Below are 72,089 nucleotides of genomic sequence, written 5' to 3'. Positions count from 1 at the left end.
TAAATGGTAGTATCATCAGCAAACAATGCCACCTTAGATGTGAGAATATCTGGAAGATCGTTAATGTAAATTAAAAAGAGTATAGGGCCAAGGATAGAACCTTGAGGAACCCCTGAAGTTACAGAATAAGAAGAAGAGTGTTGTCTATCGAGGACAACTTTTATTCTACGATTGGAAAGGAAGAATTCAATAATTTAAAAGATGTTGCCGGATACACCATAAAAAAAAAGCTTATGGAGAAGACCAGCATGCCAAACTTTATCAAAAGCTTTTGAAATGTCAAGAGCGATGGCCTTAACCTCTCCACCTTCATCTAATGCACAATAAAACCTGTCAGTTATTACTGTTAGCAAATCAGCTGTAGAACGAGAAGATCGAAATCCATATTGATGGTCAGAAAGTAAGTTATTAGATTCAAGATGAGAAATTATGTGTTTGTTAATTAGAGATTCAAAAACCTTGCTAATGATAGGAAGAAGACTTATGGGACGGTAGTTAGACGAATAAGATCGCTCTCCTGAATTTTTGAAGTTAGAGATAACAGATGCCGCTTTCAAGCAGGCTGGAAAACAAGACTCTGATAAGCACTTGTTGAATAGTTCTGAGAGTATAGACGACAGCTCCGGAAAACACTTCTGCAAGACAATAACAGGTATGTTGTCTGGGCCACAAGCTGTAGAAGAGTCTAGGCAGGAAATCACTTTAGATACAGATGCTGGAGTGATATGAATGTCAAGCAATGGATCAACCTGTTTGTTGGCAATATCAGGTAGAACGCAACTAGTGGAATCAAGAAATGATATTGATGAAAAGTTTTTAGCAAACAATTTGGCTTTGTCTATAGGTGAGGTGACAAAGTCTGAACCATACAAGAGAGGTGGAATTATAGATTTGCCCTTATTATTGATATTATAAAAGATCCTCCAGAAGTCACGAGAACCTAATTTTTGAGATGAGATACAAGATTTCATGACCTGAGAATAGCGGGTTTTGGCGTTAAACAAAATCTTTTTACAATTGTTTCTAGCAGTAATAAACAGACGTCTGTTTTCTGGAGAATTGTTTTGCTGATAAATGTGGAAGTAACGGTTTCGATTGGCAATCGCAGCAGCATAGTGTGAGGAAAACCATGGAGGAGAGTGAGGTTTGACCTGGAATCGTCGGGAGGGAATAAAAGATTCCACGCCAGCCTGAATCCACAAAGTTATGTAAGAAGCACATTTGTTGACAGGAAGATAAAAGAGTTCTACCCATGGGCCATCACGAAGAAAATCACGGAAAGAATCCCAGTCAGCTTTACTGTAGTTGTAAGAGGTTCGATAATAGGAGGATTCAGGTGATGAAGAAGAATGAGATATTAGTTTTAGAGAGATCAAACTGTGATCAGAAGAACCTAAGGGTGAATGTGGAGAAACTGAGCACTGACTAGGATCAGAAACAAGACATAAGTAGAGTAGAGAAGGTAGATGATTCGGGTTGTCAGGAAGTCAGTTGGAAAGTTGACTATTTGAGTTAGGGATTGAGAAAGACAAAAGTTGTGGGCTACAATGCCTGTGGAGTCACTGACACTAGAGCCAAGCAATTCAGAGTGGTGAGCAATAATGTCACCGACAACAACTATATTAGCTGATGGATAAAGAGAGAGGGCTTGTTCAATTTGATCAGAAATTCTTCATCAGTCTTGAGATGAAGGAGAGCGATAAAGAACAAAGAGAAATAGAATAGAGCGAAGTGGTGCTAAACGAAAGCACATGAAAGAATAGCCTGTGGATTCAAACCTAGTTTCACGACAAATCGGTGAATTCTTGGGAATGTAAATGCCTAGGCCAAGCATGTGACTATTGGAGTCTTTACGAATTAGGGGAAGATAACCGTCAACACTAAAATCGCAAGATGAGACAGCTGAACTTAAATCAGTCTCACAAAGAGCAAGTAAGTCTGGTGAACTTTGCAAGAGATAAGACTCAACAGAAGAAAAGTTACTTCAAAGGCCACGAATATTAGTGAATGATAGGTTTAGAGAACTTGGTGATGATGATGGTTTTTTGTGTTTTATAGTTTTTGGTACTTTATTCATTTTTAAATTAGATTGAAGAACTTGACTCAAAGCATAGATAGTACTCAGAACACCGTTTAATAGTCCAAGCAATTGCCTCATTACTACTAATAAACCCTAAACTGTAACAAAGGGTTCCAAATGTGGCCTTGGCAATGCACACCAAAAGTACAAACAGGGACACTATCCATGCGCAACATGGCACTGTTAATACTTTGATTTGTTTCAGCTGTTGATAGAATCAGCCTAATTGAGAGCTACCACAGAATTCGGGAAACCTGACTATCAGCCGGCCTGAGAACCATAAAACTGAGTTTTAGAGCTGTACCCTCATTAGGAGATAATAGAATGAGTTGCCTAGTCATAAAAACAGAGACACAAGCAAAACCCATGCATTGAGTCAAGAAGATCCAGCATTCAACATCCTAAACTGGAAACAATGTATTAAAAATACATCTGCGCCAGTCTAATAGATGAAGAAGGGGTGCAAGGCTGGTCAACAGATAGAATCTGTGTACCCCTTTAGTCTTTGCCTAGGAGGTCTTCTACAAGACAGTAGCCGGATGCATTTAACATCTGCCCAAGATGAGTATTTTTATCGAGACACCATCTCTAGCCTTCACTCAACCAAGAGCCCTAAGGCAGGGGGTGTTTTAAGTCGGATTTGGCATCTCCTAGTCTTTGCCTAAAAAGGCGTATCCTACAAGGCAGCAGGACATGAAGCAGATTGTACTAGGTTACATGTTACCAGTAGCAGGATAACCTGATCTGACTGGTAATAATAATTTATATTATTAAATGCTTCAATTGGTTATTGGGTAACAATTTTTTGATTGCCCCGAATCGATCGTAAAAGTGTTGGGGGGGAGGGGGGCGGGGTTCAATTCAATAATAATAAGTATTAAACTTATTATTTTTATTTTTTAATTATTTTACGAGTTTGATGTAATTATTTTTTAATTAATCTCTTTTTTGTAACGACAAAAAAAATTTCTAAGTTGTAATTTTATTAAGTAATTGTTTTATCAACATAATTTTTGATTTCTCTACCGACTTACAGCAATTTAAAGACAATTGCTGAATAGAATTAAGAGCAGTAAATAGAATTATTTAACTTTATAACGTGGAATTTAACCTGTTTATAATTTTTAAAAGTTAACATCTTAGATAAGTTTTTATATAATTTAATTAAGTTGAAGCATCTGATATAGTATGTAAACTTATCCTGATAAATTTCTTTATATGAAATTACAATATTTCTAGGGGTTATATATACCTTCGTTATTCAAGTAATATAAACAACCATTAAAAAACAAACAAATAATAAAACTTCAATGTAATGTGTTCTTTCGTCTTAAATAAGAAAAATAAGGTTTCCAAAACGACGATGTGACGTAATCACCGTCGTCTTCATTCAAACCGCCTTCATTTTGGAGAACACTTGCGATACTGTATTTCCAAGGACTCTCAATTTTCTCTTAAAATAGTCTACCTCTACTTTAATTGTGTTGTTTTTATTCCAGCCAAAGTCATAATTGGAAATTTCTGGAATGCCCCTCTTCGGCCGAATTTTTCCATTTTCCCTCAAAGTATGTTTTTGATGTTGGCGAATGCGAGTCGAAATCTCGTGTTTTGTTTCACCTACAACTTTCCACACGAACAAAGTTTAAAGTTAAAGTATTCTAACAAAAATACTGATGCAAATAAACTTAGACAAAATGTACATCGAGTTTTGAAAATGCATAAACCGGTTTCTACAAATTTAGATAAGGATCAACTTAAAGTTCACAAAGAACTTAAGTCGAGCAACACAATTAGTATTTGTCCGTTCGATAAAGGATCAGGCTTTGTTCGAATTAATAAAATCGATGCTTTTAAAAAAATTTAAGAACAACTCGGAAAATCTAAAATCATAAACTATGATCCAATTTAAAAACTCCTTCGCAAAGTTCTGAATACTTTACGAAATCTGAAAATAAAGTCTACAAAAAATGAATATAGATCAATTTATCCATGTGACGCCACTCCTCCACGATTATATGGTGTCATCAAAGCACACAAACCAACTAATAACTATCCAATGTGAATTATAGTAAGCACAATAGGATCACCTACATATAAATTATCAAACTATTTAGTAAATCTCATTCAACCTACCTTTAATCTTAACAAAAAAAACTTCGAAATTCAAAACAATTTGTTGAATGTGCTCAATCATGGTATATCGATCCTGGTTAATTTCAAGTCTTTTGATATTATTAATCTTTACCCTTCAATACCAGTTAAAGAATCAATCGATATTTTATTAGAACAACTTCGTAGCAGTCCTGTCTTTAATTCAAAATTATCGTTTTTAGAAATAAAAATACTTTTAGATTTGTGTTTGTCAAACTGTTAACTTCTACATAAAAGCAACATACACACATTAGAAGATGCCGATCCTATAGGTTTATCATTAATGATAGTAATGGCAGAAAGTTTTATGCAATATTATAAAGAAAAAGCGTTAATACAGGCACAATATCTACACCACCAATATGTGTAAAATCATTTAAAAGGTATGTTGACGATATCCATTCCCGTTTTATTAATGAGGCAGAATCAGAACGTTTTCTCGACTTGTTAAATAATCAACACACAAATATCAAATATACTATTGAAAAAGAAAGTGATTCACACACAATAAATTTTCTTGATCTCTCAATAACAAATAACAAATCCGGAACATATCTTTTTAAATCTATTGCAAAGATGCAATAACTAATGTGCAAATAAAACCGAATTCTTGTCACGATCCAAAAATGATTTATGGTGTATTTAAAGGTGTTTATGGTGTAATTCAATGAGCTTTTGCATTATGCAGTAAAGGACACATAAATCATGAATTAAAGTTTCTTACAGAAATGTTTATAAAAAATGGTTATAATAAAAAAATACTTCAAAACATTGTTTAAAAAAAAAATCAATAAGCAAAATAATCAACAAAACAACAACAATAACATCAAAAAACTAGAACTTAGTTATATTTCTCTACCATGGGTTAAGTAATCAATTTAAAAAGGTATTTAAAAGAGCAGGCTATACTCCAGTTTTTAAATCACCAGAAAACCTTCAACAATTAATAACTCAAAAAAACAAGCCTCGACTTCCCAACAACTTTTACCCAGGATTCTACAAACTGGAGTGTTCGAGTGGAAAGTTCTATATAGGTGAAACAAAACTCAAGATTTCAACTCGCATTTGCCAACATCAAAAACATTTTGAAGGAACATGGAAAAATACGGTTGTAGCGGAGCATTCCAGAAATTGCCATGGTGACTTTGGCTGGAATAAAAACAACACGGTTAAAGTAGAGGTAGACTATTTTAAGAGAAAAGTGAGAGAGTCCTTGGAAATACAGAATCACCAGTTGAACCAGTTGAAACCAGTGAACGGTTTTTTATATTACTTGAATAACGAGGGTATATATAACCCCTAGAAATATTGTAACTTATTATAAGAAATTTATAAGGATAAGTTTACATACTATACCAGATGTTTCAACTTAATTGAATTTTATAAAAGCTTATCTAAGATGTTAACTTTTAAAAACAGTATCACCAGTGTTCCCCAAATGAAGGCGGTTTGAATGAAGACGACGGTGATTACGTCACATCGTCGTTTTGGAAACCTTATTTTTCTTATTTAAGACGAAAGAACACATTACATTGAAGTTTTGTAATTTATTTGTTTTTTAACGGTTTTTTATATTTCTTGAATAACGAGGGTATATATAACCCCTAGAAATATTGTAATTTAATATAAAGAAATTTATAAGGATAAGTTTACATACTATACCAGATGTTTCAACTTAATTAAACGTGTTTATAGCTTTTTGATTTTTTTGCACGTTTTGACTTCGCGCTTCTCCTTTTTGTAAAAGATAACATTGCAGTCGCGTATTACGTTAAACCTTTAAAATATAATATTCAAATATCTTGTTGTTTTTAAAATATTTAAATATTCTCGTCGTAAAACAGTAATAACAGATAAAAACAAGTTTAGCCACATACTACTTAACTTTTTTTAACGATCATTAACCTTAAAAACTAAGTTGAATTTGCATTTTCTTCTTACATTGAAAAAAACTATTAGAATGTTTATAACTTAAGTTCGATTTTCTTTTTTAATGATGGTTAAACCGATATTCTCATAAGAAGTTATTTATTTAATAAAAAGTAAAAATGTGGAACAGTCAAATAATCATTTTTGTTTCAAAAATTATTTTGCTAATTGACCAAATGCAGATATTAATTGCGCCATTTTGGTTTTTTTTTTTTTTTTTTTTTTTTTTTTTGTATAAAAATACAAGGTTTTCTACCACACAGTAGAATTTTATAAGAATTTATTTAAAAAAGAAATCGGAACCGTTGGGTTCCACTGTGGTGGAATAATGTCGTAGAATTTAAAATGTTGCAATGCATGATTTTTCATTGTCAAAAAACAGAATAATGAATGCCGCAAATGAACTTAATGCATGGTGTATAAAACAAGAAAAATACATTGACTGATTTAAATAGGTGGAACACGAAGGGAGCACGCATTGATCGATTTACTTAAACAGTTAGAACATGTAGAGAGACTACATAGGCCGACTGAATAGAATAGATATAAGAACACACAGGAAGAGTACATACATCGATAAATACTTTTTGCGACGCTATTTCTTTTTCACTATTTGCGACCATTTTAATATATTGGAAACTATTCCAAGATTAATTTTTCGACATTATTCCTATTACTCACTAAAGTTACCAGAAACAAGCTTTTTTACTAAGAACTAAGTTTAGTTTGTAAAAGTACAGTATAATCAAATTACAATTCAAATATATATATATATATATATATATATATATATATATATATATATATATATATATATATATATATATATATATATATATATATATATATTAACAATTTTAAAATGTATTCTACAAAATAGAGTGCTCAATGTTCTTAAAAGAACAGAGCAATTATAAATTAGTAGAAAATCACTTAACGAAAATTTTTTTCATTTGACATTTATATATATATATATATATATATATATATATATATATATATATATATATATATATATATATATATATATATATATATATATATATATATATATACATATATATATATATACATATATATATATATATATATATATATATATGTATATATATATATATTTACATATATATATATATATACGTATATATATATATATATATATATATATATATATATATATATATATATATATATATATATATATATATGTATATATATATATATATATATATATATATATATATATATATATATATATATATATATATATATATATATATATATATATATATATATATATATATATATATATATATATATATGTACGTATATATATATATATGTATGTAAAGAGAAGATCAAAAAAAAAAACGATTATAATTACAAGAAATAGTAAAATTTATAAAAAATAAATTGCAGGACTCGCAGAAGACCGTAAGGTCTTATATTTAACAAATATAAAAATTAAAAATGTTGTACTAATCCAGATGATCGGCTAAATATTACATTCGAAGAGATCATAATAATCACTAATAATCAATATTAATCAATAATTGTCCACAAATTACGTCACACAACTTTTAACCACCTTTGTCCCCTCCCACTCCTTGTCACAACATAGTAACGCTTTAGGGGACGACTGAACAAGCACAAATTTCATAAGTACGAACTGGCATAAGTGCGAGTTGCATAAGTGCGAATCAGCATAAATGCGAACTGGTATAAATGCGTCAAAAGAATTTGTTAACATTGGCATAAATGCGAACTGGCATAAGTGCGAAATGCCAATTTGCACTTATGTTAATATTTACAATTTTTTTCGACGCTCTTATGCTAATTTGCACTTATGCCAGTTTTTGCAACTGCTTCGTACTTATACCAATGTTTGCAAATTTATTCATCGCATTTATACCAACTCACAATTACGCCAGTTCGCACTTGTGCCAGTTTTTGTAACTGCTTTGCACTTATGCCAGTTTCGCACTTATGAAATTTGCGCTTGTTTTAGTCCCGTTTTAGTAACGAGTTGTCAAAAAACCACTAACCCTTCCCCCTCATAGAGCGTAATGTAGTTTATAGACAACCCCATATAGTATCGTAATATATTTTTCAAAGAAAGTATAAAATATTTACAGTACACGGTGCATAGGAACTTGCTTTAAGACTTGGCAAACATCCTCTTTATTGTCGAAAAATTCTTTCTCATTCCAAAAAGGTAAAAAATAATTTTTCTCACTAGAGGCTGAAGAGAAATCACGTATTTTAGACAAGTACCCATGGATTTTATTGTTCAAGATAGGTAACTAAAAGCCGTGTGTATACTCAAGTTTATAATATGTTGGTACTGGTGTCAAATGAGAATGACTTGCAAAAAGCTTAGGTTACTAGAGCTAACCCAACCCCTGACCAATCCCAATTTGCCCCAATTTAGTCTTATAAAATCATAAAATTATTTTTTAAGTTCTATCATATATTTGATCAAAACTCAATCGACAGATTTCAAATTTCATCTAAAACCTCTTCTTTTGTTTAAGATTTATGGTCATTTGAAGTTTAAAATTCATTCACCCTTATGAAATAACTTTGAATGGTCGTAAGTTTTAAATAAGACATTTTTGTTAATAAAATTTGACATCTGTCGGTAAAATGCATATTTATATATAATTTTCGTTAATTAAAATTTAGTTAGATTTTTATGGTATCTATAGATATTAGACATAATGTATAAAATTTAAATCTGAATACCAGAGTTACCAGAAGACGAAAAGTTAAATGTTTTATATGTGAAAATGTATACAAATCAAAAATGGAAAAAAAAATTTGCTAATATTGTTGAGTGTGTTTCGGGAAAACCTGTTTATAAAAGCGCCTAAAATGCTTCAAATAAACCTGCAAAAAGACTTATTTGTCCAGATTGATATGTCCAAGTGGAGCAAGGAATTTCCCATCCCTGTACGAAGTTTTTAAAGATAATAGAGTTTGACGGCCATTGTAAGATCAACATCCCCTACAACGTTAGGTTCTCTCCGGTTCTATCAAAGGTTTAAGCACAAACGGGTCAGGGAAAAACTTCAGTTTTGTAAAAATTTTGTTCAAAGCAACTTGTTGCCTCTGCCGGAAAGTTGAAGATTAAAATACCTTTCTTTTCTATTGATAAATTGAACAAAAATTTAACTAAAACAATATTCCAAGGTAAAGTTTTGCAAGTCGGTTATTCGTTGATTGCAATGCTTTAAACATGATAAAAAATGCAGTCTATCTATCATTTAAACATGTTCAGACATTAAATTCTTTAAAAAAGTAACATACCCATATAAACTTAACGCCCATACACTCAAACACCACAAAAAAGAAATAATAGCTAAAATAATTTTTGTGTGTGTGTTTTGTTTTACAGTACTCTTAAACAAGCAAAGTTAAGAAAATATTTTAAATATAACTTTGAGCACAACTGGCATATATTATTAAATTGATAACTACTACTAAATTTAAAATTAAACAAAAAATACACAAAGATCACATAAATCACGCAAAAAATATCCTGATACTAATTGGCAAGATTTTTTAAGAGCTGCCTTATTAGGAATATGCCAAAGTAGTTTTAATGTAGAGCAGAATTAAATATGCCATATGCTGAAATTACTACTATTCAAAAAGTTCAATTCCAGATAAATTTTTAAACCAGATTCTTTAAGAGGATAAAGAATAATGTCTTAAAAATATAAACTTTTTATTGATAAAACAATTTAGCAATAGTTCAAGATAAATCTTTTGTCGTTGTATCAATTATACAAAATTTTACAAATATTTCACGTTCTTTTATTATTAAACTTCGTAGTATAAAAATTTATAAACATTCAAATATAAACAAGTTATATATAAGTGAGCAAGTTATACAATTTTTTATAAAATATCAGTACTTGGGTTAAAAATACGTGTGAAACTCGCAGAAGACGTAGAAGTAGGTCTTTTAGAACCGCTTACAGTTAAATGTATCGCAAAAACAACCGTACCTAAAAAACCACAATGTTGATTAAGTAACCTAGGATTTGGTAAATAATTCAAGATATTAAAACATTGATATATTATGAAATCCAATATGTCTATTTATGAATTAAAGTGGTTTTAGTAGTTTTTTCCTAGCAAAAGCTTTTAGCGAGAAAGCGCAAGTTTCAACAAAAAAAGAAGTAGTTTATTTTGTTTTGAAGAAGCATAGAGGATATATCTTAGATTATTATATATATATATAGGTGATAGAAAAACAAAATATTGTTTTTCTATCACCTATGAACTATTACTAAAGAACTACACCTATGAACTATTATTAGAAGAAGAGTGCTGTCCATCGAGGACAACTTTTATACTACAATTGGAAAGGAAGAATTCAATAATCTTAAAGATGTTGCTAGATACATTATAAGAAGAAAGCATATGGAGAACACCAGCATTCCAAACTTTATCAAAAGCTTTAGAAATGTCAAGAGCGATGGCCTTGACCTCTCTACCTTTATCTAATGCACGATAAAGCCTATCTGTTATTACTGTTAGCAAATCAGCTGTAGAACAAGAAGATCGAAATCCATATTGATGGTCAGAAAGTAAGTTATTAGATTCGAAATGAGAAATTAGGTGTTTGTTAATTAAAGATTTAAAAACCTTGCTAATGATAGGAAGAAGACTAATGGGACGGTAGTTAATCGAATCTGATTGCTTTCCAAAATTTTTAAATAGGGATAAAAGATACCGCTTTCCAGCAGGTTGGAAAACAAGACTCTGATAAGCACTGAATCGTTTTGAGAGTTAGATGATATCTTCGGAGAACACTTCTGCAAGACAATAACAAGTATGCTGTCCGGGCCACAAGCTGTAAAAGAGTCTAAGCAGTAAATCACTTTAGATACAGAACCTGGAGTGATACGAATGTCAAGAAATGGATCAACCTGTTTGTTGGCAATATCAGGTAGAACGCAACTAGTGGAATCAAAAAATGATATTGATGAAAAGTTTTTAGCAAACAGTTTGGCTTTGTCTTTAGGTGAGGTGACTAAGTCTGAGCCATACAAGAGAGGTCGAATTAAAGATTTGCCCTTATCATTAATACTATTAAAGATTCTCCAGAAGTCACGAGAGCCTAACTTTTGAGATGAGATACGAGATTTCATGACCTGAGAATAGCAGGTTTTGGCGTTAGACAAAACCTTTTTACAATTGTTTCTAGCAGTAATAAACAGACGTCTGTTTTCTGGAGAATTGTTTTGCTGATAGATATGGAAGTAACAGTTTCGACTGGCAATTGCAGCAGCACAATAAGAGGAAAACCATGGAAGAAAGTGAGGCTTTACTTGGAATTGTCGAGAGGAAACAAAAGATTTCATGCCAGCTTGAATCCACAAAGTTATGTAAGAAGCACATTTGTTGACCGGAAGGCGAAAGATTTCTACCCAAAGGCCATCATGAATAAAATCACAGAAAGAATTCCAGTCAGCTTTAAGGTAGTTGTACGAGGTACGATAATAGGGGGATTCAGTGATGAAGAAGAATGAGATATAGAGAGTTTTAGAGAGATCAAGCTGTAATCAGAAGCACCTAAGGGTGAATGTGGAGAAACTGAGAACTTACTAGGATCATAAACAAAACATAAGTCGAGTAGAGAAGGTAAATGATTTGGGTTGTCTGGAAAGCGAGTTGGAAAGTTGGCTATTTGAGTTAGGTATTGAGAAAGACAAAAGTTGTGGGCTTTAATGTCTGCAGAGTTACTGACACAAGAGCCAAGCCATTCAGAGTGGTAAGCATTTAAGTCATCGACAACAACAATTTAGGCTGATGGATAAAGAGAGAGGGCTTGGTCAGTATGATCAGAAATAACATCAAAAAGAGTGCAGTCTTGAGATGAAGGAGAGCGATATAGAACAAAGAGAAATAGAATAGAGTGAAGTGGTGCTAAACGAAAGTGCATTAAAGAATAGTCTGTGGATTCAAACCTAGTTTCACGACAAATGGGTGAATTCTTACAAATGTAAATGCAAATGAGGCCAAGCATGTGACTATTGGAGTCTTCACGAATTAAAGGAAGATAACCATCAACACTAAGATTGCAAGATGAGACAGCTGAAATTAAATCAGTCTCACAAAGAGCAAGTAAGTCTGGTGAACTTTGCAAGAGATAAGACTCAACAGAAGAAAAGTTACTTCGAAGACCATGAGTAATGATAGGTTTAGAGAACTTGGTGATGATGATGGTTTTTTGTGTTTTATAGTTTTTGGTACTTTATTCATTTTTAAATTTGTTGAAGAACTTGACTCAAAGCATAGATAGTATTCAGAACACTGTTTAATAGCCCAAGCAATTGCCACTTTACTATTAATAAACCCTAAGCCATAACAACGGGCTCCAAATGTGGCCTTGGCAATGCACACCAAAAGCACAAACAGGGACACCATCCATGCGCAACATGGCACTGTTAATACTTTGATATTTTTCAGCTGTTGATAGAATCAGCCTCTCTGAGAGTTACCTCAGAGTTTGGGAAACCTGACTACCAGCCGGCCTCAGAACCATAAAACTGAGTTTTTGAGCTGTACCCTTATTAGGAGATAATAGAATGAGTTGCCTTGTCATAAGACTAGAGACACAAGCAAAACCCATGCATTGAGTCAAGAAGATCCAGCATTCAACATCCTAAACTGGAAACAATGTATTAAAAATACATCTGTGCCAGTCTAATAGATGAAGAAGGGGTGCGAGGCTGGTCAACAGATAGAATCTGTTTACCCCTTTAGTCTTTGCCTAGGATGTCTTCAACCAAGAGCCCCAAGGCAGGGGGTGTCAACTAAGAACCCTAAGGCAGGGGGTGTTACTTACATATCTTCCAAACAACTCTCAGGGGGTGTTACTTACATATCTTCCAAACAACTCTCAATCAATGATCAATTGATAATGGTGTAAAGTCTGTAACCAAAGCATACCACGTCCCTGGTAGTACCGCGCTCAACTTGTTTCTCTGGGCAGCGGCCTTGTTCGTCGAGGTTTGTGTTTGGGAGTTAAAGAGTTGAGAGAGGTTTATAATCATTATTAAGTAGCCTCCTCACCTGTAGTGGCCTTCTTGGCCTTGAGGAGGTGAATAACAAAAAAAAAAAATAAAAAAAAATAAGCTAGTTTATAGTCTCAAAAATAGGCACAACTTTATTCAAAATCTAAAAAGACTGTAGCATTCGGCTAGATCCAAGAAGACAGTAGCATCCAGCTAATCCAAGAAAACAGTAGCATGTAGCAGACAGTAGCTGGATGCTACTGTCTTCTTAGAGGCTCCTAGGCAAAGACTTTAGAGACAAGCAGAACGCTTCTGCTTACCAGCCTCAAACCCCTTCTTCATCGATAAGGCTGGTGTTGATGTAGACTTGTATTACCTTGTTTCCTGCTTAAGATAATGAATGCTGGATCTTCCTGACTCTTTAAGGTCACAGGTTTTTGCTTGTGTCTCCTTGATAATGGCTATGCAACTCTTCCTGTTATCTCCTAATGAGGGTAAAGCTCTAAAAATCTGTTTAATGGTTCTGAAGCCGGGTGGTAGTAAGGTTTCCTGATTTCTGTAGTAGCTCCCAGAGAGGCTGGTTCCATTAACAGCTGCAAAATATCAGAGTTAAAACAGTGCCATGATGTGCATGGATGGTGTCCTTGTTAATGCTTCTGGTGTGTATTGTCAAGGCCACATTTTATGTTACCACTTAGGGTTAATTAACAGGACTGAGACAACTATATAGCTTATTGCTTAAGTGACCGTGCTCCACCTAATTAAAGTTCTAATTAAACTTAAATCATGTTAAAAGTAACCCAAAAATTTAAACATAGAGAACCATCCCCATCACCTAACTGTTTTAATAAATCTTTTGCATATATTCGTGGTCTGCAAAGCAACCTTCTATCAGTTAAACCATGCCTCAGTGAGACTAATTTAAATTCCACTATTCCTTCTTCAGACCTCAGTGTTGATGGGTATTAGCTTTTGATTTGTAAAAACTCCAATAGTCACATGCTTTAGGGTATACTTACGCATCAAATCACCTATTTGTCATGAAATCAAATTTGAATTCTTTGAACATTCTCTTATGTGCTTCCGCTTAGAACCTCTTAATTCTATCACCTTTCTATTTGTTCTTTATTGTTCTCCTTGTTCCCAAGACTGCACTCTTTTAGATGTAATTTCTGATTACATCTAAAAGAGTGCAGTCTTGGGAATTTTAATTTCTGATTATGTAAGCTATTTTTTACCGTAAGAAATCAATGTAAAAAGGTGCTGTCAGATGTTAAGCTCCATTATTCTCAGGTTACAAAATCTCGTACCTTATATCAGAAGTTAAGCTCTAGAGACTTTTGGAAAATCTTAAACAGCATCATTAACAAGGGTAGGTCTAACATTCCCTCTCTCATTCATGGGACTGATCGTATTACCTCTTCCAAGGATAAGGCAGAACTATTTGTTCTTTTAATGATGCTCTTTTTCTTCTAGACAAGGTTCAAAAATGCATTGTAAAGTTAAGTTTTAAAGTTAGACCCACTTAAGTTGTAAAGTTAGACCCACAAAAATGCATTGTAAGGTTAAGTTATAAAGTTAGACCCACTCTCTCTGCTAAACTTGAGCCTCTTTCCCATCATCATAGTCTTGCATCTCTTTTTCTTTTCTACAAATACTATCATGGTTGCTGCTCAAAGGAAATATCACCTCTAGTTCCATCAACTAAAACTCATTCTCGCTTGACTTGTCATTCAGCAAAGTCTCATTCATTTACTGTATCTGTCCCTGCATGCACTAAAAACTTTTATTGATCTGTTTTTTTTTCCCCACACTTCAACTCATCAGAACTCTTTTCCAACTTCATGTTTTCCTGACTCATACAACCTACAACTTTTTAAGTCTTCTTTCAACCATTTCCTTGCTCTATAACTTTATTCTTATTTTCTAGTAACTCCCAACTTAAGAGTGGTTGCTTGCTAACAAGACGTTGTTATGGGTGAATCAAGTAATAATAAAAAAAAAAAAACATTAGGGCGGTTTGACTTTACTTTTAATGATTTTCTTTGTAAACAGAATAATATATTGCTTCTGGAAATTGTGCTTTTTACATCATTTTCTGAACTCAGGCAGGCAAAGAGGTTTTTATTTTTTTTTTAGTTTTAAGTAAAGTTTCACTGACCCTATGGAAATTTTCTTCCTGGGTAGTTTCTAGTTCCAATTGTAATAAATTTGTTCTATTAATTGTAATAAACCTTTTTTATAGAACAACTCTCTTGAGAATCTTTTAATAGTACTATTAACAAATGCATGTCTAAAATTCTATCTCACATACTTGGATCTAATCTTATCATCTCTACTAAAAATATTGCAGAACTTTTGCAAAGAATAGATTTATTTTAATTTAGATGCAATCAGTGAGGCAAGGGCTATTGCTCTTGATAATTCCAAAAAAAAATTTATTAAGCAATATGCTGTACTTTATTTTTTGATCTCTTTCTATACTGATTTTTATTATAACAAGTTTACATTAATTTATTTACACTATTTACATTATTACATTATTTACAGGCAATAAAAAAAATTTAGCGAAAGCAGTTGCCTTTTAAACCTTTATATGCAAAAGCCAACTTAAATTTAGTATAAACCTTAATCGGGTTTAATAACTCTTTCTATTAACATAACTTACTGCACAATAAACTAAAAGGAATTTATTCATATGGACATATATATATATATATATATATATATATATATATATATATATATATATATATATATATATACATATATATTTACATATATATATAGATATATATATATATATATATATATATATATATATATATATATATATATATATATATATATATATAGGTATCATAGATATATTTTCCCCATGGAATGAATGGTCTCCATGTTCACGTTTATGTGGGCCAGGAAAAAAATATCGCGAACAATACTGCATTTCATCAAAATGTATTCATCAAATGGCTAAATACGAAGATCAAAATTGTACAAGCGATTGTTTTGATATACAAGGTAAGGTAAAGCTGTTGTGTTTCCTAACATTAATGTTTTTATTTAAAATCAAACTGCACAAACTTTTATCATTTAGTATAACTAAAAATATTTTAAAAAGCATGAAGAAAATCATTAAATGCTTATTTTGAAAAGATTCAAAAATGGTTATGTTGTTTATTAAGGTTTTTAAAAAATCAAGATACCTTTGTTCAATAAAGTGTAGATACTAACCTTGTCACTTCAAAATGGTAAAAGTTTAGAGAAACTAGTTATTATTAACTTAAATCAAATTATCAAAAAAGGCAAAACAAAAATCAGCTGAAGTTTATATTTATTTTTGTTGAAGTACAAAACTCTTTAAGGATATATATATATATATATATATATATATATATATATATATATATATATATATATATATATATATATATATATATATATATATATATATATATATATATATATATATATAGATATATATATATATATATTTATATATATATATATATATATATATATATATATATATATATATATATATATATGTATATATATATATATATATATATATATATAGATATATTTATATATAGATATATATAGATATAGATATATGTAGATATATTTATATATATATATAGACATATTTATATATATATAACCTGTACAAGGTCGAAAATTCTTGAAGAAATTTTTTGAAGCTTTATTAACATTTAGTATCAGTATGAAATAAAATTACCAAATCAGTATGAAATCAAATCACCAATCTAAATGTGCTTTTAATGTTATATATATATATATATATATATATATAAATATATATATATATATATATATATATATATATATATATATATATATATATATATATATATATATATATATATATATATATATATATATTTGTTGAAGTACTTGTTAAAGATTTAAAAAAGACTAAGAAAAAATCTTTGTGGCAAAAAATGTATCCAATTAAATTTTGAGAACTGTTCAAAGTTTTGTTACTTGAACTTTCAGGTTTCTTAAATTTTTATAAAATGTGAAAACTAGCTTTAAAAATATAGGGAATTGGCTGGTTTGACATAAACTATCAGGCCTATAAAAAAAGAATTACAATAATGAGCAATATTAACACTAATGCTGATGTATAGTGAGTTTTCTGAGCAAAATTATTTATTTAATCTAACAGAACTCAATAAAAAAAGTAAGAAAATGTAGTATTTTAAAAATGCAAAAAGATATAATTGAATAGGAAAACAATAAAGAAATAATTAGAAAAGATTTAGAAGTTATAACAAAGAAACAGTAAAAATGTTATATTGAATGCTGTTTGATATTAATAGTAAATTAAAATTTTTCAAATCTCTTTTGTGAATGAAACTGGTAGTGTTTTGGCACAAATCAATTGAGTCTAATTGTTGGCTCTTTAGATAATGGCAATTAGAAATGTTCAACTTCTAAACAAGTTTTTCTCACAATAGTTACTGAAATTAATAATAATTATAGAGTTTAAATGCATAAATTTTTGAAACATGTAAAACATAAGTTGCATTGATACAGAAATATCATGTAAAGCATAGATATTTCATACTGCCCAACTGAAATTAATCATAATACTTTGTTTAAAATTCTGAGGGTCTTTATCTGCTAGTGTATCTGTCTTTGAGAATCTTTTTCTGAAAAATATATATCACATTTTCTAAATATAAACTCTTGAGCATTTAAAGTTATTTTATTTTTAGAAAAGTGTGATTCAACGAATGCTATAGTTTTATTGAACAATGGAGAAACTTATAATTCAATTGATAATAACCCAAACATAATGCAAACTGTTTGTAATGGTAGCAGTCTGGTCTATAAATCTGGTATTAACCCTTATACTATTTTATCTTTAAGAATTAGATCAAGAAATAAATTTACTGTGAGCATGCGCTACCAACCTGTTTATGGAAATAACTCATGGTTCAAGTTTCCATCTCAAAGCAATGCCAAGGTAAATTTTGTTTAACCATAATATCAAATTTAACTAACTAAATTATTAATTTTTGTTTTTATTTTTTACTATTGTTTGCATCCTCAAGGTGCACAGTGTCACTACAAACAAGAAAACTCATTTATTAATTCCACATGCAACCCTCTTTCAACCTTATAAATATGAAACGAGAACCTTAATAATTATGGCTGCTGTACCCAGAGAAATAAGTTTAGCATGGTACTAACAGGGAAATGGTGGGAAACCATAGAGTCTTCTCTGTGAGTGAATTCGATACTTCTGTCATACAAAGCAAAGCAAGGGTTCTACATCTCCACATTTAATAAATGGGCAGATGTAAAGCCCTTAGTTAATAAACTGTGGTAGTATGTGTTGCATATGTAAATATATATTATGTATGTATAATAATGTATTGGTTTTTTAGTTCGATTACAATTATTTAATACTAGTAATTTAAGGTAAACTTGATAAAATAAAAAACTTTGTTTTCCATGCAAGATAGTGAGCAGTCCTTGAAATTCTGGATATTTTAACAAATTTCTGGGATTTTTTTGGAAAAGTTACTCTATGTAAATATCACTCTATTATACATCACTCTTGCAATTTTCAAGGAAATTAAAAATTTTAATAAAACTAAATTAGTTATTTATCAAATCTACTTTATTTTGTGAAATATGCATATTGTAAAAAAAATTTCAAACTAAATATTTTTTCAAAGAAAAATTTGTAAAATAATGCTTAGAAATGATCAGAAACACACATGAAAACTATCATAAATCTGACATCACAACATTTTTTTATCACAAAAAATGCAGCAATCTTCAAACAAAGTTATGATTTTCCATGAAAAAGTGGGACAGGCTTTTAAACCATCATCTCAGATTTTCTTTATACTTTGTTGAAATGGTCACTTTTATCACATAATGTAGCTGATAATTCAAAGATAATGTTTTATTGAGAAATACTTTAAAAAAAAAATCTTTTACCATGAATTCTAATATTCATGTCATGAAATTTTTTTTGGATGGTGAAAAATAGTATATTCTGTTTTATTAGTATTTTACATATATAGATCTTTATTTAAATTCAATGGTCTAAAAATTTAGAAATTACAGAATTTTTACATACATACATATATACATCATACATACATACATACATACATACATACATACATACATACATACATACATACATACATACATACATACATACATACATACATACATACATACATACATACATACATACATACATACATACATACATATATACACACATTTATGGAAGTTAACTTTATTGAATTCATTTTTATTGGGTTTTGTTTAAAAAAAAAGCTACAAAGAAATTATAAATCAATTTTCCTAGCCCTTTTGCGATTGCATTTTCTATCAACAGTATTGTAAATCCTGAAAGTCTTTCCTGTGACATTGTAGAATGCAGATAATTTACAATTAATTTTGAATTAGTTTAAATTTGTTTTGAAAATGATCATTCACAATAAGCAATGGTAATGTATATTGTTAAAAATATTCGATATACGCTATACATACATTTGGATATAATTCTTCCAAATTCCTTTCTAAATTGAATTCCAAATTCTCGATAATAGTATAATTATTTTCTAAAATATATTTTAAAATAGAAAGTTCTTTTTTAAATTCCTCCTCTTCAACATAATTTTCTAAGTTTTTGACCAGATTTGAACAATTAGTATTGAATTCATTTGTACTCATAGTTTTTAGCTTTTTATTATCGAAAAGAAAACCAAAAATTTGATTTAAAAAATTATACGATTCAAATTGTTCTCACAATGGATCTTTTACTTCATCGATTAGTTTATTAAAATAAGATTCTTTAAACTTATCTTCAGCTGTTTGAATTAGATGGTTATACTCATCATCAATTTCAGAAACGAGACCACCTATATCAATATCATCACAGCATTCAATTGGATCAATCATTGTCTATTGGTTGAATTTCTTTATTTGGTATACCAATGTTGTAATATTTCTCACTTGCTTTATTCTTATGGTCTGTATAATAACAAAAGCCTGCTAATCTCTTGAGATTACGTACTCTCTGTTTTGGCTAAACTAGGTTCTGATGATTTATCAAGACAATCTTTGTTTGTACCTAATATTTGAGTATCACAAAAAAGACCGTTTAGTGAACTGTGCTATAACATCTATATTTACCAATGCTTGTTGTGCTTCTTTTAAAATTGTTTATGAAATCATCAAAAGATAATAGCATAGCCTATGTATGTTGCAATGCAATATAAATTGCCATATTTTTTTGCTGAAGCAATTAGCTGAAAATATGAAGCTTTGATAACAAGTGTTACCGAATTGTTGTGAGCACAACAAATTCATAAGATTTTATTTGTTTTATTAAAAATGCAGCATGAGTTTTGCAATCTGGATGGCTATTTATAAGTTTATCTAGCGCAAGACTAATTTCTTTTATCTGGTATTTCATGGCTTTTATACTTTTAAAGCAATATTCCCATTGAGTATTGCTTGCACCTTCAAATTAATTTTTGAAAATTTTACTTGAATAACCTATTGCTTTGTTGATGCTGCAAAAGTCTTATATAAATAATTTAATGTAGTTAAGTAATTCTAACTTTTAATAGTGTTTTTAACATCATCATTTAAAACTAAATTGATGCTATGTCCACCACATGTCCACCATGCTTTGTTGTTAAATTCAACTTTTCACTCCCTTATATATTATCCTTTCATATTGCTTGCTTTGTCATACAGCTGACCTCGGCAATCAGCAATCTTGATTCCTAATATATAATGTTTACTAAATGTTCTCTGGTTGATGACATTATATTTACAAAGTTTAAAAAACTGTCTTGAACACTTGGCTTTGGTCCACTATTATAACATACCAAATAATGAATGACATCTGGTCTTTTTTGCAAAAATCTGGTGTAAAACCTATCATTACAGAAAAGTGTTTTGATGATTTAATATTGCTTACTATTTTATGTAAAACTCTAGAAGCTAGTTGTAAGATAATTTTGATTTGACTTTTCACAGAAAAATATGATGTAACTCTTTTTTCTGTATCAGTGATTGATTTTAAATGCATTTTGAGTTCCGGAACAAAACCAGCAAGTAATTCAATTACTCCAAAAAAATTACCATTATTTGGTTCAAAGGGTTTTTCATTGCTGCCCCTAAAAGCTAAATTTCTTTCACTTAAAAACAATAGCACTTTTACAATGCATATTAAAATTATTGGCCATCTGCATTTTTCTTAATTGAACACATCTTCATTGAGATAATTTATTCCTGTTCTGTGTTTAATGTTAAATTCTAGAGTTCGCATTAAATATTCAACATTAAATATTGATAACCATCTATATTCTTGTTCTGGTTATCAATATTTAATGTTGAAGAAAATGTGAATGAGTTGTGGCTCATTCATATTTTCTTCAAATTGAGATTTACCATTTAAATTGCATATTTCAATTACACTAGTGTTCAAAACTGACGAACTTTTGCCTAGTTTAAAAAATTTATCTGATGATGCAAGGCTATTTAATTCTGCTACTTTCCAAATCTCTTTTGCTCCTTTTTATGCATCACTTTCATTACACCTTTTCGACAGTTGAGGTAATTAAATGTTGAATGTAAATTTAATCTAAACAACAAGGGAGTTTAAAAATGTTAATAAAACTGTTTAAAAAATAAATAAAAACTAACAATTTGAAACAATAAAACAACAGAACTACTAGGTCTATTTGAAATATATTTGAAAAATATTATTTTTCAAATTAAATCGTTATCAAATTATTTAAATTTTTTTTGTTTCCATTTGATTGATTTTTAGATTAAAACTTTTCTGAAGGGAAATTTTGAGCAGAATTTCATTTTCATTTGAATGGAGTTTCATTTGATTTCATATAAATAACATATAAATGTTATTTATGCTAAGTAACCCAAAATATGCATATTTTCTTATTATATCATTCTGTATTTGCAGAAATTTTCCAGAAAGTCAAAAAAAATTTGGAAAAAATTTTTTTATTTCGTTTAAAATAGTTTTCTTCGTTTTTTCCTTCGTTTTGTCCGCGTTAAAAATAGTTTTCTCCGTTTTTTCTTGCGTTTCAAAATTTGAAAATGTTCTTCAAACTCTTAATAAAATAAGTTTTTAATAGAAAAGTAATTTAGTAATAAAGATTCTAAAGATTTGGCTTCTAGTGCTAGTTTCTTATAAAAGAGTTTCATATTAGAAAAACGCGTTTTTAATATTTGGAGCCCCTTAAATAACGGGGGTCCAGTGTGGTTGCACTTAATGCACTTGCAAAAGTATGGCTTTGTAAGACGCAATGTTCGTTGGGTAAAAATATTTTTTGTATGTTGTATTTTCAGTGGTTATCTTGAACTCAAAGTTGATATTTTATCTTGTTATTTTAGAACTTTTTTTTGTCTTTATGTGTAGTAGATAATTTGGGTTTCATTAAATTCATTTTAGGATTTTAATACATATATTGTCAGTGTATGTATGAGTGTTTTTGATGTTATATTTTGTTCTCGCAATTTCTGGACTAATACCTATAGATTTTAGCATTTTTAGATGTATTTGATGTATTTCATATTTTGATACTGCTTGCAGATAGTAACGGTGCACTATGAATCAATAAGTCCTAGTCCAAAGCCTAAGTCTAATGTTTCAGTATATTGTTACTAGTATTTCACTATGAAAGCCAAGCTTTTAGACTTCTAATTAGGTACTGAGCTAAGAAAAATTTGGGCTTGATGCGCTGCCATTGTTGGTCGGTGTTAATTTCTATATTTAAATCCAGTCAAAATTCTGTTGCTATGTTGTTAGTATAAATTTACTGATATCTGGTCTGTAGGTACAATGCAATCCAGGAAATAAGCAATTTAGGGAGGTATATTGATAATTTGGAACGAAGAAGCTCGTGATCTACTTCATCAAAGGCTTTAGCAAAGTCAAGAAATATTGCAATTAAATTTTTCTTCTTGTCTTTACTAAAATGTCAGTCTTCTATGACACACGTGATTACATCCATGGTGTTTATCCTTGGTAGGAGGCCATATTGTTTGTTGTTTTATAAAATGGTGTGGGTATTGTGGATAATAAATTTGGCTACAACTCTTTCCAATGTTTTGCAAATATGAGATGTGAGAGAAATTGGATGGAAGTTTGATTAGTTTATTGGGTTTGGTAATTTAGTGATAGGTGTTATGTTTGCAAACTTCCATTGATAAGGCCTAAATGAGTGAGACAAACACTGGTTTTATTTATTTCGTTCCACCATTGTGTTAGTGAGGCCACTATAGAATTGTTTTTTGCTGTGCCATATTTTTGATTTAATAATTTTGCATGTTGTTTTCCATCAAGATTGCTACTGTGGTACTGTTTTTGTTGGATTCAGATTAGTTTCCTAATGTCAGTTGTCATTTATGGTTTATCATTGACAATTTTGGTTATTTTTAGTAGTTGGTGATAATTTTCTCTCTAAATAATGTGTTGGTAGAATAAGTCAAGTGCTATCTATCCATTGTCTTAGAAAAAGTTTAATAAATGACTTAGGATAATTTGTTTCCAACTTGTTTGTCTCAGAGCTTCTGCAGTGTCTACAATTTTACCAGACCTGTATATATTGTGATCTGACTTCCCAAGAAGTGGAAGGTTTATGCTTTTGTATTCTGTTAGAGCGTTCATAAGTATTATATCTAAAACACAATTTTGTCTTGTTGGTTGGTTATTCAATTGGTGAAGACTATGTGCGTTGGTTTATATTTTTAGTGTTAAAATCGTTAAAGTCAGCAGTTACATTTATCAGAGGTTTGTTATTGGGTGTATTCCTAGAGTTCATGCTACAATGCAGGGCGATTAACCTTGTGGCAACCATTGGGAGTAGATTCTTACTAGAGTAAGCTCAAGTTTTCCAATTTTGTTGTGGTCTTTGACCCAAATTGGTGACCTACTTTTAGTTGGTGTAAGTGCTGTAAATTTTGGAGTCCCTCCGCCTATTTGGGTTGTGCATTCATTTCTTATTTTGTAATACTTGTCATTAATTTTGTTAAGTACTATGGTTTTGTTTTGCTCATTCAACCAGGTTTCCATTATGCACACTAGATCAGCTTCAGTGTCTTCCATGACTTGGTTAATTAATTGGATTTTGTTACAAATTGATAAGGCGTTTGTTACAAGTATAGATGGTAGGTATTTGGTTTTTGCTGGTTAAAATTTGGCTGCATTTAAGTTAAGTGTTTTTTGGCCGAGCTTTGTTTGAGGGGATTGACAGGACTTACATAGCAACTTGGTAGCTTCCGCTGTAATAGTTCATTTTTGATGAAGGGTTTGTTTTACAGTATTGACAAATGAGTATCTTTGATATTGTTTTATATTGTTTTACAGTATTGTTTTACAGTATTGACAAATGAGTATCTTTGAATATTGTTAACTAATATTTTCTTTGTCAAGTCAACATACCTTAGTGCGTTTAATATTATAACAAATCTATATTTGTCTTTATTCTCTGCAGTTTCAAGCACTTTATTGGCTGCTTGTCTTTTTATAAGCAGTTCTCGGTATTCAGATTGTTCTGCTGGTGTGTGGTCTGCACAGATTGAAATGTATGCATAATCAAAGTTTGCTAGTTTCTTTGCTGCTGCAAGTATGGCATTATTGTTTTCGAAAGATTCAAGTTTTATGACAAGTGGTTCAGGCTTATTTTGATTTCCGTTAGATTTGGGTTTTTCTAACATGCTTTGATTTTATAATTTGAGTTTAAATCTCGATTGTTCCTTAGAGTTTGTTTGTAAGTTGGGTATCACTTTTCTTAGGATTGCCTGGCATGCCAAATATGACAACGTTTTTTAACATAGACTTTTGCAAAACTTTCTTCTTAAATTTTTTTCAAGGCTCGGTTTAATGAAGTGACATCTTGTTTTAGTATGTATAGCCATTGGTCAAGTAGAGCAACTAAAGGTTTAGTACCACTGTATAAAATTATCAGAATGTATAAATATATAATGATATATAGTATAAATATATTCATGTGATAAACTTCCTTTATATATATGGTTTCCATAAGTATGTGCAAGAGCTTATGCTTATCCAAAGAAAAAAACAACAACAACAACAACAACAAAAAAACAGAATAAAAGCAAGCAGATAGGAGAATGAGTAATGGACGCAAATTCAGAAAGTGAATAGAAAGAAAAACTTAAAACTGAGAGAAAAGAAATCTTTAAAAATGCCAGAAAGAAATAAAAAAGACTAGTTTACATATAGTAACAGGCTAATTTACATTTAATAACAGGTTAAAAACTACAAAAAAAAACTAGTTGAATCCTCGAAGATAAATATATCCAGACTTAAAACTATAAGAATGGATAAAGTAGGCAATCTTGAAAAGTCCTTTCAAAAGTTTAAACGATACTGAACAAATATAGATATTTTAACAAAAAAAGTATATTGAAAAAAGTATATATATATTTGAGGTTATGAAGGCAAATAGTAAAATAAAATATAGTAGAAGAAGTTCTTGAGGAGTGTGTATTAAGTGTAGAATAAATAGTTTTAGTATTAGGTATTAAGTAAAAAATAAAAAGTCCAGCAACTTAGGCTTATGGAAAAAATGTGACTTAAGGATTCAAAGGCTTAAGGCGAAAAAAAAGGGAATTATTTAAAGATCTATTTGGGGCTTGGTGATAAGACTAAGTTTGTCTTATTCTAGCCTCAGTCATGTGAATATTTGTTTTTATAAATTACAGTTGTAAGTTATTTTTTTATTGGCAAATAAATAAAGTTATTGTTTTAGGTAATTTTGCAAGAGACCTCATTTGCCATACAAGAAAAATCCAGAGTTTATGCATCCTTATTTACTAACAATTTGTTTTACTGGCGAAGTAGATACAATTGTTGATGAGTTTCTAAAAGTTTGGTGTAGAGAGTTTGCAATTTAGGAATATAGAAACAAATAAAAATATTCATAAAACAAGAACATCTTTTTTAATCAGAAAAGTTTACAAAGAAGCAATAAAAAGCTACAATGGCTCCAAAAATAAGTTGTTCACCATCTATAATATTTGAGATTTGGCTAAAATTAATGAAAAAGCTGTGTTAAGGTTTTCAATTAGGCTTGACAAAAACTTTTAGTAAACAAAATTAAAGCATAATTTAATTTTTAAAACAAGAAAAACACAAATTTTTAATAAAACAAAACAAACACTATACCAAATAAAATTGCTGCAGTTGTAGTGAGTAAATAATAATTGAATGTTTCTTAACATTGATGTAAAAAGCCCTTACATTTAATGTATTCATCATTTTAATTTCTCGAACAGTAGAAAAATCTATATATAGTCTAAGGTATCTGAGCTAAAAAATTAAATGTAAAATTATAAATAATATTATTTTATGTGAAGATTTCTGTCTTAACAGAAAAATAACAGTAAAATGTAAGTAAGCAATTATAGTTTATAGAATTAAGGTTTTTTAACTTGATAACAATAGATTGTTATCAAGTTGGTAATATTATTGCGATTTTAATTTTATTAATTAACTAAATTTTAATTTCAGTTAATTAACTAAAATTTTAATTTTATTAATTAACTGAAATTTTAATTTTGTTAACTAACTAAATAAAGATTGTGTTGAATGAGTAAATTTAAATACATGAATTGTTGTTCATGTATTTAAATTTGCCACTGAATGATTAATTTTTTAAAATTTCTTAAAATGGTGTAATCAAGGTAAAACTATTTTAGCTTTCACAACTGTTTACATCTTTTTCCACTGGTTCACAAACATTGAGTTTCAATAAATTTCATGCATTTTTTTTAGCAAGCATTAACTCTAACTAAGTATGCTACTGTTGGGTTGATGTCTCTGACCAAATATGATTTTAATTTTACTGTCGAAGGTATTGGTTATGAAATTGTTTGCTCTACAAGCAGTTGTTTTCAAGGATATCTTTTAGGATGCTTTTTTTGTAAGTCTTTTTTAACATAATCTTTGATTGCTGTTGTTAAATCTTTATACAGATTTTAATATTATTATTATAAATATATTATAGATTTAAAAATGTATAATAATAATAATATTTATAGGTATAAATATATTATAAATTTATGTATATTAATAACAATAATAATAATAGTAATATATATATATTTATATATATATATATATATTTATTTATATATATATAATGTGGTAGTGGTGTAGTGGTTGAGCACTTGCTTTATAAGCAAGAGGTTCCAAGTTCAATCCCCAATGCGTCCCTTGAAGTACCGCGCTCAACTTGTTTCACTGTGCAGCAACCTTGTCTGTATATGTATATATATATATATATATATATATATATATATATATACATATATATATATATATGTATATATATATTTTATTGTTTATATATATATATATATATATATATATATATATATATATGTATATATATATATATATGTATATATATATATATATATACATATATATATATATATATATATATATATATATATATATATATATATATATATATATATATATATATGTATATATATATATGTATATATATATATGTATATATATATATGTATATATATATGTATATATATATATATACATATATATATATACATATATATATATACATATATATATATATATATATATATATATATATATATATATATATATATATATATATATATATATATATATATATATATATGTATATATATAATGCTTTTATTGTTTACTCTGATTATTTCGCTCCATATTTTTTAATTAAAATGGTAAAGAAACTTGCTTGAATTGATTGATTATTTCGCTCCATATTTTTTAATTAAAATGGTAAAGAAACTTGCTTGAATTGATTGAAGAAAAAATAATTCACATTTGAAAGCTTGTAATAGTTTACTGATACCACGCTATGCAAGGACTTTATGATTGTTAATCAGCTTTTATGCTATGTCTTCAACAAAGTTGATACTCTGCCCTTTGAAGTTATGGTTAGGATTGTTTCTTGCTTCTTTACTGACAAAGAAATTGAAATAGCACTTTCAACCTTTTTGTCAATAGATCCTGTTAAAAAGATAACTAAATCCAAGTGTTCGTCGAAAAATAAAGGTCCCAATAAAAAAATAAAATATGTCCACAATATAAAATGTCCTGAATTCCATGCAAAAGATTTGTCACATCTTCCCTTTGTGGATACTGATTTCATGGATGTCACTATTATATCGCAGCAGATACACCGCATGCAGGCTGACATTCCTAATTTTTGTGCCACAGGTAATGCAATGAATGTAAATAGCAACTTAAATTCCACAAGTTCTCACTCTGTTGAATGTGCTACCCCCCCTTGCTTCTTACCTGACTGAGCTAGTTAATAATATGACTATGTGTAATAATATGAGCTAAAATCTTTTTTGAATCAATTCATGGAGTCGATCAGTAAAAGGTTACGTAATTTATTCACTGATCTTGAGAAACCTGTTAAATCCATTTACAAGAAACACAAACAGACCCAACTTTCTATTTATGACAAGCAGACCCTACTTCCTGTCAATGACTGGCAATTCCTTCCAACTGCTAATGTAAAATCAACCATCCTTGATCCCTACCCTCAAACTCAAGTTAATTCTTTATCTAATTCAACTAACAAAATTGAGCTAAATTCGATATCAAAGGACTCAATTACTGATGCACACTTATTTGTTGATCATGCTAATAACTGTGGTAATGATTTTCACTTATCTGGTCATCCTTTATCTTATGAGACCTCTCAACCAGTATTGGACCCTGTTGATTTCCAAACTGTTACTCATCTGAAGATTGTGATCCAAAATTTCGTTCTCCATGTAGTAGTCTCCTAGTTGATTTTTGTAGTGATGAACATCTTGTTACAGCTGATATCTGTCTTCCACATAATTCCTTTACCTTTGTTAGTGAAGCATGGGGCACCTTTTCTTGGGTTGATTACTGCCTTGTCTCCCAAAGTTCTCTATGCAATGTTAATAACTTCGAAATAATTCAGTAAACTAGTTCATCTGATCATTTACCTTTAATGTTTGATATCTTGTTTAAAATTAATATATCTTCTTCCTCTACTGCCACCCCCTTACTTCGACATGATCTCCTAAAATAAGTTTTAATGCTTTGTTGACCATTATGATAAAGGAGTATACTTCTACTGTGTTTAACTTAGTGTCTTCAATTAACATGGGTCAGTTTGAAGTAATTAATTGTGGTAATGTACATTGTAACTCACATGAGCATGTTAAGCAGATTAACCACCTGTGCAATATCCTGAATAAATATCTTACTCAATCTTCATCTCAATGTCTTAATTATTCTAAATCAAGTTTAAATAGAAAACAATCTATGGCAGGTTGGACAAATTATGTAAAAGATGCTCATAAGTCTGCTAAAGATGCGTTCTGTTTATGGCATAGCTATAATAAACCAAAATTTGGCCCAATCTTCAATCTTTTTAAAAATTCAAGAGCCTTATATAAAATGCCATTCGTTTCTGCAAAAAAAAGAAGATACTATAAAGGCAGTAAAGCTGGCGAACAGTTTAGCAAATAAGAACTATACCAGTTTCTGGTCTACTGTGACTTGTATTAGCAGCAATAAATGTAGTTTTCCACCTTCTATTGACTCTGCCTCAGGTCCTGATAATGTATACCACATGTGGTATAATAACTATTCCATCCTGTTCAACTCAGTCAAGCCAACATGCAATATAAATGACAACTTTATAGTTAAACACTGTAATCTTCTTAAAAATCATGCCTATCTTGTCACTCCTGATGAAGTCCAATCTATCATAAATCATATGTCCTGTGAAAAAGCAGCTGACCATTTTGTTTTCATTGTTTGCTGACCATTTTTTTTTCATTTCAGTTTGTTGTCATTGTGTTTTTCCTCCATGCTTTGCCATGGATACATGCCTATTGGTGCTTTACACTCTGTTATTTCTCCTGTGGTTAAAGAAGAATGGTGACATCTCCGATTCTGCTAATTATTGTCCAACTGCTTTGGTGACAATTTTCTCCAAGATTTTAAAACATATTTTTGTCTTAAGCATTAATGAAAGTTTCACTGGGACTCCCAACTAATTCAGATTTAAGAAAAACCATAGCACTTTTATGCCAGATCTTAATTTAAAATTTTTTTTTACCTATTACATGGCTCAAATATGCATGTGGCATTTATTGACATTAGTAAAGCCTTTGATAGACTTCGCTTTGATACACTATTTATGAAAATATCTAAAATTATCTCTGGTGTAACTTTACGCTTATTCATTGTCTGGTATGTTGGTCAAACAGCTCAGTTCCTTTGGGGTGAAATATTATCCAAAACATTTAATATCAGTAATGGAGTGCGACAAAGAGGTGTACTGTCTCCTCATCTATTTAATATATATATTAGTGATCTTAGTGTTTTACTCAATAAAACTACCGTAGGCTGTTGGTTGGGTCCTTCTCTTGTTAACCAGTTTCTTTATGCTGATGATATTGTCCTGTGTGCACCCTCAACCAAAGGTCTCCAGATCTTACTTGACTTATGCTACAGTTATGCTGTGAAACATGATATAGTTTACAACAATATTAAGTCTCAAATAATGTTTTTTGAAGTTTATAAACCCTTTGTAAATAGCCCTTGTTTCACATTTCTGGCATGGTTCTCACATACACTAGTCAATATAAATACCTGGGTCATTTGATCTCAAACGATATGCAGGATGACACAGATATTTTAAAACACGTGTGCATTATGCATGCTAAAGCTAACCTCATCCGTAGAAAGTTTAGGTCTACATAAATACAAGCAAAGATCATGTTATTTAATGCCTTTTTGCAGCCCAATCTATGGATGTCAGTTTGGAGAAAAGATTTATTCCATTGCCTATGAGTTGCATATAATAATGCACTTTGCTTGATATTAAACAAACCACCATGAAACAGTGCTAGTAAATTATTTGTGAAACATGGTGCCCATACACTTAATGTTGTTATTTGCAAGCAACAATACTCCCTGTTACTGCTGCAGAATAGTGAGAACCTTCTTATAAAAGCTTTTGTTAACTCAGACAGGTTCTTGCAGTCTCCACTGATGTTTAAATGAAGAGCTGAGTTATATTTATAACACTTTAATTTCTTATCTTTAATTTTTTTTTTTTTTTTTCTTTGGGTTTTGTTTATATTCAAGTGCATTAGTCTTTGTTTTATTCTAATCCACTTTATTTTACCCATTGTATATTTATTATATTGGGCCTTGAGCCTGTCAATAAATTTGATTGATTGATCTAAATTGATCTAAATAAAGTATTTTCATGTGTTGGCATTATAAAAAGTTGTTAAAAAGTTACTTGGTTATAAAATTTGTACTTTGTAATCAGCTAAAACAATTTTTTTTATTTTTTCATTATATAGATCTGGTCATTATCAGGGTTATGTTATTAATAATATCAGGTTATTATATTATTCAGATCAGGATCAAGATCATCCTGCTACTGGTAACATGTAGTGACTACCAACTACCACATGTCAAGGGGCCTAGCAAACCTGCTTTTCTAGGCTAGTAACTATTTAAAGTTAATTTTGATCTAAAATACCATCTGCCTCTTGGAACACTTAGTTAAGAAAAGGCAAAATTGAGAAAAATTTTATTTTAATTCTGATTCACTCCCAACAAAGCCTTGTTGGCAAGCAAAAAGTTGTAGGTTGTATGAGTCAGGAAAATATGAAAATAGGAGAGAGTTCTAAAGGGTTGAAGTGCGGGAAAAAAAATAGATGTATAAAAGTTTTTTGAGCAAGCAGAGACAGATAGAGTAAAAAAATAAGACTTTGCTGAATGACAAGTCGAGTGAGAATGAGTTTTGGTTGATGAAACTAGAAGCGATAGCTCCTTTGATTAACAACCATGAAAAGAAAAGAGATGCAACTTTACAATTATGGAAGAGAGGCTCAAGCTTGTCAAATAGAATCGCTCCAACTATGCTTACAATGTGTTTTTGGACCTTGTTTAAAAGAAAAAGAGCATCCTTAGAAGAACCAGCCCAAACATAACAACACCATTCCATACATGGACGAATAAGAGTTTTGTAGAGGTAGAGAATGGATAGGGAGTAAGAAAATGGCAAGCGCAATAAATAGAAACAACCTTAGCAGATGTTAATTTATCAATCAATTGTGTATATGGCTTCTATGAAAAACATAGTAAATTATAATCCAAGAGTATGTAAAGAAGAGGACTCAGTGTGAGGGGTGCCATTCATCATTATAGGAATATTGACAGTATTTTAGACATCATCGTATGTGTTTTAAACATACGATGATGTCTAAAACTCAGTTATATATCCAAATAAAAATGCTCATCTTGGACAAATGTTACTGCATCAGGCTACTATCATAAAAACCCTTTAATGGAAAGGCTTTAGGGGTAAGTAAAAAATTTCTATTCACCAGCCTTGCACCCCTTTTTTTAATTAATAGATTGATATAGAAGTAAACCCATGTTAACCTGCCTTTCTGCCTATTACACTATGTAACACAATTTTTGTTCCTGGCTTCTAAATGTTATATTTTAATAGCTTATGTCTAAAGTATGTGAAAAAATGACTTCATTAAGCACAAACCTTGCTTACATGGCAACAGCATGAAGAAAACTTGTTTTTTTGTGAAAATAGAAAGATTTTTTTTCATTTTTGTCATTATGCTAAGGATAAAACAAAAATTGCACAAGAAATAGACTAACACAGTTGGAAACCACTCAACAAGGTTCAGAAATGTTTAGATTTTCTAGATTTACAATTGTACTGTGAATCACTTTCTCAAAGTAGGAACTATAATAATTTGAGGACAAGAAATTTCAAAATATGGAACAATTTCAAGATGGAACATATCAAGATGGAACATATTCAAGAATGGAACATCAAGATGGACTACAGCACACAACTTATAACAAAACTTTGTAAGTTACAACCCCTTGACATGAACTAGATCTAAAGCATTGAAATTTTATGAAAATAAATTAAAACATATCTAAGCGAGAAGCAACACATATCTGCATATGTATCAGAATGAATTAGCTGGAGTCAAACAACCTCTTAATGCCATATCAAATAAATAACATCTTTTCAACTACAAGCTGTTATCTTTTTAGCCTGCAATATCACAAATTGGAATCTTAGTTCAAGACACTGTGATTTTATACTTGAACAGCTACTTTTGGAACGTTCAAGAATGTTCTAGAAAGTTCTGAAAGTTTCTTGAAAGTTCTAGAAGTTTCTTGAATGTTCTAGAGTGTTTAGGAGAGTTGTAGAAACATCTGGACAACTCTAGCAGTTCAGAAATATTATAGGAGGAATTTTTTATTAGAACTTTAGATTGATAAGCAGGAATAAGACAAGTACATAACATATTTTTTAGGATGTGTTATTGTTAGGATATAGGTTATTGCTCAGAATTGCTTAAGATTTATGGTTGAAACTAATAAGTTCTCTAATAGTTTAAAGCATAATAACTAAAAATATTACCTTTAAAAAATCATTGTTATTATTATATTGTTTCAATCTATTTTTTACAAATATTTACTGCCTTTGAAGTAACTTTTTATCCATCAAATTTTATGTTGGCTGTTCCATCTTCTTATGATAAAAAATATTCTGATGAATCTCTTATGATGAAGAATGTTTTGTTCTATGTTTGTTTTTCAAGGCTGCAAGCAGCCACTATTAAGTTGGGAGTTACTATAAAGCAAAGAATAGAGTTAAAGAGCAAGCAAATGGTTGACAGAAGTTTTGAAAAGTTGTAACTTGTATGAGTCAGGAAAACACAAAGATGGGAGAGAGTCCTAAAGGGTTGCAGTGTGGGAAAAAAAACTAGATAACAGTTTTCTGAGCATACTGAGATAGATACAGAAATAAGATGAGACTTTGCTGAATGACGAGTCATGGGAGAATGAGTTTTAGTTTATGGAACTAAAGGTGATTCTTTGAGCAGCAACCATGATAGCATTTGTAGAAGAGAGATAGAGATGCAACTTGACCATGATGGGAGAGAGGCTCAAGCTTGGGAGATATAGTAGGTCCACATGCGCTTACAATGCGTTTTCGGACCTTGTAAAGAAAAAGATAAAGAGCATCATTGGACGAACCAGCCCAAATATAATAAAAAAATGAGGTGGTGAATAAGAGATTTGTAAAATTAGAGCAATTGATTTTATATATGGTTTCCATGAGAGGTCAGTAATGAAGGATAATCGAAGAGACTTAAAAAAAAAGACTCAATGAGTGGCCTGCTATTCATCAATATAAGAATGATTACAGTATTGCAATAGTTATTTGCTGTAAATAACTGAGTTTAGTTGCAGTTGAAATTTACTAGCCACTGCAAGCCCCAATCTGTTATAGAAGTGAGATCAAATCCAAGATTGAGTGCCTGTTCTAAGTCATCATTAAAAAGAGCCACTTTAGATATAAGATTGTCCGGAAGGTCATTGATGTAGATAAGAAACAAAACCGGATCAAGGATAGAACCTTGAGGTACCCTAAAAGTTACTGCAAATGAAGAAGAGTGTTAATAAAGTGATTGGAAAGAAAAAATTTGATAATCTTAAACTTTCCCAGATACACCATATGAAGCAAGCTTATGAAGAAGACCAGCATGCCTAACTTTATCAAAAGCTTTAGATATTTCAAGAGCTGTAGCCCTAGCCTCCATTAAATGCACAATAAAGTCTTTTAGTTACAACAGTTAGCAAATCAGCCGTAGAGCAAGAAGATCGAAAAACTTTTTGATTGTTCGACAGTAAGTTATTTGACTTAAGACGTGACATGATGATCAAAGATTTGTAGACCTTGCTAATAGCAGATAGAAATATGATTGGAAAATAATTGGGGGGGGGGGGGTCTAAATGTTTTCTAGATTTTTTGAAAATTGGAACCACAAATGCTATTTTCTAGCAGGCAGGAAAACAAGACTCAGTCAAGCACTTATTAAATAGTTTAGAGAGAACAAAAATAATTTTTGAAGAACATTTTTATAAGACTATGACAGGAATGTTATCTGGACTACAAGCTGTAGAAGAGTTTAATGGAGATATGACTTCAGCAATGGAAGCTGGAGTGGTTTGAATGTCTAACAATGGGTTAACCTGTTTAATTAGAATGAAAGGAAGAGAACGGCCATAAGATTCAAGAATTGAATTAGAAGAAAAGTTCTTTGCAAATAAACTCTGCCTTATCCTTGGAAGAGGTAATAAAATCAGTCCCATGAATGAGAAAGGGAATGTTAGACCTACCTTTGTTAATTGCACTGTTGAAAATTTTCCAAAGTCTCTAGATCCTAACTTCTGACATAAGATACAAGATTTAGTGAACTGAGAGTAATGGAGTTTAGCATCAGACAGTACCTTTTTACATTAATATCTTGCAATAGACATTTGTTTACAAGAGAGTTGTTTTTTTAAAAAAGATGAAAAAAGTGATTACGGTAATATATATCAGCTGCACAAGAAGTTGAAAACCATGGAGTATAATGAGGCTTGGCTTAGAAATGACAAGAAGGGATAAAAGCTTCCATTCCTGCCTGGATCCATGAGGTTACATAGGAGGCGCATTTATCAGCAGAGAGAGAAAATAATTTTTTTTTTAGGTGCCCCGAGAAGACCTTAAGTTTTTATTACAGAGCACCACAGAAGAACATTTGAAAGGAAGTTCATGCCTTCTTCCTTACTGAAATTATAAAACTTACCCAGAGGTGGATGAAGTTAGGAAAGCTATTTCTCTTTATCGATCAGCCATTACTATTGTTATTGGTGACTTTGTTCATGAAATGTTCATCACACTAAATGGCTCGACTTTAGTACCACTAGCTCTGCAAGCACAAAAGTTCAAAGATTTTGTCTCAATCTTTTACTTAAATTATTTAAAATATGATTCATTTTCCAGACGAACCTAATCATTTTTAGTCTTTAATTAGTGTCTTGTCATTGATCCTAGCTGATTCTCAGTTTCTCCTTCTCCTTTAAGTGGTTCAGATCATGCTATGATCTTTATCTTATACTTCTTCTGTATCTGGTTCACCCTAAGATTGTATTTCCCACTTCTAATTTCAGGCTGACTGGGATTCTTTTTGTGATTTTTTTCCTGATGGTCCTTGTGCTAATATCTATTGTCTTTCTACTGAAAATTGCACCTTCTGCATTATCTCAGGAATTCAGATATTTATGGAGATTTTTATTTATTGTTTTCTAGTCAAGCCTGACTTTACCCCATAGTTTTCTCCTTTTTGTTCTGCTGTTATTTCTAAATGTAAACATTTCATCTTTTTAATTCAAATCTCTTTACAACAAACATCTTTTTATCATTGTAAAAAATTTATTACAAACAGAACTGTTAACAAACTTTTCTTCTAATACATATTATAAATCTAATGACCGCACTCTTCTTGTCAGAAAAACAGCTTGATCTATTGTTAGACAATTGATTTGGGTCATTAGAATGATCATTAGCTGTAGAAGACTTGAAGTTTAAGTAGAAAACTTATTTTTCACATAAATTTTAATAAGTGCTTAACTTAATCTTTTTTTTTGCCTGACGAGTTGGCATCTGTGAAACCATTTTTAAAAAACTCCAGAGATCGCTTTGATCCATCTAGCTATTGTCCAATCAGTCTTATTATTATTTTTAGTAAGGTCTTTAATTAAAAACAATATCTTATCTTGAGTCTGTCAACTTACTCTGTGACAATTAGTACAGATTTTGGTCCTCTTTTTTTATTATTGACTTGTTATAACAGAAAGGTTCTACCATTTTTATATTAACCCCTCCTCCTCTATAACTAATCGTCCATTGATGTATGTTCGTTTAGCTTTGCTTATCCTTAATATCCATGATTTTTTAAACTAGTGAAATTCAATGTTTTTGTTAAAAAGATATCAAGTTTTAAATAGATAGACAACAAGAAATTGTTTAAGAATCAAACCAAGTACATATTCGCTGTCTTTAACTCCCTACCCTTGTATGCATTTGTACGTTTTTTGGATAAACCCCCCTCTCTCTCACCCCTTCCCCCCCCCCCCTCCTTCCATCATCCCATATTTGCATACGTACTTTACGAAAAATCCCTAAGTATTACCATAATATTATAGTTGTCCTTGAAGTAAAGCATTTACTTTTATTTCCTGTAACTTAAGAAAAGGTTCCAATTTGGGTCTTGTATTGTTTCTCATCTATATCAATAATTTTTCTGATAATCTAACCCTCTAAGGTCTATTTATTGATAGCAAAAACTTGTTACCTTTTGATTGCAGGATTTTGAACAGGATGTTTGATATTGAATTGGATCTTTTTTCTGCGACAGCTTAGAGCTTTCAGTAATTGTTTAAGCTTAACTGAAATACCTAAAGTTGCCTCTCTTTTATGTACTTGCTATTTTTTCACTACCGATTCCGTTTTCTTTCTCCTAAACTATATATTTTATTTTTCATTTTCTATATATTTTACTGTTTTTCAACTATTGTCATATTTGGAACTGTATATATAACATAGTATAGATGCTATTTTTTATATTACATGTAAAGTTATTATTAATTGCGAAAATAAATGTAACAGTATATATATATATATGTTATAGAGTGTGTGTCAAAACATATATGTCAAATATTAGAACAGCAAGTAAAATTTCTAATTGTTGAAGAAACAAAAAAAGTTGTAAAAAGTATATTTTTTTGGATGGCATGTATTTATTTTTAGCCAGTCTTTTCTTTTTAAAAGTTTTCTGAAAATCCAAAAACATACATTAAAAAGTGAAATCCAAACACATGTTTTAAGAATAAAAAGAACAAGGTTAAAAACACAAACATAGAATTTGAAAAAAACGTTTTTAAATGATTTCAATATCCAATTTTGCCTCAAATAATGTTTTGTAAAATTGGCTATTTTGGGTTGATTGTGTATATCATGTCTTCATTGTAATTTTTAATGCATGATGTTGATGGTATTATAGCTTGTAGTAGATGGGTTAAAATTTTTCAGATTTGTTAGTTTATTTTCTTATTTATATTCTTTTTTGGTGGGTTGTTTTTTTGGTTAACACTTTAAATTTGCTAATTTTTACCTTTTTACCTTTATATCCAAGTATCCAATGATATTAAATTTAATTTTATTTAAAATTAATTTTTGAAAATTTGTAATTATTAAAAATCAAATACTTTTGAAAGTATACATAGTAATTTTTGAAACATTATCTACTTAAATTGAAAAATATAAAAACATATAATTTTTAATTTTTACCTCTTGAAAATTCAGTGTATGAAATGGATGATCAAAAAATAAATGTGTTTGTTTTAAAAATCTTTTTAAAACTGATATCTGAGTTTGAAAACAAAAATTAATATTAACACTGTAGTAATGTAGCTTAAATTTGTTTTAGCTTTACCAAAAGCCATCTCATTTGGAAACTCTTTTATTAGTCGGTTCTTGTCTGACCCTACTTTACCAGTTATAGACACTTTTAATTGCACTACAATGGCTGCACCTTTTTATTATTCAACCATGTATGCAGTTAATAGAATCAACGGCAAAACATTATCACAAAATCAAAGTAAAAAATTATATGTAAAATATTCTCTAAAAAATAATAACCTGTACTATGGGATTCAAGGTTTAACTATAACTGCCAATTTTAAGTCAGCTAATGAAATGGCATCAGTATTTAAAAGAATAACATATATGGGTTTGGCTTACTACTATGGGGCATTTGACTGTTATGGACAAGTAAGTATAATAAATGGCACAAAATTTGGTAACTTTGATAGAGCTCATCTTGAAGTTCTTTATACTCACGGTAAACTTTTTTTTCTTCCAAATAGTTTGTTATATTTCAGTAACACTTTTTTTATCATATACTAAATTAATGTTTTCTTATGTATGCAATATAAGATATGTATGATACCATTTTTTTATGAAGTCCCAGAAAAAAGTTTATTCACCTGTTACACTTTTGCTAAGTAGAGATACATTAAGCTACTACCTTGTGGCTTTTGTTTTAAAATATTGTAAAAAATCACCTAAGAATTTGTATATTGCATATTTAATAACATGAAAAGACATACTCAATATTATAATCCATTTATTCAACAAAAAGTTGAAAATTTACAAGGTTTTTATAATTTTACAAACTTAGGTTAGGTTTCACTCATATAGTTGAAAACTAGTCATCGGAGTGACACCTAAATAAAATGAATAAACAAACAAACAAAAAATAGCATAAATAAAAGCATGTGTAAATTAATTTAATTTAAAAATAATAATAATAACAATAAAGCTATAATAAATTGAATAATAAGAACAAATAAAAACAAACTTTACACACATGAAAAGGCAAAACACAAAAACTACAAAATGAAAATGCAAACACAAAAACTTCTACAAAATTAAATTAAAAATAAATATAATCTTTTATTATTTATGGCAAAAAAAAAAGGTGTAGAAAAGTTAGTAAAATAGAAAAACAGCAAACAACAATAAAAATAATTAGCAACAACAGCACAAATAATTACAAACTTTATGCAAACGAAAAGGCATAACACAAAAACTACAAAATGAAAGCAAAAACTACAAAACGAAAATGCAAACACAAAAACTTTATAAAAATAGTAACTTTTTGTTATTTTCGGCGAAAAAAAAGGTTTAGAAAAGTTGGTAGCATTTTAATCAATGTTCAAAATTTCTTTTGTAAGTTTTTTTAACATTGTACAAATTGATGTTCAAATTTTCTTTTGTTAGTTTTTTTAAGTGTTAACTTTGAGTATTTACTTTTTAAGTGTTTCTTTGTTTATAATATGACTTGTTTTTTTTTACTCTTTATTTTCTTTTGATATTTAACACAGTTTTAGATTTTCTTTCTTTCTTTTTTTTTTTTCATCAGTTAAAAAAACGTGACCACCATCTGCAATGACCTTGCAAAAAAATGATGCAAATAATTTTTTGTTTTTAATAATAATTTTAAAGTTGCTGATATAATTATACTGATAAATAAAAACGCTTTATTAATTACTTTATGTAATACTTACAATTATTACTAAATCACATTTAAAAGACTTTAGGTAGAGCGAAAATGATATATCTACTTAATTTTATAAAGTATAAATAGAAAACAAGTTTAATAAAATGTTTCTTTTAATGTAAAAATTTTACAAATATACAGTATAAAAATACACCTTATAATCTTTTCAATTCAATTCAATGATAAAAGTTAATTCTTAAAATATTAACTAAGTTCAAATAAAATCAAGGTATTTGTTTGTACAGTCAATAAATTTAATGTTTCGAAATTATTACTGAATACAAGTAAGGGCTGCTAATCTATATAAAATTCAGGGGTAGGACCACCATGCAAATTTATTCCATAATTATAATGTTACAAAGTTATTTTTTAAAGGAAAAGTTCAACAATAAGTTTAATGCAACAATTTATTTACTTTGTTATTTAAGATTAAGTTTCACAATATTTTTGTAACATAAAAATATAACATAAAAATTTCGATTGGAGTTGGTAGAAGAAAAGGTCTTATCATTTAGCCCCGTTAATTCAACTAAAAAATACAGCTTATAAAAATAAAAAAAGAAAGAAGAAATTAAAATGTCTCAACAATCAATTTACACGCACAAATATATATACATACATTTATACATACAACACCAAGTAAATCTGTATCAACATTTTTTCATCAACAAATTGTGTCAGTATAATTAAATAATACCATACATGTTTTAAGAGCCATATAAAATAAATAAGGATGCTGTATCAATACATAAAACATTCAATTTCTAAGATAAACAAAAGTTTTTATTAAAAGGATATATTTTAAAACATAAACATACATAATAGTATAAGAATATTTTTTTCATATACATTGAGCACTCTGATTTCTCTTAGTAGTGGTCTAGCACTAGCATATATGTTTTCGTTTAATATCAATTAAATAATGTTTAAGAATGTGATAATCGTCTTTTGTTTTATTAACAACTTTAAAGTTAAATATGCTTTTATCTCAGACATTTAAAAAGCATTTTTACCAATATTTTTAAAAGAAAAGAATTCTGATTTTCTAAGACTTATTAGTCAGGTCAGGTTATCCTGCTGCTAGTAACATGTAACCCAGTACAACTTGCTTCATGCCCTGCTGACTTGTAGGATACGCTTTTTTAGACAAAGGCTAGGAGAAGCCAGCTTTTACTTAACACACCCTCTGTCTAATGGCTCTTGGTTGAGTAAAGACTAAAGATGGTGTCTTGATAGAAATGCTCATTTTAGGCAGACATTAAATGCATCCTGCTACTGATTTGTAGAAGGTTTCCATGGCAAAAACTTAAAGATTAAACAGATATAATCCATGGGTTTTGCTTGTGTCTCTGTTTTCATGACAAGGCAACTTATTCTATTATTTCCTAATGAGGGTACAGCTCTAAAACTCAGTTTTAATTGTTCTAAGGCCAGCTGGTAGTCAGATTTCCCAAACTCTATGGTAGCTCTCAGGGAGGCTGATTCCATCAATAGCTGTAAAGTATCAGAGTACTAACAGGGCCATATTTTGTATGGATGGTGTCCCTGTTCATACTTTTAGTGTGCATTGTCAAGGCCACATTCGGAGCTTTTTATTACAGCTTAGGGTTTATTAATAGTAATGAGGCAATTGTTTGGACTATTAAATAGTGTACTGAGTAGTATCTGTGCTTTGAGTCAAGTTCTTTAACAAATCCAAAAATTTCTAAAGTACCAAGCAGAAATGCATAGTAAACATTGTTGATTATTTGTATCACTCCAGCTTCTGTCTCTAAAGTGGTTAGACTCTTCTACAGCTCGTGGTCCAGACAACATACTTGTTATAGTCTTTCAGAAGTGTTCTCTGGAGCTGTTGTCTATACTAACTATATTCATAAGTATTTTACAAGTGTTTATCAGAGTCTTGCTTACCATCCTGCTGGAAAGCAGCAACTTTTATCCCTATTTTCAAAAATTTGTCTAACTACCATCCCATTAGTCTTCTTCCTATCATGAGCAAGTTTTTTTAGTTTTTAAATTTCAAACACTTTTCTTATCTCAAATCTAAAAACTTTCTAATCATCAATAAGGATTTTGATCTTCTTGTTTTACTGCTAATTTGTTAACGGTTATAAAGGTTACAATGGTTATAAAGGTTTTATTGGGCATTAGATAGATGTGGAGAGGTTAAGGCTCTTAACATTTCTAAAGCTTTGATAAAGTTTGGTTTTATACTATGATTGGAAAGAAAGGATTTAATAATATTATTAAATCCTTTCTTTCCAATCATAGTATAAAAGTTGTCCTCGATGGACAGCACTCTTCTTCATTTTCTGTAACCTCAGGCATACCTCAAGGTTCTACCCTTGGCCCTATACTTTTTTAATTTACACTAGCAATTTCCCAGAAACTCTCACATCTTAGGTAGCACTGTTTGCTGGCAATACCACCATTTATTCTTGTTTTGATATAAAGACAACACTCTCTGATTGTTTGGAAGGGAAATTTAAGCTTGAAAAGGTTCTTGCATCTGCTACAGCATGGGGTTCTCAGTGGCTGGTGAACTTTAACTCAGATAAAACTCAATTTTTTAGTTATATTAGCAATACTAGATAAGCAATAATCTTGATCTTTCTATATTTATGAACTGTAATGTACTTGATGAGTCATCTACCCTTCATCTTTTAGGGTTAACTCTTAATTTCAATCTATTTATTGTGCATGCCATTTTCTTACTCCAGATACTATTCTTTAGTTTTATAAATCTCTAATCTGTCCTTGTATTGAATATTGTTGTTATATCTAGAGTAGATCTTCAAATGATGCCCTTTCTCTTTTAAACAAAGTCCAAAAACACATTGTAAACATAGTTGGACCTGCTCTTGCAGCCAACCTCTAACCATTATTACATCTATGTAATGTTGCTTCTCTTTCTCTTTTCTACAAATACTATAATGAGCACTGCTCTAAAGAGCTAGTGTCTCTTGTGCCATCCACTAAAATTTATTCTTGTGTTACTCATCATTCAATTAAGTCTCATTCTTAACTGTGACTGTTCCTAAGTGCTCCAAAAATTTTTATTCATCTAGTTTTTTTCCTTGAACATCAGTTCTTTGGAGTTTGCTTCCTTCATTTTGTTTTACTGAATAATATAATTTGCAATCTTTTAAGTCGTCTCTATCATTATTTTGTTTTATAAGCTTCATCTTTTCTTTTCCAGTAACTTCCAACTCTAATAGTGGTTGCTTGCAGCTTTGTTGAAAGTGAAAATGTTTTTTTTTTTAAAGTTGCTGCTCAAACGAGTTATCATATTTAATTCCAAAACTCATTGTTGATCCTTTTACTGTATCTGTCCCTTCATGCTCTAAAAACTTTTATTCATCTAGTTTTTTTCCCTGCACTTCGATGCTTTGAAACTCTCTTACATCTTTATATTTTCCTGACTCATACAACCTCCAACTTTTCAAGTCTTCTTTCAATATAATAATTAACAACTAGTAGCTAGCAGTATAATAGTGGTTGCTTGCAACATTGTTGGGAAGGTTTTATTTTATTCATTTTTAACTTTTTTATGTTTTTAAAAAAAAATTTATTATGAGTTTAAAAATATTTTAATTTAACTTAAGAAATTTACTCTTACTTATTTCGTAAAAGTACTACAAACTGGAAAATTCTGTAACACAATTTTCTAATTCTATGCTCAGAAATTATATATAAAATTAAATTTTGAAAAAAAAAAAATTTAGATTTTAAATATAGTTCTAAACATGGAATGTTTTGATTTTAAAATGTTATATGTTCATGATGTCAAACTAATCCTAAATTAGAGCACGTGAAACTTTTTAGCCATGAGGAAGGCAACTTAATGAAGAGAAAAAAATTCTGATTTTTAGAAGGAGATCTTGACCTTAGATGATAGTCTTCCTACTGGTTGTATTACAATAAAAGAAACTCACTCTTGAACTGCTAAACAGGTTAGCTAATAGGTAGAGCGTCTCTAAGTAGGGTGTCTCTAAGTAGGGTGTCAGGTTATAAAAAATGTGCTTTAACTCTTTCAATATTATTTAAATAAAAAAACGTTATAATAGAAACCCACCAAAACCACCTAAGTTTAATTATGGACATTAAACATAAAAAAGTAAATTAAAAAAAAATAGTATTTGCACTATTAAAAAATTGTTTTTCAAACTATTTACTGAAATAAAGAAAAATTATATTTCCAAATCTTTTTGGGCTACCTTAAGGCTAACCTAATATATATGAAAGATGTATCAATAGTATTCAAATTTGAATGTTAATGATAAACATTTTAAAATGTTAAACAATTTATTAGATTATTATTTCATTATAATTAGATTTCAATGAATGTCAAACAAACACTGGATGCTCAAATTACAGTAGTTGTATAAACTTAGTCCGTACCTTCTATTGTAATTGTAAACTTCCCTATTTTGGAGATGGGTACAACTGTAATTGTAAGTTCATTGAATGCTACGATTTCTTTTTTCTATATTTTATATTTAATATATATATATATAAATATAAATATATATATAAATATGCATATATGTATATATATATATATATATATATATATATATATATATATATATATATATATATATATATATATATAAATACATGTATATATATATATATATATATATATATATATATATATATATATATATATATGTATATATATAAATATATATATATATATACGTATATATAAATATATATATATGTATTTATACATATATATATACATATATATATATATATATATATATATATATATATATATATATATATACGTAAATATATATGCATACATATATATATATACATATATATATATGCATACAAATATATATATATATATATACATATATATATAAATATATATATATATATATATATATATATATATATATATATATATATATATATATAATGCTCCAATTTATGTCTGTACTACAGTCTCTGTATATTTTGAGCTGATATAGTCCTGAGCTTGGTCTTCTGTGGTATTTGTTGATTTTTAAAATTATTTCACAATGGAGTTTCAATATTACAAAAGAAGTACTTATTAAGATTTTTTTAATTTTATTTGTTTGATCTTAAAAAAAGTTAACATCTTTTAAGTTTTTGAGGTTTAAGGGATTTAAATCTTTCTGAACTAATGTCAAACAGTTTTACTGTCATCTGTAGTATTTTCATTCTTACTTTTTGGCTCTTAGACTATAAATATACAAAGAATAATAATATTTTTTCTACTTGTTATTAACAATGGGTTTAAAACATATTGATATTTGTTTAGTAAAACAGTATTATTTTGATGCTCAACTTGGCGTTTACTCTACGCTACAATTTAGAGAATACACAATGCCAGGTTAATTTGTTATTTAATCAATAAAATTTATGAAGTTATTTGTGATTTAAACTTTTAATTAATTACGTATATTTAGTTTGTTTTGTGATTTTATTTAGAATTTTACTTTCGTGGTTTGTTTTATGCAAATATAACAGAAGAACTTTATGTGTGTGGATGTTATAGAAAAAATTGGTAGCATTATTATCCAACTTTTTGCAAGCTTTCTAGTAGTAAACAAATCAAGTGCAAATAGGAAAACAGCATTCAATAAAAAATTACTATCATATTATATCAAATTTTTAATATTTAAAAAAAAAAAAATATTATTTTAAATAAAATACCATTAAGTTTAATTCTATACATAGTGACTAATTGTGACATATATTATATATTATTTTGTTTAGTTTAATGCAAATTTTATTGCATTAATTTTAATTATAGGAAATATGGTTGTTTATCATCGAAAGATATTGGTCAAACATGGCATTGTAAGTAATAGTCATATTTGCAGTTTATTATTGCAATAAATAAAAATAAAATAAATAAATAAAAAGTAAATATATACTGTTTTGATAAGTTTATTTATTTTTTGAAAAGATATTTCAAAATATGTTTGTTAGTTTTACTGTACTTTATACAAATGAATGATCTTTTAAATAAGATTGCACAACAAAACCAATTCACCACAATAAAATGCTCCTAAACAAAATCTCAGTCTTTGAAAAAAATTAATTTTGTATATACCTAGAACAAGATTTTTTTTGGATTTTTCATTGAATTTTGCAAGTTTATTAAAGTATTAAAAACAGTTTTGAATTTTTTGTTTTCTGGTGTAGTATAAGGTTAATGTAGTTTGATAAATTATAAGTTTGACCATTTTCATTCAATACTAAATGCATTAGTATAAAAAACTATAAAAAGAGTGATTAAATTGATTAAATAAAGTTAATGTGTTTTTTGAAAATAAATTACAGAATTAGTTGTATTTTTTTTCTTTAAACTGATGAAAAAATTTTAAGAAAACAAAAACAAAAAGTAACAAGCCAACTGTGATGTTGAATATGATCCTTTTACTAGTCCATGTATATGGTTTACCCTAATCTACAACATTTGTTGCAGCTTAGTATGCTTCTAAAAAATGAAAGCATTATCAAAATATTCTCCAACTTTCTGTTACTTAGTGCTAGTTATAGAGAAGCTGCAAAAAAATATATATATATATATATTTATACATATATATACATACATACATTTATGTATATATATATATATATATATATATATATATATATATATATATATATATATATATATATATATATATATATATATATGTATGTATGTATGTATGTATTAGGGCTCTATGAATCGATTTGATTTGTGAAACTAGTGTTGATTTAAGACTTGATTCGAAAAAAATGATTCAAGTTTCGAATCACTATTTATTTTGTGAGTGTAACTGTTTTTTCAGATATTCAACATAAAGATGCTATCAAAATATTTTTATTTATCTCAGCCAGAGTAAAATAATTATAATCAAAAGTAATTGTAATATTGCTTCCAAACAACCGCTAAAAAATTATTACGAGCAAAAAAAATTTTTAAGTTTGGATTTCCTTATATTGCTGATGTATATATATATATATATATATATATATATATATATATATATATATATATATATATATATATATATATATATATATATATATATATATATGTATGTATATATATATTTACATATCTATATATATATATTTACATATCTATATATATATATATATATATATATATATATATATATATATATATATATACACAGTGGCGGCGTTAGGGTAGGGCCTGGTTGGGCGATGGCCCAGGGGGCCGAATATAAAGGGGCGAAACTAATTGGTTATTTTACCCTTTGCCTTTTTTTTGAATGGGGTTAAATTGAGCTAGGGGCGCCGTAGAAATCTTGCCCATAGCGCTTGTAGTGCTAAAACCGGCACTGTATATATATATATATATATATATATATATATATATATATATATATATATATATATATATATATATATATATATATATATATATATATATATATATATATATATATATATATATATATATATATATATATATATATATATATATACATATATATATATATATATATATATATATATATATATATATATATATATATATATATATATATATATATATATATATATATATATATATATATATATATATATATATATATACACATACAATTGCAATTAAAACATACCTGTGACAATTGTAGATAATATCAAAATGAATAAAATTTTTACTCAATCATTGTCTGAGTCCTATCATTTATGTTCTTGAAATCATTTATAGCAGTATGGCATTAACAGCTGAAGGCTTAATTGTTGCAGACATTTTTTATATGGTTCTGAACAATTTTTTTTCTGATTCTGTTCTTCATAGTTGCTCACCTTACATTCAATCAAGTCATTAAAGATTTAGAGATTGCACAAGATGTTCTGGTTCATCATCTGGTTGAGATTCCCACTCATTGGGCCCACTAAATAGACTGGGTTGTAAAAACTCTTGGGATATGCCTACAATTGTGTAAAGTAGTTCTCTTTGTAACAAAGCTGTAAAGTCTCTTAGTAGTTAAATGATAAAATGGCTGAATTTGTTTTATCTGAAGTTGAATGTTCTTCTGAGTCTTTAACTTCTTAGGGTGAAACTATCATTAAGTGCTTCTCCTTTATAGTGATAGCACCATCAAAGAAACCAATAGCAGCAAGAGTTTCAAAGAGATAGATGGTGAGATATAGATGGTGCTTAAAAGCTGTAGTGACAGCCTTGGCAATATCAGTACTCTTCCAATGTATTCACCAGAGTTCAAAATATGATGCCAACTAACAAAAATTGACATTGACATTTAGCAATGTTTGCAATAAGACTGCTTGTACAGATCATATGACATAATGACACCTGCATTTACATAAATAAGTAAGCTGTAAAGTACATATATGGTGTAAGTACAATCAATAAAGTAATGGTAAAAACATGTATTTTAAACTCTAAAACATGTTAAGCAAATTCTAATTACTAATCTAATTAAAAACTATTTTAGTTGTGTAGTCTTAACTTAAAAAATTATGTTGTGGATGTAAATACCCTTTTTCCTTTTTTTTTTTTGTTTCGTTTTTTTTTTTTTTAGTTTATATAAGATTTTGTAAATATCATAACGATGGCTATTGTTGGCAAAAACTTGTTTTCATGTATGGTGCACACTATCATCTGGATTTGCTAACAAATTCTGGTTTAATTTATCCTGAAAAAAAATTAAGTTTATCCTGAAGAAAAATTACAAACAAGTATAATGTTTTATTTGGCTACCAGGGTAGCATTTGATCAAACACAAATACATTAACTTTAGATTTCCAAATTCAAATACAAAAATATGTAATTATATTATATTTATACAAATTATATTATATACAAATATCCTACAAACCATCCTCAAATATCCTACAAACCATCCTCAAATATCCTACAAACCATCCTCAAATATCCTACAAGCATTTGATTATGTAAATCTAATGCTTAATATATGTACATAGCCATGCATCATAAATATTTTGCAACTTTTTTCAATATAAAATGTGTTACAAAAAAATCATATTTGTTTTATAGTATTTATTGCAAAAACACATTTTTAATAAGTTCTTAAAACTCTGATATTTTGTAATAACTTTTTAACTACAAATAAATTATGTAAAGTGTGTAAATACAAATATAGAATAATTTTTTTTAAATTTACGAACTGTTTTATTGAAATAATAATTTTTCTTTTAATTTTAGTGATTGTTGCTGCCTTCCACCCCCACCCCCTTCCACAACATTTTTAAAAATTTTTCTAAACTTTTCAGTATATCTAATGTTACTACATTTAGTTTATGTACTAATAATTTTTTGCAGATTTTTTACAGTGCGGAAGAAACAACAATTTTTATTTTTTTTTAAATGAAATATTTTGATGTTTACATTTATTTAAAGGATAATATCATTTCAATTCAAGACACTGAGAAATCATACTTTTATTTGCTAACATTCTTTGAGTTGCCCTTTGATCACAACAATGACATTGTTAAGAGATTAGGTCTTAAGAGCATTTTAGCATATCTTAAATTGGGCTGAAATACCTGTAAACATGTAGAATCTTTATTTATTAGGTGCAATGCTAAATAGCTTGATAACGAAATTAATTTGAATGATTTTACTGCAGTCAAAATAACCATAACGAATGCAAGCTCTCTATCTTCTTCTAGCACTGGTCGACCACCAAATACTGACTTTCAAGAGTGTTCTTCTAGAACTAGGTATCAAACTAAGTTAGCAAACTTCTAAAATGTCACTCGTCAAATGAGTTATTACTTGCTTTAAAAGTTTCATTAAATAAATAAAGAAAAACAGAAATGGCTAAAGCAATCAACAAAATATGTTTAGATAAGAATGTAAAGTCTTCAACGCTTTCTGGAAATGAAGCATTAGCTTTAATGCTAGATTCAAATATGACCAAAAGCTGCTTTTAAATACCATATTTAAAATAAATGCAACCTGTATCCTGTATGTAACAATATTAAAGCATCAAAACTTTTGTGCTACCCTAACAATATGATTTTTACTGACTATACTACAAGCATACCACTGCAAAGTTTATGTGACCTCACAGCTCAAATACTTAGTCAATTTAAAAATGATATTTTAATAATGGGAAGCCTATTTCAGTAAAACATATCATTCAAGTTACAATAATAGATGGCAAAGTTCATGCTGCCTTATCGAATGTAACAAGCTCTAATTGGTGTTGCTATATGTGTGGATGTTCACCAAAAGACATAAACAACATCAACAAAGTTATAAAACTTCCCTATTTACTGGATAAGTTTCTGCTGCATTCTTGCATTTGTTTATATATATATATATTAAAAACAACTATCTGAGCGCTTTTCAACCTTCTGTTCTATTACATAAAATTGTATATAAATACAAAGTTATAATTCCCATGACAATTATAAAACTACAATAGTCATTAAAAACCATAAATGAATGCGTGACTTTATCACGTTTATCTGCGTGACTTTTACCACATATACATAATAATTTTAATTTACTAACTTTAATAGAACATGCCCTCTTGGTGAATTAACTCATAAGTCTAATTGTTGTGGGGCTCTTATATTATTCGTCCAGCGCGTTATCTTTTGTTTGTTGTCTTCGTTTATTTCTTTGTCTCCGTTTACTTTGTTCTCTTTGTTTATTTCGTTCTCTTCGTTTATTTTGTTGTCTTTGTTTATTTCTTTCTCTTCGTTTATTTCATTATCTTTGTTTATTTCGTTCTCTTCGTTTACTTCGTTCTCTTTGTTTACTTCGTTGTCTTTGTATATTTATTTCTCTTCATTTATTTCGTTCTCTTTGTTTATTTCATTCTCTTCATTTATTTCGTTCTCTTCATTCTCTTCGTTTATTTCATTCTCTTCGTTTATTTCATTCTCTTTGTTTTTTTCGTTCTCTTCGTTTACTTTGTTCTCTTCGTTTATTTCATTCTCTTCGTTTATTTCGTTGTCTTTGTTTATTTCTTTCTCTTTGTTTGTTTTAACTTTTAATGATGGCAACGCTGTTTCCGTGAGAATACTGGATGCCATTATTTCCAAATTCTCCCTTTTCTTTTAAAACCTTGCAATCGTTTGATGCAGTCTTTGGCTTGATGATTGTGTGAATAGTTCTTGCATTTTGCTTTGCAGTCCCGTGCATAATGTCCAAATTTCCCACATTTAAAACATGTTAATGTTATTGTTTTTTTCTTTGCTTCATCAATGTTCATTGCTGCAATATATGTTTACAGTTGACAGGTAAATCGTTGATGGTTGCCATCAAATACTGGTGGCATAATGGCCAAAATAACTTGTTGCATTCTTGCATTCGTTTATATATAGATATTAAAAACAACTATCTGAACGTTTTTCAACCTTCTGTTCTATTACATAAAATTGTATATAGATACAAAGTTATAACTCCCATGACAATTATAAAACTACAATAGTTATTAAAAACCATAAATGAACGCGTGACTTTCATCATGTTTATCTACGTGACTTTTACCACGTATACGTAATAATTTTAATTCACTAACTTTAATAGAACAGTTTCAGTATGGATTTTCTACACTTCATTCACAGAAAAGATTTGAGTGTCTCATTCATATTTCATATAAGGTACCAATCAAAAAATGGCAAGCAAGAGGAGACACAGAGAAAGCTTTTGTTGAAGAATGAAAAATAAATAAACAAAAAATGGGACTTATTCTTGACTACGTAATAGGTTGAGGTTCTGGAAATTCAAATGAAAGCAATACTGCTCAAAAAGCCTTTTCAAATGAAGATAAGTTTGCCGAAATTACAGGAATAAACAAAAAATTAATTGAAAGTTGGACATAATCTTAATTTGCATATCTAGTGAATTTCAAATAGATACTTGTAAATTTTTCACTTATTTTATCTGGAGACCGCAAAGCTCTATTCATACATGTACCATTGGTGTTACATGCCTCAGAATCTTCACAAGATTTTAATTCATGGAGAAGAAGTAATAGAAAGTCTATTATTGCCAATAGCTCTATTTAGTGAAGAAGCTCAAGAAGCTAGAAATAAAGAATTTAGAAAATATAGGGAACATCATTTCTGTAAAAATTCAAGAATAAAGACAAATGAAGATGTAATGAAAAGACTTTAATGTACATCTAATCCATCTTATAGAAAAACTGTTTCATCAGTAAAAAAAAAAAAAATTACCTCCGGGTGTTGTTGAATTTTTTACTTGCAAGAATTCTAGGTTCAAGAATAAAGACAGATATAATTCGTAACATTTAATAGTAATTAAAAAAAAAAAAAATTTTCATGTAGATTTTTAAGTTTTTAGCAATAACTATGAGCTTGGTATTTATTTTTTATGGTTTGCATAATTAATCTATAAAAGTTCTAATAAAAAAGTTCAAAAAATAATTTTGGTGCAAAAAACACGATTTTGTCACACTGTGCACCCCCATAAAAAGAATAACAATTGTATTTATCAAAAAACTTATCCAGATACAAGATTATTTATAACTTCATTTTTAATTGTAAAAAATCGACTTTATAACAAATTTAAAATTTTTTTTTTCTTCTTGCTTTTCTGTTAGCAAGTAATCAATGAGGCTTTCCAAGTCATTTTATTAATTAGTTGGTATTTAATGGATAACATGGCAAGGTTTCTTGAACGCAGGCACTCATTTTAGATTTAAGGTAACTTTTTATCAATTTTAGTTTTGAAAAACTTCTCTTACATCTAGCCACACATACAGTAGTTGTAAGAAAAATTTGAAGCAGCATAAGGATATTTGGAACTGTTATATGTTCAATCCTCATGTTTGGAGGTAGATCTGTGTATCATTTATTTCCAGTAGGACTGACTCCCACAATTTTAGAAATCACTCACACAAAAAAAATGATTGCATTGCAGTAAATTGCTCCACAGGATTTACACAGCACAGACTTTTTAGTAATTTTTTTCACTATACTTCCTTTATCTCCTTTTGCACTCCATTATGTTTCCATTATGCTCTTGGCACTATGACCGGTGACAAAAGTTGAAACATAACAGCGATAAGTCAAAGAAGAGAAAAATATGATTAACTGCTTCATAGTTTCAAAAAATGTAACAGAATATACAGCATCATTCACAACTGCTAAATTTAGTGAATGTTTTGTACATGCAACAACTTCTGCTTTGCTGTTGATTTTCTTTATGCGCATCTGAATACCAGTTAGGTGACCAGACATCACAGCAAAATTATTATATGCTTGTCCTCTAAATTTTGAATATCTATTCCATCACTTTCTGATTTTTCCAATATTGTAGTTGAAATCGACTCAGCATTTTTCTCTATTGTGACAATGAAATCAAAAAAGGCTTTTGCAACATACATTTGGTTTCCATTAATCCTAACATTGCATAAACCTTTGCTGATTTGATCCTCATGAGAAGTATCAAAGATGCTGTCAAACACCAATAATTAGTACCAATATCTGTTCAATGACTTTTCTTCTGACTTTTTTCCCAAAATTTCAATAAACTTATTTTGAATGGTTAGTGACAAGTAAGATATAGAATATCTTTTCCTAGATTTATTCTTAAAATGTGTTTGCATAGCACATGGTTATATTTTTCCAACAAATGAACTAGTTCTGAAAATTTTTTTGAGTAGTTTCATCTTGATCTTCATTGCCTATAATTTTCTCAATGACTTTTGCAATTTGCAAAGTCATTGCAGTTGAAAATATAAATTGAAGATATTCGCATTATAATAACTAGTTTGATGCTTTTAAAAAAAAGTATCAAGTATTGTGTTAGGCTGTTTGGTAGGGATGCAAAACAAATAAGTTTTAAAATTTTTAAAATAAATTTGTAGCCCCTAAATAAGTGCTGCCCAGCTGGCCCCCACTACACCATTCTTCCTACACCACTCAAAAAATACAAGGTTTTTTTAATACAATATTGATAAAATAGTATACTAAATAGAAGAATGAAAACAAAGTCTTTTTACAAATATTCCTTAAAAACAAATTTTTAACTTATTTTAGTGTTAAGAACAAATTTTTTTTTCCTAAAACAGCCAAAACATCAATAATTGGATCGAATTGTTTATAAGATATGCAGTAAACATACATATAAGATCTAAGTGGTAATGAGGATCAGACAGAGCTTCCTTGTGTGTCCTGTGTTACTTGCAGATCAGCTTTGGAGGGCTGACAATAGGGAAATTAAAAAGCATGTTAATAGTCATTATTCAGGTGTGAAAAAAACCAACTAACCACACTGCAGACTACTGTATGATCAGTTTGTTAAGATAAAAATTAGAAATAAAATGAAATTAATATATCCTGATATTCTGTCATTAATTGTGCTAGTTCTAAAAATTGGATTCTTACATGGAAAGGTGTTGTTTTACAAAGTGTGAACCAATATCTATCTACATATGATGATAATCAGTATTTATCTACATATGATGATAATCAATATCTATCTACATATGATGGTAATCAATATTTATCTACATATGATGACAATCAAAATCTAAATATGATGCATTTTAAAGAAGATCACAACAGTATTAAACTTATTGTTCAAGAAGATAAATTACAGCTAACATTTTTAAATAAAGATCATTTTAAATTCTATAACCAACTTTTGTCAGGTCATCCTGCTCCTGCTAACATATAACTCAGTACAACAATTTTGTCCTTGTTTCATGTCCTGCTGCCTTGTAGGATACGTTTTTTTAGGCAAAAGCTAGGAGAAGCCAAGTCTGAAATATAACACCTCCCGCCACAAATGCCTAGGCGTTTATATTTGTAAGAATTATATTATTTGTCGTGAAACTAGGTTTGAATCCACAGACTATTCTTTTATGTACTTTTATTTTAGTACCACTTCACTCTATCACTTTTCTCTTTCTTCCAGATTGTTCTTTATCTCAAGCCTTTATCTTTCAACCAATATGGTTGTTATTGGTGACTTTAATGCTCATCATACTGAATGACTTGGTTCTAGTGTCAGTGACTCTTCAGGCATTAAGGCCTTCAACTTTTGCCTCTTTCAATCTCCAACACAAACACCAACTTTTTAACTGGCTTTTCATAAAATCCAAGTCATTTACCTTCTCTACTTGATTAATGTCTTGTTTTTGATCCTAGTCAGTGCTAAGTTTCTCCTTATTTGCACTAAGGTTCTTCTGATCATAGTTTAATTTCTCTAAAACTATAATCTCATGCTTCTTCATCAACAGAATTTCCCTATCATTGTACCTCTTGCAACTACCTTGAAGCTGACTGGGACTCTTTCTGTGATTTTCTTACTGATGGCCCTTGGGTCGAAATCTTCTGTCTTCCTAATGATAAATGTGCTTCTTATGTAAATTTTTGGATTTAGGTTGGTATGAAATTTTTCATTCCTTCTTGACAATTCCAGGTCAAGCCTCACTCTTCTCCATAGTTTTCCTCTCAATGTACTGCTGCAATTTCAAATCAAAATCATTACTTCCATATCTATCTATAAAACAGTTCTCCAGAAAACAGATGTCCGATTAATATTGCTAAAAACCATTGTAAAAAGCTTTTTTCTAATGGCAAAGCCCTTTTACAGTTTTTATAATAAGGGCAAATCTGTTACTCCACCTCTCTTTAAAGATTCAGGCTTTGTTACCTCACCTAAAGACAAAGCTGAATTGTTTGCTAAAAACTTTTTATCAATCTTATTTCTTGTTTCCACTAATCACATTCTACTGATATAGCCGACGAATAGGTTGATCCATTGTTTGACATTTGTATCACTATAGCTTTTGTATCTAAAGTGATTTCCTGCTTAGAATCTTCTACAGCTTGCGGTCTGGACAACTTAATTGTTATAATCTTGTAGATGTGTTCTCTGGAGCTGTCACCTATCCTTTCAAAAATATTTAACAAATGCTTATCAGAGTCTTCTTTACCACGATGCTAGAAAGCGGCATCTGTTATCCCTAATTTCAAATATTTTTGAGAGCGATCTGACTTGTCTAACTACTGTCCCATTAGTCTTCTTCCTTTCATAAACAAGGTTTTTGAGTCTTTAATTTAAACACTCAATCTCTTATCTTGAATTTATTAACTTATTTTATGATCATCAGTTTAGATTTTGATCTTCTTGTTCTACTGCTGATTTGTTAACAGTAATAACCAATAGGTTATATTATACATTAGATAGATGTGGAAAGGTTAGAGCTATCACTAAAAGTTTGCATGCTGGTTGTCTTTATAAGCTCTCCTCTTACAGTGTATCAGGTAGCATCTTTAAGATTATTGAATCCTATCTAACCAATCATAGTACAAAAGTTGTTCTCGATGGACAGAACTCTTTTTCATTTCCTGTAACTACAGGGGTTGCTCAAGGTTCTATCCTTGGCCTTATACTTTTTTTAATTTACATTAATGATCTCTCAAAAACTCTCAAATCTAAATTGGTATTGGCTGCTGATAATTCTACCATTCTTGTCTTGATAAGAAGCTAAAATTCCCTGATTGTTTGGGGCATTTTAGCTTGAATAGAATCTCGCTTCTGCTACAGCATAGTTCTCTTAGTAACTGGTGAGGTTTAAATCAGATAATACTCAATTTTTTTTCAGCTAATTGTTATCAAACAATCTAGATCTACCTATATTTATGAATGGTAATATACTCGATGAGCCATCTACCCTTCGTCTTATAGGATTATCTCTTACTTCTAGTCATTCTTGTAAACCATATATCAAATCCATTGCAAAATCAGCACCTGCTAAGTTTGCATCTCTTAATCATGCTCTCTATTTTCTTACTCCGGATTCTATACTTTATTTCTAACCTGTCCTTGTATGGAATACTGTTGCCATATCTGGAGTGGATCTTCCAATGATGCCCTTTATCTTTTAGACAAAGTGCAAAAACGCATTATAAACATAGTTGGACCTGTTCTTGCAGAAAATCTTCAACCATTGTCACATTGTTGTAATGTTGCTTCTCTTTTTCTTTTCCTTAATACAATAATGGGCACTGCTCTTAAAGAACTAGCGTCTCTTGTGTTATTTATTAAAATTCATACTCGTGTGCTGGTGATTCAATTAAGTCTCATCTTTTTACTGCTCCTAAGTGCTCCAAAAGTTCTTATTTGTCTAGTTTTTTTCCTTGAACATCAGTTCTTTAAAATTTGCTTCCTTCGTCTTCTTTTCCTCATTCATATCATATGCAATTATATTAGTTGTTTCTTAATCGTTATCTTGCTTGATAAACTTCATCTTTTTATCTTCCAGTAACTTCCATCTCTAATAGTGGTTGCTTGCAGTCTTGTTGGAAGTGAAGATGTTTAAAAAGAAAAAAAAAAACTAATTTTTTTTGTACATACATTCCTTGTATAAAATCTTTATTTTTTTGAAAATAGAATTGAAATAGTTTAGGACTTTTTACAATAAACAAAGTTTTGTTTTAAAATAAAATTGAGTTATGTATTACTTTTTAGAAGATAACTTTTAACAAGTTCTTTTCTAAAATATTTAACAAATTCATGAAATATATAAACCATAACATAATTACTAATATTTTTACTATTTTTAATATTTTAATCATAAACTAATATTTTTCAATAACATGCTTTCAAAGAAAGGCTCATTTTTGTAAAACAGATTTTTTTAATTTTCCATCATAGTTTTGTAAGAATAATTTCTGTTAAATTTTTTTTTTAATTTTCTTTTAAACAATATAAAATTTTTAAAGCATTTGATAATTTCTTTTAACACTTTTTTTGTTTATTCTGTTTAATACTTTCTTTGTTTATTTGAGTAATTTTTAAATTAAGATACTCACCAACGACTTGATTTGATTTTTGGTCAATCAGCTGATGGTAATGTGTATGGATATTCTACATTTGATAGATCATATTTGATGATGCACTTTTCACTAAAAAGATGGTTTTCAATACCACCCTCTGCATATGAAAGAGCACGCAGCAGTATTGATTTTTATTCAGACAAAGTTGTGATTCCTACTTCAAATATTTCAGTTGATCCAAGACGTAATGAAATTATTCTTCCGCTACAACAAAGCATTTATAGGATTAATAAACATATTCTTGCAGGTAATATTTTCATTAGATTACTTTGTCATCTTACAACCAGTATTTTGTATTTTTACTTAAAATAGATAGGGTAATTATGGTAATTAATAGAGTAATAGAGGTAATTATGGACACAGTGAAGTTTAGGCAACATTCAAGCGTTTTACCTTTTGATGCTTAAATGTCTGCTTTGTAAAATAAGATGTTTTTTTTACTCCAACCATTGTTTTGCCCATTTCTTTTTTTTTTTTATAGCTAAAGCCAGTTTAATATTTAGAACAAATGGGTAAGTATAAAGAAAAAAAAGAAAAAGCGAAACAAGTTTTAAAGCTTATTGAGTTCATCATAGCATAATATGAGTAAATAAAATTATATAAAGTAAAAATTTTTAATCACAATTTTTTTGGTGATTCAAAATATTTTCCATTATGTATATAATTTTACTAGAGATTTCAGCAGCTCTTTTTGTTATTTGAGATAACTCTTAGACATGGAGCAAACTCCAAACTTAAATGTTTATGCATATATCAAATAAGAGTGTTTTTCAAAAATTTATGATGATATGGAACACCTGGAAACAACTAAAACTCTAAATTACTCTCTCCCCAACTCCATATGCGGAGGAATAAATTACTGAGTTTACAATTACTATTTTAAACTAAATTCATATTAACAGACAGATTTCAAATTTTATTTAACATTTTAGTTTTCAAAAGTTAAGTTTCCAAACCCTCTTGTAGAGCGATACAACCTTTGATTTTTTTTAATGAATAAGTTCTGGCTTGTCTTCTAGGGAGATAGTGGGATCATACTTTGAATTTTCTGCTTTTGAAGCAAGCGCTTTTTGATTACATTATTTGCAAATTATTTATTATTAGTTTTATTTCTTTTTTTGTATAAAACTTTTAAGTAAAACACAATATTTCAACTTACCTTCAGCAGTCAACTACCCTTGATCTCCTGTGCATAAGGAAAAAATAATCCCAATATTATACAATACTTAGTTTATTGTAAGCTTTGTTTAAAGTATGTGTGTTACTTTGTTTTAACTTTGAAAGAAAAAGCATCGTGACAGTTGTCATAATGTTTTCACTAAAACAAATTATTGCTGAAAACTCTTTTTTAAAGTACAAAATATGTTACTATAAAAGTTATAAATAATGTATTTATATATTAATAATCTTCAACATTGTTTTTTGTGTTAATAAATATTGTTTTTATAAATATTAATTTTTTTTTCTTAGCAACAGAGGGCGATTGGTGTGCTGGCTTGAATTTATTATGTTATGGGGACACACTTTAATAATGTCACAAAAGTTTTAGCAATTTTTTAACCCCAATTAAACTGTGTTCCAATATGTCACAAATATACAAATAACCTCACTTATTTAACTCTACTTTATTAACATCTTTTCCATAATTGTAATAAATAAGCAAATGTTTTGAAGAAAAATAGGTAATAAATCTAGTGACTACAAAGTAGTTAAGATATGGCTCTGAGGACCACCTAGCCTAATTCTTTATTACACAAAAATGTTAACTGAATATTTATATATTGCACCTTACCAAAAATAAAAGGGTACGTGCTATGTTAATGTGATATATATTATGTACATATACGTTTTGTATTATACTTTATATATACTTTATGTATTTTGTTATTTTGTTATAGACTAGTATAATTATAGCTCTTTTGAGCCAACATAATTAATTTGGTTATTCTTTACAATCAAAAGAGCTAATTTTATTATGAAATAAAAGAAAGACGGAGGGGTTCCTGAAACCTGATAAACTTGATATAGATCCGAACTCAACAGATGCAGCAAAAACATACAACCATTGGTTAAGAACATTCTACAATTTTGTGAGTACAGTTGATGATAACTCCATTAAGCTTAATCTTCTAATCAATTATATTGAACCTAATTTCTATGAATTCATATCAGAATGTGATGATTTTGAACAAACAACAAGTATTCTTGAGTCAATCCACATAAAACCAAAGAATGAAATATTTGCCAGACACATTTTGTCAACACGGAAGCAAAAACCGAGTGAATCAATAGATCAATTCCTAAATGAACTTAAAAATTTGTCTAAAGACTGTAGGTTCACTGCTGTAAGTGCTGAGCAATATAAATCTGAAATGATTTGCAATGCGTTTATAAATGGCTTACTCTCCAACATAATACGCTGACGCTTACCAGAAAACAAGACCTTAGACCTTTCATCAGCCTTTGACCAAGCTAGATCTTTAGACGTAGCCCAACAAAATTCAAACTTATACTCACAATCAACTATACCTATCTCTGCCTCTATTCAGAAAATCAAATTATCTTTGCAAAAATAATCCATAACTGATAATCACTTAGCTGCTATAGTAAAATCAAAACAATTGTGCTGGTTTTGTGGAAATATAAGACATCCACGTTCTAAATGTCCTGCTCATGAAGCTATCTGTCACAAATGTAAAAAGATTGGTCATTTTGAAAAACTTTGCAGATCATCTAATGTTTCTGCTGCTATTCCTAAAATTGATTATGATTACTTCTGTGCCACCATATCAGCTTCAGCAAACTCTCTCTTCAGAGTCTGTCATAGCATCATTATTAATGATAAGTATAAAGCAGAAGCTTTAATTGATAGTGGGAGTACAAACAAAAGTTTCATTAACAATTAACTAGTGGCTCTATTGAATTTAGATGTTATTTATGAACAGAGTGTAATCGGAATGGCATCAGCTTCTTTATCAGCAAAATCAGATGAATATTGTTATGTTTGAATAAAACAAAATCTAAGTCAAGTTGCATGTGCTAGATAACTTATGTATAAACATTATTTTTGGCACAGATTTTTAAGAGCTGCATAAGAGTATTACCATTAAGTATGGTGGGAAAAGACCACCCATAACATTCGCAGCTTTAACAACAATGAAAACTGAGCCTCCTGAATTGTTTGCTAATCTCATGAAAGATTGTCGACCGATTGCCACTCGATCTAGAAATTATTCTCAAAGAGATAAAGAATTTATTAAATCTGAAATCCACGGCCTGGTCCAAGCAGAAATAATAGAGCCTAGTAATTCACCTTGGCGTGCCCAGATCTTAGTAGTAAATGAAAAGACTAAACTTCGTATGGTTGTTGATTATTCTGAAACTATTAATAAGTATACCCAATTGGACGCATATCCTCCACCTAACATTGAAACAATTGTAAGCATAATTTCCAAATACAAAATTTATAGTACTCTCGACCTTCGCTCAGCATACTATCAAATACCTTTATCAAAAAAAAATTGACCATACACTGCTTTTGAAGCTGACAATATGTTGTCGCGTTATACTAGAATGCCTTTTGGAGTTACCAATGGATCTGCATGTTTTCGACGCAAAATAGATAACTTTGTTAGAACATATAAACTAACTGACTGCTTTCCTTTCATTGATAACATTATGATATGTGGTAATTGTTAGAAAAAACATGATGAAAATCTACTTAAGTTCAGATTAGCTGCTATTGATCTTGGAATTACATTTAATGAAGAGAAGCGTGTATTTTCAACTAAGGCTTTAGATTTTTTAGGTTACCGTATATCTTATGGATCCTTAACACCAGATCCTCAGAGACTTGCTCCTCTCATTAAATTTTGATAATGCAAAGTCTTTACAGCGTATTATTGAAATGTTCTTATACTATGCAAAATAGATAAGAAAAGTTTTCAGATAAAATCAGACCTTTGAACTCTGTTACCCAATTCCCACTCAATCAGCAGCAAATATCTGCTTTTGAAAGATTAAAAAATGAGCTTGTTCAATCTTCCATGCAAACCATTGATGAGAATATACCTTTTACTGTAGAGACTGATGTTTCTGATTTTGCCATATCCGTCACACTTAACCAGGATGGAAGGCCTGTTGCCTTCCATTCACGAACCCTCCAAGGGAGTGAACAATACTATTCATCAGTGGAGAAGGAAGCTCAAGCAATAGTAAGCCATAAATCATTGGCGCCATTTTTGGGTCGACATTTTATTCTCATCACTGACCAACGATCTGTGGCATTTATGTATAATTATAAATCAAGCAGTAAAATAAAGAATGATAAAATAATGCGTTGGAGAATAGCTTTGTCTTCATATTCTTATGATATCCATTATCGTCCTGGCCAATGTAATAGTGGTCCAGATACATTTACTCGTGTTAGATGTGCAGCAATAAGTTCAGAATTGTTATATGAATTGCATGCTGCACTTTGCCATCCTGGTGTTGCTCACCTTTATCATTTTATTCAATCAAGAAACCTCCCTTATTCAGTAGAAGATGTAAAACAAATATGTAGAGTATAAAATATGTAAAGAAATAAAACCCAAGTACTATCGCCCAAATGACGTTCACCTTGTTAAAGCAGCTCAGCCATTCAAACGTATATCTATTGACTTCAAAGGTCCATTACCTTTTTCTATCCCTGAACAATATATGCTAACAATCGTAGACGAATACTCACGTTTTTCCTTTGCTTATCCTGTAAAAGATATGACAACTCAGACAATAATAAACTGTTTGGCTGATCTTTTTTCTATGTTTGGTATGCTTAGCTATGTTCATTCTGATCGTGGATCCTCATTAATATTTTCTGAATTAAAGCACTGGTTCTTATCAAAAGAGATCGCAACTAGCAGAACAACCCCTTACAACCTGACTGGAAATGGGCAATTTGAAAGATACAATGGAATTATTTGGAAATCGATGTTACTCACTCTTAAATCTCGAAATCCGCCTATATCATCATGGAAAAGAGTTCTACCTGATGCACTTCATGCTATAAGATTTCTATTATGTACTTCTACTAAATGTAGTCCACATGAACGTCTTTTCAATTTTCAACGAAGTTCATCATACTTATAAATAGAAATGTGATGCAAAGTAAATATAAAGATTCAGTAAATGAGGTTCAGCTCATCGAAGCAAATCCTCATTATGTTTATGTGCGATTTCCTAGTGGTCATGAGACTACAGTGTCTACTAAACAGCTGGCTCCCATTAGAACAACTCCTATAATACAAACATCAAACAACAATTTAGAGGTAACAGCCATAGATAACTATCCTCCAACCCTTTATGGTAGCAATAAAACTCCATTAATCTCCGAAAAGGAACTAGAGAACAAAATGAATCCTATAGAACAAATCAACATTTTTCCTCGTAGATCTTCACAAATTTCTAAAGCACCAGAAAAACTTAACTTATAAATACACCTGAACACTTTTAAGAGGAGGGTGAATGACATGTTAATGTGATATATTTATGTAAACACATACGTTTTATATTATACTATATATATACTTTATGTATTTTGTTATTTTGTTATAGACTAGTATAATTAGAGCTCTTTTGAGCCAACATAATTAATTTGGTTATTCTTTACAGTGTGCGATCCTTCTATAACATTTTGTCAAACTTTCAACATCAAAAGTAATTTTATTTTAAAAAATTTTCCATGCTGTAGATGATGATGCACCTCTATTCCTTTGTATGCTTTAAAAATAAATATTAAATAAATTTGTGGACTTTGGACCTGGAGATAAAACTCTATTACTTTGACTTTAGACCTAGAGATAACTTTTCATGACTTTGGCTTTACACCTGGAGATAAAATTCTATGACTCAGACTTTAAACCTAGAGATAAAATTTTATGGCTTTACAGCAAAATTGTTATAGCTATTGAGATTTTGATATAATTTGTATTATTTGTACTGTGTGTAAGGTGTGACAATCTTTTAATTTTTTTTTAGTTACATTAGATGGACTTTCGAAATGCTTAAATGAGACAGAGTACCTTTGGGTTTCTTATTTTCAGTGGCAAAATCTTCCATTTTTAGACTAAATATAATTGTATTTTTGAGTAATTAGTAAAACGTTAATAATAAGTCAATAGCAGTTTTTTTTCAAAACGGTTAGTGTTTTTTACATTTTTTAAATTTTAAACACATTTTTTATTTGTTTAATTTTTTATTACATGTAAAAATGTTTTAGTTGCTAAAATTGGCATAGAAAGTATCACTTAGGAGTCAAAATTAAAAATTTTAAAACTTCGACTAGCACTCGTAGGTTCTAATGTATTATGGAAAATTCTGATATTATTTTAATTCTGATAATATAATATTTCTGAAAACATTAACATTTAGCTACCGGAAACGGGATTTAAACCTACGTTTTTAATAAAAATTTACCTCTTTTACTTAAGGTTTAATTTTAAAAGATTTTAAACCATTAATCTAATGCATTAAAATGTTATAAAATAGAAACAATTCATGTATAATATACCTGATAAAGTTAACATTGATTCCCATGATTTGTGGGCCAAGAATGTATTAATGCGACTAGCTCTTCCAACACAATAACTCATGCCACTAAACTCATCAGTGCAACTTCTTGCATTGATGAGTTACGTGGTTTTTTTTTTATTAACTATTGATTTAACTTGCTGCATATTAAATATTCTAATTTAAGTAAAATCTATTGGTTAAATGGAGTATCTAGGTATATTGTAGATAGGTCTATAGTTAAAATGAAAACAGATAAGGAGTTATAGACTTTAAACGTCACAAAATGTCATTAATTTTCTTGATTTTTAACACTTTTTCCCCCATTATAGATTAGCAAAATGATCCATAAAAACTTTTTCAAAACCAACTTAATTCTATTCTGAAAGCTTTATGAACCTCGGACCTATTGGCTCTGAACCAGAACTATAACCACCTCGTTTCGGGTGCTTGAATAATTCTAGTTAATTTGCTTTTAAGTGGAACCGCTTCATTTTCAAATAAGCCATTATAAAACTTTTTTTTTTAATGTGGTACTTTTAAGCAGTTGATATAAAAATTTTACTATAATTAGAAATTTTGCTAGGAGGTTGGTGATAACAACAGTTTATTGAGATATTTTTTTATTTGTTAAAATTTCTATCGTTAAAACCTCGTTATCGACATCAGATATACTCGTGTCGTGCAAAGTAAAATATCATAAGTTTTTCCTTAATAATTAACATAACCAATAAAACCGAATAATTACAAAATTTTATCTAGCGCGATAAATTTAATAAATACCTGGCTTTTATTTAATTTTTTTAATTTAAAAAATTAAAGCCGGTAACTTTAGTGATTATTAATAACTAATGGTCTTAAACAAATCAAATTCACTTTAGGAGTTTTTATTAACTTATCAAAAGCATTTGATACAGTTGATCACTGCATCCTATTTAATAAACCAAAGCACTATGGTATAATTAATGAAACTTACAATTGGATTAAAAGTTATCAAATCTTACCACTAGAAAACAATACGTATGTAGTACACAATCTGGAGTATTAAATGTTTTATGTAGAGTTCCCCAATAATCTAACCTTGTTTCTTTTTAATTTATATAATTGATTTTTGCAATGTGTCTTTAAAACTGAATTCAGTCATGTTTGCTGATGATGCAAATCTTTTTCTTACTAACGATGATATTAGGAAATTATATGCAGACATGAACGTCTGCATATAATTTCCTAATATCATAAACTAAATAAAGTAATCAATTGGTTTAAGGCTAATAAATTCTCGCTTAACTCAGAGAAAACATACTACATATTATTCCATAAAAAAAAAACACAAGAAGAAAACCTCCCTCTTAAGTTTCCTGACCTTATCTTAAATGATAAATTAATTAAAAAACGGGCCAGTATAAGATTCTAAGGAGATTTTGTTGATGAGAATTTATCCTGGCTTCCTCAAACAAGATATATCGAATCTAAGATCACCAATATAATTGGTATGATGTATCGAGTTCGTTTGTATATCAATAAACAAAGTCTCAAACTAATATATTTTGGATTAATTCATTGATTCATCAGTTATGCAAATATATCATGGGCAAGTACGCAACCATCAAAACTTAAAAAAGTTTATAAACCTAATATATATAGCTTATAAATAGCTTAATAATAAATATATATAACTTATAAATAGCTGAAGCTATAAATGATTCTGCACGCATATGTGTGCAGAATCATTTACTCTAATAATAACCGTGAACACGCTAAACCTATAATGAATGATATGAAAATGGTGGATACTTTTGAAAAAAATATCTATCAGCATTTAATTTTTAAGTACCGCTTCAACAATGAAATCAAAAATGAAATTTTTAAAATTTGAGATTAATTTTTTCTTAAGTAACTCTTAATACCATTAAAAAAATTATATTTTTTAATGGTATTTTCAAAAATTTAAAAGTATATTAGCGTATTTTCAGTTTTAAAAAATAAGTTTTTTAATATTTCGTTTAAAAGAATCAAAATTACATTCTTTAGAAAAATTATTAGCATAAAAAACTGTATGATTAGGCCCCTCCCCCACCCCAAACGTGAGGGCAACAAGTTGGTAAAATATCTGTTGTACAACGAAACTTATATACATCGATTAATTTTAGATTTCATAGCATTATCTCTCATATTTTATCAACTTGTTGCCATCACGTTTGTAACCAATGTTTATCAAAAAAAGTTGTCAACATCACCTAATCCCAGTCTTACGGAAAAATCTTACATCGGTATTCGCGACAACGCATTCAAGCTTAGGTTTGCAATCCACCTTATATCCATCAATTCAACCAGGTATAGAAATGATAGAACTTTCCAAAGAAATCTGGAATCATAAAGACGCAGGTAACATGCCTATAACTTTTTTTGTTTTTTTTTTGTGTTGTTTTGTTTGTTTACATTTGTTAATCGTTGTAGTGCTTTAAATAACCATTAGTAAAAATAACAATATAAACTTACAATGATAGAAAGTATAACAAATATAAACTAGGTATCTGAAAGAAGATTTCTAGGATCTTGTCGTTAGAACGTTAAATAAGCATTTAACAAAGATAAGATAAAAAAAAACTAAAAAGCTTTAACAAAATTGCAAGGTGTCTAAAGAATGATCAAAAGGATCTTCTCATAAGAATTTTATACAAGAGTAAAACAACATATAAATCAAAAAGTAAAAGAACAATAAATAGAACAAGTAGGAATAAACTTCTACAAACGTACACACCGTATAAACAATAAAAGTATAAATAATATAGTGGAACATAATTAAAAGATACCATTTTTACAACCCATCTACATAAAAGTATAACCTTTGTATTTATAAAAAGTATTTCATTAGTAGTAGATCACTAATGAACAAAAAAGTGGATTTGATTCTGCATGTCGTTCTGGCGATTAGAAAAAATCGGATCGCGTATATTTGAAGTCAGATGCCGTTGCAACGCTAACTTGTATTTTTTATAACAGCTTATATTTTAAATTTTTGAATAATATGGTTGATTGTTGACGAAAGGCAATCAATCAATATTTTTTAAAATCATACAAAAATATAATAATAATGATAAATATAATAATAATAATAAAAAATTTCTTCTTGATTGTAGTAAGTAAAAATAATTGCTTAATAAAAAAATTTGTATATATATATATATATATATATATATATATATATATATATATATATATATATATATATATATATATATATATATATAATTATATTTAGATGAATAAAAACAACTGATTAGCGGGACTTAAAGTTTCATGCCCGAAGGCAATCATCAGCCGTTAATACAAACAAAAAACGTAAACAAACCGTTACAAAAACGTAAAAATTACTGTAGAATGACATCTGACGTTATAAACAAATCTACGTAAAAAACAAATCTACGTAAAAAACAAATCAAAAAACAAAAAACAAAAAGCCGTTATAGTTTACTAGTCCCCTGTGTCAAATAAAGATAATAGGAATTTTTTTGAATGTCGACACTGCGATACGATTTCGTTTTTTTTATTCAGTAGGTTTTTTCCATTATGTGATAAAATTACATATTTTTCGTAGAGACAAAGGTGGCATATTTTTGTTGCTAGATTGTAAGGTTTACAACGTTTGACAATTTTCCATTCTATAATGGGCTTTATGTTTTGGTCTTTTAAGTTCCATATTTCCTTAGATAGTTCTGTGTCATTTCTATATTTAACTGATGCAAATGATTTGAGATGGTTTGCGTATCTTAGTTTAAATGGTGTATTACTAATGCCAAAATATACTTTTTTATTACGATCATGATGACTGGAACTTACGGTTGCTTGATAGACAATATTGTTAGATAAACATTGATTGTTCAAAGGACAAAATGCTTTATCTACGCAGTTACATTGGTTGGTTTTTAATTGATTTTTGTTGTGTAAAATTTTGAAATTATGCGAATTTATGATAGATTTTAGGTTAGGCATGCAACTGTAGCTAATCTTAATAGAATTTCGGTTGAATATTTTATGTAGCTTGTGGCCGATTAGATTAATAAAAAAAACGAAATCGTATCGCAGTGTCGACATTCAAAAAAATTCCTATTATCTTTATTTGACACAGGGGACTAGTAAACTATAACGGCTTTTTGTTTTTTGTTTTTTGATTTGTTTTTTACGTAGATTTGTTTTTTACGTAGATTTGTTTATAACGTCAGATGTCATTCTACAGTAATTTTTACGTTTTTGTAACGGTTTGTTTACGTTTTTTGTTTGTATTAACGGCTGATGATTGCCTTCGGGCATGAAACTTTAAGTCCCGCTAATCAGTTGTTTTTATTCATCTAAATATAATTATATATAGCTCTATTATTCAGTAATATTGAGCACTGTAACACGTACAAGAGACTTCGTATTATTACATCAAAATACTTAACCTCGAATATATTCTATATATCGATATCTATACAAATATTTGCTCCGTAAAGTTGAGCACTTTACTCAAGTCGTCAACGCGATGGATAAAATAAACTTTGATTACTCAACAAAAAACATTTCAATACCGTCAGAAAGAGACTTTAAATTAAAATTATTAAACAAAACGGAATTACTCTTAAAGAAAATGAGATGGAAAGCGTTCTTTTTTATTAATAACGATCCAAGAACTAAAGACAATATCAATTATACAAACTACGGAATTAGATCTTCTATATGTCCACCGCAAATAAAAGAAATGTCATTCTTCGAAAAAGACTTAATCAATCTTATTAAATCAATAAAGTTTAAAGACATACGCAACACTTTTCAAAATGGTATGAAAGAAGATATCAAAACTATACGTAAATCTCACAAAACCCTAACACATGCTGACAAAACATCAAATATGTATAAACTGTCTAAAGAAGATTACAATAATCTGTTAACAAATGCCATCACCACTACCTACAAAAAAGCAAATCCAAAATTAAAAGACCATATAAACAAAGAAGGAAAACAAATTTTAACCAACCACGAGGTATATAAAAAAATAGAAATAAACGGATCCTCTAACTGTTTTTTCACTTTGAAAGATCACAAGGAAAACTTCGTAAACAATCCATCTGTGCGCCTTTTGAACCCTTCAAAAAATGAGGTAGGACGAATTTCTAAGGTAATTTTATCAAAAATTAATTGTGAACTTAAAAATAAACTTTTTTTGAATCAATGGCAAAGTACGCAAAATGTTTTAGACTGGTTTAAAAAAATCACCAATAAACACTTATACAAATTCCTAGTTTTTGATGTTAACGATTTTTACCCTTCCATAAAGGAAAGCACCCTCAACAATGCTATGAATTTTGCTGACCATCATATCGTCATCAAAAGCGAAGACAAAGCATTAATAAAGCATGCAAGAAAATCTCTTATTTTCAACAACGATGAAGCATGGATTAAAAAAAGAGGTGGGTTGTTCGATGTAACAATGGGGGCATTTGATGGTGCTGAAGTTTGCGAATTAATAGGTATTTTCATACTGTATCAAATTTCACAACATTATAATAAAGAAGATTTCGCCCTATATCGTGACGACGGTCTTGCTGTATTCAAGAACAAAAACGGTCAGCAAATGGAAAAAATCAAAAAGCATATAACACTCATTTTTAAAAGAAACGATCTTCAAATCACCATTCAATCGAATTTAAAAATTGTTAACTACCTCGATGTTACGTTAAATCTAAGTAACGATACGTTTCAACCATATTTTAAACCTGATAATCAAATAAGGTACATCCACTCCAATTCTAACCACCCTCCCAGCATAATAAAAGCAATCCCTCGCAATATTGAACAAAGATTATCTTCCATGTCAATTAATGAAATATTCTTCAAAAACGCTATTCCACCGTATGAAGAGGCTTTAAAAAAATCGGGATACAAATCGAACCTTACCTACCAACCACAAATAATCTCAAGTCAAAATCAACAAAAAAAGCAACGTAAACGTAATATTATTTGGTATAACCCTCCGTTCAGCTTAAACGTCAAAACAAAAATAGGAAACCGTTTTCTAGCCCTTATTGACTTACATTTTCCAGCCGGCCACAAGCTACATAAAATATTCAACCGAAATTCTATTAAGATTAGCTACAGTTGCATGCCTAACCTAAAATCTATCATAAATTCGCATAATTTCAAAATTTTACACAACAAAAATCAATTAAAAACCAACCAATGTAACTGCGTAGATAAAGCATTTTGTCCTTTGAACAATCAATGTTTATCTAACAATATTGTCTATCAAGCAACCGTAAGTTCCAGTCATCATGATCGTAATAAAAAAGTATATTTTGGCATTAGTAATACACCATTTAAACTAAGATACGCAAACCATCTCAAATCATTTGCATCAGTTAAATATAGAAATGACACAGAACTATCTAAGGAAATATGGAACTTAAAAGACCAAAACATAAAGCCCATTATAGAATGGAAAATTGTCAAACGTTGTAAACCTTACAATCTAGCAACAAAAATATGCCACCTTTGTCTCTACGAAAAATATGTAATTTTATCACATAATGGAAAAAACCTACTGAATAAAAAAAACGAAATCGTATCGCAGTGTCGACATTCAAAAAAATTCCTATTATCTTTATTTGACACAGGGGACTAGTAAACTATAACGGCTTTTTGTTTTTTGTTTTTTGATTTGTTTTTTACGTAGATTTGTTTTTTACGTAGATTTGTTTATAACGTCAGATGTCATTCTACAGTAATTTTTACGTTTTTGTAACGGTTTGTTTACGTTTTTTGTTTGTATTAACGGCTGATGATTGCCTTCGGGCATGAAACTTTAAGTCCCGCTAATCAGTTGTTTTTATTCATCTAAATATAATTATATATAGCTCTATTATTCAGTAATATTGAGCACTGTAACACGTACAAGAGACTTCGTATTATTACATCAAAATACTTAACCTCGAATATATTCTATATATCGATATCTATACATATATATATATATATATATATATATATATATATACAGTGGCGGCGTTAGGGTAGGGCCTGGTTGGGCGATGGCCCAGGGCGCCGAATATAAAGGGGCGAAACTAATTGGTTATTTTACCCTTTGCCTCTTTTTTGAATGGGGTTAAATTGAGTCGTGTTTTTGATGTTGGTATAATAATTTTAATTTAGTTGTACGCGTACTCACCCAAGCTATATTAGCGTATGTTAGGTAGCTGTGTATAAAAGAAAAGTATACAAGTTTTAAATTACTTTGCGACAGCATAGGCCTTGCTTTTTAATGTAGACCTATTTTTTTTTAATATTTTAGTATTTAATGCATTTATGTGAGCTTTCCAAGATATATTTTCATCAATTACAACTCCTAAAAATTTAGTTTCCTGAGTTCTTTCAATGGTTATATTTTCTATTTTTAG

At 29.2% G+C, this 72,089-nt stretch overlaps 1 protein-coding gene across 1 annotated transcript; it reads left to right on the top strand.

Moving 5' to 3' along the window:
- Positions 1-16,053: 16,053 nt before the first annotated feature.
- On the top strand, positions 16,054-64,268 carry LOC105847042 (uncharacterized). The gene is made up of 10 exons (XM_065813639.1): positions 16,054-16,212; positions 17,937-18,187; positions 27,032-27,179; positions 38,647-39,060; positions 44,616-44,735; positions 45,584-45,655; positions 45,754-45,829; positions 46,079-46,125; positions 58,079-58,357; positions 64,129-64,268. The coding sequence occupies exons 1-10, from the start codon at positions 16,161-16,163 to the stop codon at positions 64,218-64,220; spliced, it is 1,551 nt and encodes a 516-aa protein (XP_065669711.1). The 5' UTR covers positions 16,054-16,160; the 3' UTR covers positions 64,221-64,268.
- The last annotated feature ends 7,821 nt before the right edge of the window (positions 64,269-72,089 follow it).

This window comes from Hydra vulgaris, chromosome 12 (genome assembly GCF_038396675.1).
Source record: "Hydra vulgaris chromosome 12, alternate assembly HydraT2T_AEP".
NCBI classification, from domain to species: Eukaryota; Metazoa; Cnidaria; class Hydrozoa; order Anthoathecata; family Hydridae; genus Hydra; species Hydra vulgaris.
Note: the sequence above shows the minus strand (reverse complement) of the source record. Positions and strands in the feature narration are given on the sequence as shown.

What these genes read in the sequence shown, in the direction of transcription:
- LOC105847042 (XM_065813639.1), top strand. Translation starts at nt 16,161, where the DNA reads ATGGCTAAATACGAAGATCAAAATTGTACAAGCGATTGTTTTGATATA. An exon ending in AGATGGGTACAACTGTAATT is followed by an intron (nt 44,736 to 45,583) that starts GTAAGTTCATTG and finishes ATATTTGTTTAG; the next exon opens with TAAAACAGTATTATTTTGAT. An exon ending in GGATGTTATAGAAAAAATTG is followed by an intron (nt 45,830 to 46,078) that starts GTAGCATTATTA and finishes TTTTAATTATAG; the next exon opens with GAAATATGGTTGTTTATCAT.